The 71,859-nt window shown below is 43.9% G+C and overlaps 2 protein-coding genes across 3 annotated transcripts; one reads left to right on the top strand and one right to left on the bottom strand.

The window, feature by feature from the left end:
• Window positions 1-21,072: 21,072 nt before the first annotated feature.
• FAM181A (family with sequence similarity 181 member A) lies at window positions 21,073-21,942 on the top strand (the record flags this gene model as incomplete). Its single annotated transcript, XM_082762421.1, has 1 exon — window positions 21,073-21,942. The coding sequence occupies one exon, from the start codon at window positions 21,073-21,075 to the stop codon at window positions 21,940-21,942; it is 870 nt and encodes a 289-aa protein (XP_082618547.1).
• Window positions 21,943-23,891: 1,949 nt separating this feature from the next.
• Window positions 23,892-54,114, bottom strand: ASB2 (ankyrin repeat and SOCS box containing 2). Of its 2 annotated transcripts, XM_082762528.1 has the most exons (10): window positions 53,700-54,114; window positions 47,849-48,122; window positions 46,212-46,316; window positions 42,833-42,999; window positions 42,032-42,187; window positions 39,643-39,888; window positions 37,067-37,238; window positions 32,731-33,292; window positions 29,280-29,433; window positions 23,893-28,528 (listed from the first exon to the last, which is right to left on the bottom strand). In XM_082762528.1, the coding sequence occupies exons 2-10, from the start codon at window positions 48,091-48,093 to the stop codon at window positions 28,392-28,394; spliced, it is 1,944 nt and encodes a 647-aa protein (XP_082618654.1). In that variant the 5' UTR covers window positions 48,094-48,122; window positions 53,700-54,114; the 3' UTR covers window positions 23,893-28,391. The 2 variants fall into 2 exon arrangements, with proteins under 2 accessions (XP_082618655.1, XP_082618654.1); XM_082762529.1 differs by lacking the exon at window positions 46,212-46,316 and having other exon boundaries at window positions 23,892-28,528.
• Between the last annotated feature and the right edge of the window lie 17,745 nt (window positions 54,115-71,859).

The following is a 71,859-nucleotide window of genomic DNA, read 5'->3' as shown; positions in this document are numbered from 1 at the left end:
TGCTCCTGGAGGCACTTTAGCAACATCTTGGCTGGTAGTCCTGAAGCATCTTAGCCAGCAACAGCTCCAGGAGCCATCTTAGAGGTATTGGGGAATGTCTTGGTTTTCCATATAAATCATTTAAATAAATTACCGTGACAGCTGGTAAGTGTCTGATACTAAAATGTCTTAAATGAATATACAAAGATAATTCTTTTAAGCACTTGCCATCATGCCATGGTCCATTAGACCACTGCTATTTAATTATGGGAAAGGGGCAGTGGCAAGGAGAGTCTGGTTGTGAAAGGACTTTGTATTTGGTCTGGGAGGCAGCCAGCGCATGGACTGAAGGGCAAAATGGGACCACTACACATTCAGAGGAAGTTGAAGGATCCCAACATGCCCAGCCCACTGCCTGCTCTGTCCTTTAGGCATGGCCAAGGTGGCTTCAAACAGATCGTTGAGGAAAGCTTGTCAGCATGCACAGACTTCTGTGCAAGTCTTTTTTGCTGCTGTTTTGCCAGGTCCTGGTGCTGCTGTTGCAGGAGATCTCCTGGCCTCACTCCTTTCACATTTCAAGGCAGGCATCAGCCTCTGCTCTGCAGGAGAGGCTTCATCTGCATCCATCAACCTGTGAGACTGACAGTGGCGCCTGATGTGCATGGTGACTGCAGTCTGCATGAGGCTGAGAGATGCACATGTTCTGTTTAAAATCTAAAGGGATACCACAGCCTTTTTCCCATCCTTCTTGCTTGTGATGGGACAAGGGTTTTGAAAAGTCACTGGAAGGGCTTGGATGCTGCTGGTTTGGAAGGAGAGCAATAGGGCAAATCTTCTGTGCTTGAGATTACTTCTGAGAGCAGGTTGCTGAGAAATAAAAAGACAACGCTATGGACAATGTGGCTTACACTGTGTTCAAAATGCTGTAAAGCCAGGGTCTCCCAGGTGTGGACAATGAGGGCTTGCAGAGAACTCACTACTTAGCACACCTGGCTGTGACTCACGATTTATGGCTGATAAAATTAGAGGAGAAGGCATGTTTTGTGATTCATACTCCAAGCTGCATCCATTGTGCATACTCTTGCAAAACAGCTGGAGGCTGTACGTGATCAGAAAGGGCCTAGCTGACAGCAGTGTGCACGGGCCCTGCTGACGCCGCTCTAGGGATGCTTCTGCCAGCCCTTTCACCATCTATGATGTCCCCAGCACAGAAGAGAGCAGTGCTGTCAGCTCTCCATCACCCACAACTGCCTTACCCACTGTGTATTAGCTGCTGCACAGAAAGGGTCACAAAAAGCCATTGTGGTGCCGGCAGAGCTAATTAGCCCTGCTAGACCTGCTCAGGTACCTCTGGCATAGCACATTTTCCCTTTTCTGAAGCATTCCAGAAGGGAGTTTGTGACCCAAGACCTGTGGCTGGTAAGCACCAGCTGAGGTGGGAGCAGGGCTAGCATGCTGGAGCTGAGGTCCTGAAGAGAAGGGGCTATGGGCTGGGGCATGGTGGTATGCTGAAGAAGATGTAAAGGTGTAATGGTGAGTCTGAAACACTTGCAGTGTTCACAGTAAGGAGGTCTGGTGAAGGGCATTTTGAGTCTTGAAAGTGTTTTGGATGTAGGAAGCTTGGCACCTGGAACCAAGGGTGGACTGGGTACCATCTACACTCACCACCCCCCAGGGGCAGGAGCAGTGCTAGTGCAAGCTAGGGTTCATTCCACATCTGTAGTTCTCTTTCTGCTATGGCCATCTGCATGTGGGCTAGGCATCTCTTCTCCCTGGGTTTCTTTTTTCTTCTTCTCTCTTTTTTTTTTTTTTTTTTTTTTTCTTCTGTCCTTTCCTATTCCAGTTCTATATCACAGATAGCCAGTTCCATAATACAGAAAGCCCCATGACACAAGCAGAGTGTGCACAAGAAGCCCTGTGGTTGTAGAGGTGCCCCTGTGTTAACTAAAGGCAGAAAAAAAGGTTAGGTCTGCAAATAAGTAAGCACAGTATACTCTGTATACTCTATCTTTCTGCCTTAGTGTGAGGCTTTTGTGCACAGGCAGGGAGAGCTTCCTTGCCATGAAAGCAGTAGAGCAATGTGTGCCCCAAAACTGTATGGGGGCATGTTAAGGTCCACCACCAGAAATGGTGGTGATGGAGCTGACTTACTTACCTTAAAAAAGTAGCCAGAGGGAAAGCCTGTAGGAAGTAAGAGCCATTATTTGCAGTGAATCTTGGCAAATAATGCATCTATCAGTACACACGCACTCCTCCACGCTTGAGAAAGTCTTTCTTATTTTTTTCCTCAATCTTCTGAAGAAGAGCCCTTTCATTATCTGCACGAAACAGTCTAACATCTATATCTCTGTTTGCATAAGGTTAGTGGGTGAACAAAAGGGGTGGGATGCAGCTCAAAGTCTTCAGCTGCTGGGCTGGGGGTGTCGGGGAGCTGCAGTGCCACCTAGGGTGGGGGCTGGCAGGCAGAGCCCTGGTAATGGCAATGAGAGTGGGACCAGACTGATCCCAGACACCTCCCTGTTTGATATGCAAAATGAAATGGGAGAACTCAGGATTATGCACTGAAAAATGGTGTCTATGTGTATTTAAATAAAGCAGGATGCATGAATTCATTATGATCTGAAAGCTCTTCAAACACTGCCTAAGTAGGTACAGCAGCCTTGGGTGAGCCTCAGGACTGGTTTCTGATGCATGTATTTGAGAAAGTTCCCTGGGTTTTTCACAGTGCCTACTTACAGCTGTAGAGCTTGAGATTGTAATGCGTAGCCATGCAAAATGAGGTATGCTAAATGAAGCCAAAATCTCTAAAAATATTTTCAGCCTAATTTAACTCTCAGTTATGGCTCTGCAAATCTCAGGACTTCCTATCCACTCTGTAGACAGGAAACAAACTATGCTTTGGCTTAGTGCTTACCAGTGAAAAAGATTATAATAATAAATTGCTGTAGCAATAAGCATACATTCTTATGTTGCATGGAAAATAACCTTTCCATATAGCATAATTTTGAAGCTTAAATTGTTCACTATGTTCAGAAGACTGTTATGATCTTGTTTGAATCTCTGGCTTTATCTATTTATTTTTTTATTTTATTTTATTATTATTTTGTGGTTTGGGATCATGTAGAGGATTATTTTATCTTGCTGTGATTTTGATAAGACTGCAGGTAACAATCCTGGCAAAGAAACAGAATCAAAACCTGGTCTGTTGGATATTTGGTGATGTATATGTATGTAGGAAAGCAAGAAAGAGTCATGTATCTGTGATCTAAATATCTCCACCCCGTTGTTTGGTTGTGCATATTGTCTTTATACTTTTGTGCATGAAGATAACTTATGTCTTCATCTAACTTTTCACCTGTGCTACTAAGGAAGCATTTTCATTCCCACACTGTAGGTTCCTCTCCAGTCTCAGGCAGGGTGCAAGCTGCAGACTGCAACAGCTTGCCAAATCCACAAAGCCTAGCTTTAGCTTTCCAAACCCTCCTGGCAGCTCTGGTCATTAGCAAGACAAGCTGTCTGCAGCTTTAGCTCTCAAACCCTCCCAGAGCTAACACAGAGCACAAGATGCAACAAGCAATTGTCACCCAGTTGGCAAAAAGACAGGTTCTTCCCTGTGGCCCCACAGCTGTGGCCATGGTGGGACCTGCACTTGGGCTCCAGCCTGTCTCCTCCAGCCAGCGATCCTTCTGCCATCACCAGCCTGGGCTGCAGGGTGTCCTGCAGCTTGGAGTCCAGCTCTCACAGATGAGCAAGACAGGATGCACTACTGCTTCACCATGATCCCTCACATATTGCTTCTGACATTGAATGAGTGCCCTCAACCTCCCTCCCTTTGTAGGACAAGTTCCTGGTTTCGGACCAAGTCCCTGAGAAGGGAAGTCCTTTCAAGTCCTGTTTTCAAGAGCAGCTCAGCTCACGGCACATCCCCAGACACAGACAATGTGCATTTTAAAGGCAGTTTTTCATTTCTAGGAAGAAAAGGTCATGAATATCAGTCACTCTCAAATTCAAATGGCTGTTTCTTCCTAATCAGGAAGGTGAAATGTCTCTGGTTGTTCTCTGAATCTAGTGCTTTGCTTTGGGAGTCTCAGAGATGCCCAATGTCATCATGCACACCCCCAAAATGAACTGGGTTCACTATCTGGGGCCAGGTCTCTTATTAGAAGTCCCATGAGCTGGACACCAGGCAAAGGCCTGTTCTTGTCCTGTACTTGTCTGCAGTGTGGCGCAAGTCACTGGAGATAAAAGACCAAGAGACAAGGGAATAAGGGATGTACCTCAGGCCCTGACCCTACCCACACTGTGGGAAGTAAATCACTGCTGCCATGCTGGCAGGAGCTGAGTTGTTCTGCCAGAGTGATAGAAAGTGAGCAAGAAAGAGCTAAAGCTAAAAAAACCTAAACTGCCTTTGTTCCGCAGCCAAGGTTTGATGAAGACCCTACACTTGGGTCTCCCCCATGTTACAGAGTGGGTACTTAATTTTCTGCTTGCAGTAGATGTTTGCAATGAATAAATACTTGGAAGGATATGGTGTGCAACTGGATCAAATTCAAGTTTAAACTTGCCCCTTGTCCAACAGTTTCTCAAAGTTCAGCCTCATCCCCCTGTGTTGTGAGGGTGTAACCATGGCTTTAGCTTTACAAAGGACACAGCTGTCTTGGTGAAACAGGGATAAAGCTCAAAAGTAAAGCCTGCTTGTGAAACTAGGGTGGGATGCAGGAGACTCAGAAAAATGGACACTGAAAGATTTTTATTTTTTTTTTTCCCTGCTCCACAGACTAGAAATGCTGGGACCATCCACAGAGCATGTTGGCTCAACCACTGTTTCCCTGGGGTCACTCCCTGTTCCCAAGGCGGGCTCATTCCCAATTGCTCAGCACCTCCAACAGGGCCCTTGGGAGAGGGTTTGTCCCAGTGGGAAATAGGGAGCAATCCTGTTACAAAAGCAGCCTCACCATTAGGGCTGTGGTGCTTCCTGGAGGAGCAGGCCCTGTGCAGCCAGACAGACCTTGCAAGCAGAGTGGGTGCAGCACTCAGCGGTGCTCAGTGTCACCTTTCAGACACCTGGCCATTCTTTGCCCAGCCTAGCAGGTCTTTCTGGCCTTCGGAGTGTTAGGGGGATATGAATTTTGCAGGGATGAGCTGATCTTACACAGTTGCTCCCCCTGTTTGAGACAGAAGCAGTTCCCTTGCCGCACACACTTCACCCAAGCCCTCAAGACAAGTATCTGCCACACCAGGCAGGAGCCATGCCGCAGCACTGGCGCAGGCCCAATGAGGAGGCCTGGGTGCTGTGCTGGCCTGCAAGAGGCAGCCTGCAGTGCTGCACCTGGCTGTGTTGCTGATAACCTTCCCTGTTTATGTCCATTGTCTGTCACTTCAAGCTGCTGTACTCTATCTGCAATGTTCCTAAGAGCCCCAGGTCTTAAAATGTAAATGCTAAGCCATGGAAGTCAGTCAGGTGCCCTGAAATTTCTCCTGCTTGGTCTGCAGACCAGCTGCCCTGGCCGTGCTGCTGGCAGATGCCAGTTTTCACAGCAGTGCTGCTGTATTTTGAGGCTATGAATAAATTACTTGTCTTTTACCTTAGCCTGGCCTGAACTGGACAACCTGTGAAAACCAGGTAATAGGATCTTGTTTGAGAACATGGTAGATCCGTGGCCAGGGCACTTTTACAAGTGTTTTATCTCTGAAAGGTGAAGTTTCCCAGAGTAGCCAAAGGGCAGCAGGACAGGACATCACTTTGCTGCGTGAAGGAAGGGTGAAATGGCTATGAAATGGGTCAGGAGAGGAAGAAACCTTTCCAGGTGATAGCCCTGGCATGCTGGGACTGCAAAGGCACCTATTTAGAAAATGGTACATGGAGAGGTACTGCTGCTGAAATTTAGCAGGAGTAAGGCAATGACTGTGAGGGCCTGGGCCAGGCTTCTCTGCCAGCAGCAGTGAGAGGAGGGCATCCCTCAGTGCTCTGGTAACACACTTCTCACAGAGGTCCGTGGAGGCCCAGCAAGGCCTCGTGTGTGGTCTGGTGCCCCTGAGCACTGGCAAAGGCAGGGTGCTGGCAAGGGAAACTGTCTCCTCCTGCCAACCACTGTTACATTTGTCTTCACAGCCAGCTGCTCCAGCTTTCATGCTTCACCCTTCTGGGCAGCCATGAACTGCCTCCTTTGCACCAAGTTTTCCGGCCAAGAGAAAGCAGCATTCCCTGGGATTCCCAGCTCTGAGATACTGAAACACCACAAAACCAAATGGATGAAGACAAGGGCATGGAGAGGGAAGGAGTTTTATTTATTATAAACTTGGACCCTGATCTGCATGACTGTAGCTCCTTTCTTCCTTTCACCTGAGCACAGGGAAGAAGTGACTCACAAGCCAGCAGATGTGGCCTTTCTGTACTGAATTTTCAGTTTGAGCAAAACTTTGCATAATCCTCTGTAAGGTGTTCGTGAACTCCTTGCATTTTCCAGGCACTTAAAGGTACTGTAAATTATAATGTAATTGAAAAATGAGTCTGTTTCTTAGAAATGAAGTGTAACCAATAGCCCCGGTCTGCTGACTTAATAGAGAAGCTTAACATCATTATATCTATATTAATAACAAGGCCAGTCAGCCATTAGCAAGAGGAGTTCATTCATTGCATCTCTCTGACACTTTCCAGCTTGCTTTTTTCATGGTAAATGAGTGTTGCTTGTGCTCATTTTCTATTCAGATAATTCCTATTAGCAAGATAAACACATGGGTGAAAGATGCTACTTTCCTCTACCTCTAAATAAGTGCTGTTAGCAATATGATGATAAGAGTAATATCAATCTGTGACAGATGAAAATAGAAAGACAAGAAAGACCCATAAAGAGAGTGGTTCTGGTGCAAGAGAGCAGAGAGAGCTCAGAAAGAGGGACCTGCAGCCCTGACCCAGAGGGCGTCAAGCCTTTTTAACACCCCACCCTGCACTAAAAGAGACTTGCTAATGGAGAGCAGCACCAGAGGGACTGGGACATGCAGGCAGACAGCTGAACTCACTGGAAGCTTATTGTGTTTAGCTTTATAGAAAGCTCATAGCCCAATCAATATTAGCCACATACTTTCCCACTGGTCTTTCATTCTGCCCCACAATCTTGTTTTGAATAAACACCTCAGCATTTGAGAGATTTGTCAGGCAGTCTGGATGTATTTCATTGACCATATGCACTTAATATAATCTTGATAGAGCACTGCAAAGGATCTGTTCCCTTTTCCTCATCACCAGCAGATATGTACTCAACAGGTTAGCTCACCTACTTCAGAAATTCATAGCTCTACTGGGCACTAGGTATTGCCAACTGAACAAAGACATCACTTCAGTGGTATAAAATAATGTCATCAGGTGGTAGCTGCAGGACTTCCTCATATCTCCTCTTGCTTTCTCCATTCACCTGCTCCATGGGTACTGGGCATCCTTTGCTCATAATCAGTTAGCACAGTTTTTAAATCAACAACTAGATTATCTATAACTATATAACTATCATAACTAAACTAAACTCAGTGTGAAGCTTGATGCCTTTTTTCAGACCTAAAAAAAAGGATTTTTGTGTTCAAAAGCTTACTTTTTTTTTTTTTTTTTTTTTTTTTTCCAAAAGTACCAGTTGCACTGATATAATAAATTTCTGCAACCTTTTGCCTTGCTTCCATCTGCCTGAAGCAGAACAGTGTGAAGTCTGGTAAATGGTAGTTCTTAAGGAAAAAAGCTATTCACTTTCTGATGTGTAAAATGCAGATACAACTAACCAAAGTGCAGTGTTCTTTCATGTAAAATACACAGCAGTCAGAACTTATTTTTCCTACAAGCCTTCCTAGAAATGGATTATCTAAATCATCTTCCTGCAAATTGATATTTCCACTACCAAGCAATCTCTCCAGAGCCAACAAGCATTCAGCCTCTTAATGTTCACTGCAGTTTCTAAACACCAGGCTGATACAGCTTTTGTATTGCTGATTAGGGCTGCCTGCGCACCACAAACAGCATTTGTAAATATTTGTGAGAACCTCCAAATGCTGTTGGATTGATCCATGTTCCTGAGCCATACATCAGTTGCTATTTCATATATTGCTGGAAAGCTTTCCCTATGCCTTTATAATTATTGGAGAAATTGATGCTTGTGACTGAGACTCACTCCACACAGAAGCCTGAAGAAAAGGACAATAAGATCCTGGTATGTTAAGGCTTCTGTGTACTACAGTATCAAAAATAATGCTGAGTTGTTGATGGGCATGCTTGTGCATTAAAATACAAAGGCAATTTTACAAAAAAACAAAACCGTTTTTTTTTTTTTATTTATTTATTTTTTAAATTTTGCTGGATTAGACTATGTTTCTGTTTTTCTTTATTCTCTCTCTCTCTCTTTCTCTGTACTAACAGCTAGTTCTGGGAAATGGGTTCGGATAACAAAATTACTTATTCCAGTGGTGATAACAGGTGATTAATTTTTTTTAAAAGTCGCTGTTAGATAATAATAATAATTTTAAAAAACCCCACAGATAATGGTGCTGATCATTTTGTAGGGACAGTTATTATTATTATTATTAATATTTTTTTCCTAGAAAAGCTTTGTAAATGGGGACCGTTTTATTCAAAGTATTTGGACCAGGTCTGCAGTGGCATTTTCAAACTCTACTTATTGCCTGTGCAGCTGGCGTGCGGCATTCACCCCGTGGTGGCTGGCTGCACTGGCCTGGATGTAATCTTGTTTGCGTAGTCAGTCACACACAAAACCAAGAATTACTCTACTGTATGAACAGGGTATTCATTACTTGCTACATCCCATTTTAAAGGTTTCATTCACCCAATCAAGAAACAAAGATGACATGGTGTGACCCAGCTGAACTGACACAAAATGAATTAACCCAGTAGCTGGAGCCTAGGCTACCTAAACATTTCAGGAAATCATAGCTGGATAAGTAATGAATAATACTTAGAAGGAAAAATAGCTTTATTTTAGTCTTCAAGGAATTTCTGACAAGTGTACTTGCATAAATATGATCTAAAAGTATAGCAAGAAGAGAAGGGAGAGGCTAATGCATCTGTATCAAGCCACAGATACTGTTGTGCTAGAAATCCTTATTCAGCTGATCTTGTTCTCAAGGTGGCATACAGAAGTTAAACAACCAAAGTAGTTTGTGGAGTTTTATTCCTAGATACTGTAGGAGAACACTATGCTTATAGGTCAATTCAGATGACATAATAAGCCTTTCCAGATCTGTCACACCTTCCCTCAACACACATTTAGCAGTATCCCCAGTTTTGTTCATTGAGTTGCTTACACTGGAAGAGACCCTGCATGGAGAACAGGGTCTAGGCAAGGGTCTGGTGCAGACAGCCACCTTTACGTGAAGCAGTCCCAGCTGGTGTGGGACACATGGGTATCTGTGCTGCTTTTCTGAGCTTGTATCTGGATGCAATCACAACTAGAGTACACAAAATACCAGGTGTGTGCAAAACTCGAGAACAATCTTCTCTGTCAAAAATCAATCCATGTCTGCTTTGCCCTCAGAGTGACGTTGTAGAATGACAATCATGTTGTTGATTCTGAAAACAAAAAACAATAGTAATTGCAAATCTATACAAACTATAAGTAAAGCAAATTCCTGAAGAGCATGGGAAATTCCATGGAAAATAAAGATTCTGCTGAAATAAAATTCCCATTTGCAGACTTTTTACCAGGTCTTGGCTGGTCACTTCTCAACACTTTTATACCTGGAAGAACAGTTGATAAATTTCCATCTGTTCTGACAGTCTTCCAAATGTTAAATTTGTGCATATTGGTTGATTGATATCACTTACTTATTTAGGTTTTCTATGTTTTAGAGAAAGCTGTATCATTGCATAGCCATTTATCTCTCTTAAAACATTTGTTTCAAGGATCTGCTGCAGTTCACCACAGAAAAAGACATGAATGTGTGTTTAGAAGGAGAACTTACAACGTGTGGGTTATCAAGGCCTGAAAAGATGGCAAGTGGGTTCTAATGTTTGAAATGAATGTTGCTGGTTTCACTGGAAAATAAATCTTTGGAAATGTTCTGCAAACGGATGGGGTGCTTCCTTTTGTGGACAATATTCCTTCTGCTTTCCTTGCCTGTCATGATTTATACTTGCCTGATACTTCTGGTATCCATTTATTAGAAAACAGGGAAAGGATGCTTTCCATAATAGCTTTTTCATGTATAAAGTAAGGTCCAAAATGACTGATTTTTGCCTGGGTAAAGAATAGCAATTTCTCAGTCACTACTGTGGTCTGCATTTTATGATACTCTATCACTCTGAGCAGCTGTGGTCTAGTGTAGGGATTGCCCTTCTCCAGCAATAGGATTGTGTCCTCAAATGGCTGTAGATAAGCACACTCAGAGCCTTACTGAGAACATACCATCACATTTCCATTGGTAATGAGCAAGACATCTACAGCACTTTCTGTCTGAAATGGAAGCTAAAGATAACAGTGAGTAAGAAAAAATGTTACATCAGGTGGGCAGTAGCCTCCTGGAAGCACAGTGGTCTGGCCCTTACACATTAGCCATCAAATTCATCCCTAGGATATCTCCGTTAGTCAGGGATGCTTCCCTACAAGGGAAATTTTTCTCATTCCTGAAGTTATAACAAAGATGATTTTGAACCAGAGGAAGGTATAAGACTGCAAATACCAGGGGTATGACATGAAATAGAGATGTAAAAATTTACCATTTATGCAAGAGTTAGGAAAGGAAGGAAAAGATGACTTGGACATCTTTGTGCTCCTCTGACCCTAGGCCATATTGGTACTGAAAGCTCCCTAGTTAGCTTTATTTCCCACTGGCTACAGTAATGTTGGTATCAGCCAGGGAGTCTGTAGAGTGTATAATGATGGATCCTATCAATTCTTTGCTCTCATAACTCCTTCTGTGGAAGCAGGGCTGGATAAATGGAGTAGGAGCAACATTCCGATTCAAGACCCCACAGGTAATTCTTACTAAAGGGAATTCTAGCATGAGACATCTTTCCAATTGCTTTTTTAATGGTGAAACAATGCAACAATACCTTCTACTCAGTCCCTTTAGTAAATATACCTGTGATGTTTCATTCAGATGGGTGAAGTGACCCTAGACCCAAATTTTGGGCTATACAAACAATTCTTACTGCCCCACTGCCCCGGGATCAGCGCAGGAGACAGCCCTTGATGCAGAGCAGACAGGTTTATGGCACATGTTTTATTCATGACCCCTGTAAGCTAAAATGGGAGGTAATAAAGCCTTATCTGGATTTACATGAACAACCCACCCTCTGAAATGCTTCACCATTTTCAAAAATCCTGATTAAAAAGTTGGACTTCTCTTCTAGCTCCAAGCAGGCAGGGACTGCAAATAAGACATGGCCTCTTTCCTCTCACTCTTCTATTGGAAGAATTTTACATAAATTAAAATTAATGCATTTTTTCAACTAGGTCAGTGGAATGTAAATGTTCTGTTCCAGGGAGGATTATGCATCGTAATTCAGTTAAGGGATGCACAGCACAGATCAATCCTGCTGCATTTATCAAAGCAGAGCTGTTTGGAGCAGAAAGCAACCAAAGTTTTCCTACCAAACATTTCATTTCAGTATCTGAAGGCTCATGGGGCTGAGGAACATATTTGTCTGGCTTCTGGGAAGTCTCAGAAATCCTTGGCTTTTGTCTGTGTATCAAATGTGACCTTGAGTGTGGCTAGGAAATCTGTACGAGTAAAATGGGACAGCAGAAATGGGCCCAACTCATTGCTTTTTAGCTCCAGCGGGAGCATGCCTCCCCAGTGTTTGCAAACAAGGCAGAGCAGCTCAAGACGCAGCAGCAAGTTGAGCAAAATTGAGTTTGTGCTGCCTCATGAGCTGCCAGGACCACACTGAGGTGCTGCCAGGACCACATCGAGCTGCTACCAGCTGTGTGTCATCCACAGCCACGGCGTCAGACATGTAGTCATCCCTGGATGGAGTAACTGCACACTGAGCTGGTGCATCTGAACCCTTGGTGGGGTGTGCAAACCAGCAAGCAAGAAATAATGTAATTATATATAATTATAGGGCTTTTCTTGTTAGTTCTTAGTTCTGTGAGCTCATACATGCTTACATGCACTGAAACGAATGGCCACGTTGGTTTCCAGGCACGCTGGGGAGAGGTTTCAGAGCTAAGCAGGCACACGGCTGTTCTCAGAGCTGGACCGGGGCTGTTGTTTCAATGGGCTCAGTATATTCTGGTGTAAGAAAAGATGTTGTGACTGAAACAATGATACAACAGCAACCGATACAAAATCTCAAAAAGGTAACATCTTTCTTCATGATGGATGACACTTTGAATTATGTTAGCTCCCCTTAGAGCAACCTCATCTTTCTTCTAAAAAAAAAAAATCATAAGTAAATCTTTCTGAGGTTCAGACTTTCTTTTATAAGCATTAAAAAAAAATCACTATGAATACAGAATAGCCCCAATTAAACTTGTAAATAGTAGGTAGAATGAAATGGGGCTTTGCTCTTCACCCAGCTGCAGTGCACCCCTTCCATGTCTCACACTGCATGGTCATACCCAGGATGTATTTTATCATTCCTTGTGGTAACAGATGCTCTACTGCATTAGATCAAAGGTCTCTCTAGTCCAGTATCCCATAACAGCCTGTGTGGATATTTAGGGAAGGATGCAAGGACAGGGGAAGTGCACAGCGATCTGTACCTGATATTTTCTTTTGGCTTTTGACAGTCAACAGCCTCGAGAGTCCCTGAGCTACAGATTGAAGGTGGATTATTCAGCTTAATAGGGGTCCTATACGGAATGACTTTGTCTAAAACCTTTTTAAACTCATTTGTTATTTGGCAGCAAGTCCCACAGTTTAATGCATCATGTGGAAAATTCCTTCCTTATGGTTTAGACCTACTGCATGATAATTCAATTTGTTACCCCTAATTCTTGTATTGGAGAAACAGAAATTAACCTTGGCTTCTTTACCTTCTCCATGCCACTGGTGATTTTTTACGCTTAAATAATGCCCCCTCAGCTTGTTTTCTTTTCCAGATGAAGAGATCTAATTTAGTCTTTTGTTGTACAGAAACCATTCCAGACCTCTGGCCATCCTTGCTAACTTTTCTATACCTATTTAAATCCAATGTTTTTACTTATTTTTGAGCTAAGAAGAGCAAAACTGCAAGTAGAGTTCAAAGGTGTACAAACAGTATAAACAATGTTGTAATTACTGGTTTCTGTTCTGCTTTACTCTATTCTTTCATTAATTCCAGCTGTTCAGTTTGCCTTCTGATTGTTGCAGGGCAATGCATGATGTTTTCAGAAACCTCATACCTCTGTTTCGGTTGCCCAAGATCTCTTCTTGAGTGTTGCTATCTAGGGCCCATCATTGCAGATGTATAAGTAGAGTTATTTTTTCCCTAAGTGCCTGACTTTGCACTTGTCAATATGGAATTTCATCTGGCACTTCACTGTCAGTTGGTATTATAAGCTCCTTCTGCAACAGTCAGCTTTAGCTTTGATTATTATGAATAATTTTATATCATCTGCAAACTTTGCCACTGCTCACCCTCTTTTACATGCAACATGCAGAGACGGTGAATGGCACCAATGCCAGCATAAGCCCTCTCGGCACTCCTGCAGTAAATCTGCCTCCAGTCCAGAGAAAATGATGATTTGTTCTGTTATTCATACAACTACTTATTATGTTAATCATCTTTGTTCCTTGGGAGGGAGGCTGGTATAAGGTCTGTGTTTGTAGCTCAGCAATTTTGTATTCGAGCTCTTTAAGCACACTTGATTGAATGCCATCTCATCCTCGTAGTGTGATCCAGGTCAACTCACCCAGGAGGGTCTGCTTTCTAGAGGCTGTCACTGCTTCTCTGTGACCAAAGACATTTCTGATGAGGCTTATCCAGGACTTTACCTTGGATCTACCTTCTTTAATTACAGAATCACAGAATGGGCAGGGTTGGAAGGGACCTCTAAAGATCATCTAGATTTATCAGATTTCTTTGCTAAGGTGCAAATCACACTGCAAGAAATAGGCATTTAAGCTACTATTGGAAATAGCTACAAACACTCTTCAATCAGCATAAGCCACTGATTACAGCATTTTGTGTGTGAAGTGCTTCTTAAAAACACCAGCTCTCTGGATTGATTTTTGTGATCCTTGTGGTGGATCAGACTGTGCACCCCAACACCAGCAACTCCTGTGCAGTGTATTGTGGGGATCTGCACATGACTGGCAGCTTCATGGACAGATCTAACTCGTGCAACAGTGACAAAACCCCATGTACCAGATCTGCTGGGGGCAGAAAGAGAGGAATAATGATACACTTGGCATCAGACTTGCAAAAATTGGCTTGGCCATCCAAATTGGACAAGACATTCTTATTGCTATTTTCCATAAAAAAATAAAATATGTATTTGGTTTATTTTTTAGCATTTTGTCAGCAAAAGTTGGTTGAAAACACTGTGTTAGGGCCAGTAAGCATCTATGATTTTTTCTTTATTTCAACACACTGCTCTCCAGTTCTAAGCCCTTCACACTCTACAGAAGCACATACCAACCCCTGCTGTGTCCCATCAACACCTACATATAGGCTCCCAGTGGGCACAGTCACTGTAATATCCCAGACAAGCAGAGTGCTAATCTGCTCCAAGTATCCAACTCTTGTGTTTTGAACAGAAAACTCATGGGGAAACCTCATTTGGCACCTGCAGAAATCCATGCCCAATTCAAATTTGGCTTCAGTGGAAGAAATGAGCCCAGAACTGCAGTAGCAAACACACAAGCTCCAGCAGACAAACTGACTCTGATCACTGATGCTTTACTTAATGTTGGCTTTGTGAGTTGTTCAGTTTCTTCACTGCACACCCCATTTCCATCTGAAACTTCCTGATGCTTTATGGAGGTAGGATTGGTCCTGAAGAGCTGGGCTTGAGCACTGGGACAGTGCTGAACACACTCAGGACCCATTGAGCTGGGGCAGTTTTGAGGCTGCTTGGGGATTTCCTCAGTCTCATTTGAGCTTTTCCTTGTATGAAGGACTCATGAGCATGGAGATGCATTTGCTTGCATGCAGTGGCTTCTCCTGCTGGGCATTGCATCAGGACAACAAATGCGCTCTGATATCACGATGTAAAGGGTGAGAAGAGGGCAAGGGATTTTTTTTTTTTATTATTTCACTGTGGATTTTTTTCCCCCCAGGTTTTTAGAGATCTTCACCTATTCACATGTTCATACTCATATCTGTATTTTTAAATCCTTTTTGCTGTACAATTTCTCATCAACACGTTCTACCCGTAGTGTTTGGCAGTGAACTCCTCACTGATCATGAAATACTGAATTACTCCAGAATTATGTGAAGAAAACTGTATTTGGCCCCGCTGCTGCTGCTCAATGCATAGCTGATGCATGTAGAGACAGGATTTAAACCTCCAGAAGGACCAAACCAAGACCAGGCTCATTTTTACACATTATCTGATTTACCAGAAAGAGAAGCAGTGAAAAGCAGGATGAGCTTTGATCATGTCCAATTATGGAGTGTAATATTAGATACATAGATACAATATTGCCGTGACCTTGCAATAGTGCTTGGGTTTTGTTTTTCCTTCCCAGAAAAAAAAAAAAAAAAAAAGACTTTTTTTTTTTTCTTCCTTAAAGAAACAGCTGTGTCCTGCCTGCAGCCTGCAGAAGAATGGCATTAGTCACGTGCAGTCCAACACGTAGCACAATTGTAAAGTTCGCTCTGTGAGACTGACAGGAGCTATTCAGAGCAGCCCCCTCCGCCATCTGCCTGAATGGCAGGCTGTGGGGCTCGGCGGCCCCCCCTCGCCGCCTCGGCACTCGGGGCCTGCCCAAAGTCTGTCCCCAAGTGCAGAAAATTGGGGACTGAAAGCAAAGGGAGGATGTCACTCAGGTCACAGCAGACTGTCAAGAGAAAAAAAAAAAAAAAAAAGGGATGTGGGGAGGGGAGAAGAGTCAAAGCTGCGTCTTCTGGGAGAGCCAGGTTGCTCTCCTGGGAGGAGAGGTGTTGGCTCCAACAGGGAGAAAAGGAGAGGGAGCTGGGCAGTGTGAGTCTGGGGAGAAATCCCATATTCTCTGTCCTTTCTCCCTCCCTGAGCTTAGAGGACCGAGGTTCGGGACAGGACCAGGCAGTGTGAGGATAAGTGCGAGGGCAAAACATCCCTGCTGCTGTCCGCAGCGCCCGTGTGCAGGGGCGCAGGAAAAGATGCCAAGGGCTTTGGTTGCATGCCCGTGCAGACGCTGTCAGACATCCCCTGGGGACTGGTCTTGCAGCCACGGGCACTATTTGCCTGTCTGCCCCAGAGGTCATTCAGGTCCTTGCACCAGGTACCAGGCTTCTAGCATGGAGGTTGCCAGCTTTCTGACAGATGGATTTCATCCTCAGAAACAGTTATAAAAGGAGCTTAGGAGTCTTTTTCCCTTTTCAAAATGAATCTGTAGGTTTGTGCCCCAGGCTTGGGCCAGGCTCTGAGTCCAGGGGATAACCTGTCTGGAGGCCAGAACCCCATCAGTGTCCCCTTCTGGATTATGTTCTACTGAACCCATCCGGGGCCCAGGAAGGTCAGACTGGATGGAGAGGTGACGCTCATTTTCATCCTATCACCTGTTTTTCCTGCTCATTTCCAGACAGCGACTTCTCTCCTCATGGCAGAAATTCCTGTTATCAGCCCCTGAAGTATGTGGCAAAGCATTCCTACTACCCTTTCTTCTCCTACTGCATTAACTCCTAAGGCCACCCAGTTCTTGCAGTATGCTATTAAACAACATTTTCCACTTTTATGCCATCAGTGCATAATTAACATTGCTCTCCTTTCCTGTCCTGTCCGGTCCTGTCCAGTCCTCTCCTCTGCAAAGCATAAAGAACCTAAACCTTTAGCTCTAAAGCAAATCTTTTGACAATTGTTAAGAAACCTTATTTTTTAAGTAAAAATCTGAGTTATTATTATTATTATTATTATTATTATTAATGGATATTGCCTAGTTTTAACATGCATAGGGAAGAGATTGGGATTACAGTCTTACCATACAGGCATACATTAGACAACTGATACTTACCCCAAATCAGGGAGGGCAAGAAGCCACCCAGAGCTGATGTCAGCCCAGGCCTGCCTAGAAGGTGTACCAGCACTGCAATATGCAGTGTTGTTATACTGACAGGGGGGAATGCCCCACAACAACACTTATTGCTCAGGCTAAGATAGGGAAAAAGTGCTGGTTTTGGGGGCAAAAAGGAATTTTGAGCAAACCAGTGTCAACACAGTGGCTTTTCATCACTTCCATACTACCCAGCTGCTCACTGAGCTGCTCTTTGCTTTACAGACCATTCAAATAACAGCAGTGATTTGGGTATGCATATTACCCAAACTGCTTGATGCACTTGCTGCTTAGGGACAGCTTCCTCCATTAGTGGGCCGTGTTAGGGGTCTGCTTGCATCGTCCAAGGAGGATGCTGGTGCTGGAATACCCATGCTGAAGGGGCCCTCAGAGTGGAAATAAACTGGGGGAGATTTTGGTGTAGAGGTGGCTAAATCGTGACATCACTTTCAATGTGTGACACTTTAGAACCACTTCCCAGGTATTTTTGTGGAAGAAAATCTTCTTTTCTCTCTCCTTTATTTAGTCTTGGATGAGATTCTGCATGTTTAGGAGAAGCCTGGCTACAACTTTAAAGTGAATGGATTTATTCTTGTGCTTCACTTAAAAAAAAAAAAAAAAAAAAAAAAAAAAAAAAAGGAGTTAGTAAACCTCACATACCAAAAATTCCCAAGAAGACAGCTGTCAGGGGGTGACATGTCAGATATGAAGTGGCTCTCCAGCTGGTCCCTGTCTGCATGCTGGGAAGGCATGTGGAGACATTTTTTCAATTGCTGTACTAGTTTGACACGTTCACAGTGGAAAATGATGTATCATTCTTGAGCCTTTGGTTGGTGGACACTTCAAAGTGCACTGGATCCTCGGAGAGGAGTGCCCTATTGTTAATTGTTCCTTTCACATGTACATTGGGATGAACATGGAGAGAGCAGCGAGGAACAAAAGGGCTCCGGTGGCCTCTTAGAGAAAACCCTGTGCAGCTCAACCTGAGTCTGACCTTGAAAGGGTGGGTTGCTCTGGTTTTTAAATCCCACTTGCCTGTTCATTCCCCTCCAGCTCCCTGCCGTTACCCAGCTGCAGGGGAATGGGATGCCGGAGCAGCAAGTGCACTGGGGCATGGGGAGCTGCCACGTGGTGGCCAAGAAGCCGTGACCTGGGCAAGTGTCCTGCCAGGAGGGGACAGGCATGGATGGGGACTGGGAGAGAACTTTAGCCATGGGTGTCTCGGAGGGGTGCTGGGTTTCCTGTATCCTCAAGCATATATCCCATATCCTTCCTATAAATCCCCTATAATGAATGTAGGGTCTCAAAGCATGTAACGTGAGTTTCACAGGCCTCTGAGGACAAAGCTCATTAATGTCCTGAGTCAATCCTTTGCTCCTTGGTATCTGTCCCACACCTCTCTGTCTCTCTCTCTCATTCCTTTGGGCTACCAACTATATTTCCATCAGGAGATGGATGCAATGTGATGGCCAGGTTGGGGCAAATGCTCGAGCACAGGAGGCAGTTTGTTCCTGAAAACAAAGGTGTGATCCCTTAATGTGTGTCTTGTTAAATGAACTCCACAAAACCTTTCTCTGTAACCTCAGCTGCAGGAGAAAGATATGTGTTGGGTCACAGAGAGGGCAAACCCCAGCTAGTGCATCCCAAAATAGACGCTTGAGCAGGTGACTGGAAACTGTTGTGTCCTGTCCCTGCCCCTGTACCCCTCCCTCCCCAAGGTCTTACTGGAGAAGGCTGTGCAGAGATTTGCATCCTGATAGCGTGAGGAAGATGATGGATGGTGCAGGCAGGTTTAGCTGCACCAGGTCTCCCAGGGGAGGAGCTGCTTCTGCAATAGAAACTGTGAGGACAGAAGAAAAGCCCCTCGCCCTGCCAGCCTCACCTCAGACAGCACCAAGGTGCCCCCAAGGTTTTCTACCCAGCCTGGACATTACAGCCCGCCATGGTGCAAATGGCTCTGCAGCATCTCCTGCTGTGGGATGTCCTGGTTCCAGGGTCTCCCAAGACCTACAACACCGGCACATGTGGCTTGGGTCGGGCTGGGAGAAATGGTGTGAAATGGAACGGCAGTACTGGGTGCAGTGGTATGAGGACACTGCCTGGAGCATGGTATAGTGGCACGGTCTGGATCTTGTCCTTCTCTAAGGAAAACCAGAGCAATAGAAATACATGTAAAATGCCACGGTTTTCAACTCAGCACTCAGACCTTCAACACCTCTTGTCAGCAAGGAAGATTTTACTTGCAAAAGGGGGGACAGCTTGGACTTCAGTCCCTGCCTTCCCCAAGGCACATGTGTACTTGCCCCCGGGCTGGCCACATCTCCCAGCATGCAGAGCCTGCCCCCCGCTCCGCAGTTCCCATCCCTGGAGCAGTGCTGTGCCGGCACTGGGAGGCAGCGAGTCCTGCACTGGGGCATGGGGCTGCCGCCAGCTCTGTGCCGCCGGCATGCACCAAGGGCAGCCCTTCTGCTCTCCTTTTCCTCTGGCTCCCAGTTTTACTGTGCTATTAAGTTATTGCTACCCCTTAGGGACAAGCCTGCGAGAAGGCGGAGGGCTCGCATAACTCTGGATCAGTAAAGGAAGCAGCTCAATTAGCATTTCACACGCCTTTTCTTCCCTCTCTTCTTACCTTCCCTGCAGCGGGCATGCTTTCCCCTTAAAGGATTGTCCTGTTTCTGCTCCTTGCCAGCGTTGGCAGGGTGACAGTAGTCGAGTGTGCAAACTTGTGCTATTGTCCCCAGGCCAGGGGGAGTCATGGAGACCCACTAATATGACACAGGAAAATGTTTGCTGATGGCAATTCTATGGGCTTTGTCTAACTCTTTCTCCATCATGACGACTCGATTTAAGTCTCTAACTGTTTGACTACAGATGCAAGAGTACTATCCAACTCCATCCTTTTGTCCGGGTAGTTTGAATGGGTAATTCAGCTTTTGTGTAACTCAATTGAGGGGGCAAACATAAAGACAAGATTCTTGAGCGCTCAAGCTCCCTTTCCATGGATATCTGCACATCTCTTTAGAGATTTGTTCCTTTCCTACCTTTTTCTGACATCATCCTCCCCTGAAAAAAAAAAAAAAAGTCTCTGATGGGGAACGGTTAAAAGTAGGCTAGCCTGGTCCCCCGTATTACATTGTCCTGTGCCAATGAAGCATGGTCAGTATCAGCCCCCAGACAGCTTCGGGGAGTGCAGAGAAAAGGGTGCCTAAACTTTCCTAACTCATCATCAGTGCTTTCCCTTTGGATTGTGCCTTTAAAAAAGAAAGGCCTTGGTAGGGGTGAAGAGGATAGGGGAGAATGGTAGAAATCGCGGGGAAATGATTGTATTTATTAGCTGTCTTTCTGTGGCTGTCCCCATGGCAACAATTTGTGATGGCAAAGAATGTGAGAAGGGGAGGCTGATGCCTGATTGGGATGCTTTGTATTTGGCAAAGTGGCTCCTGATTGGCCTGAGAGAGCCCCGAACTCGGTGGAGTCGATATTCATTCAGCTTGCTCAAGTGCTTGCTCAACTGCCTCCACACACGGGCTGCCTCTGCTCCGCCGGGGTGGCGGTGTGTAACCTGCCTAACGAGATTAGCAGAAGGGCTCTCCTCCGCCAGCACCGCCGGAGAAGCTCCCGTGCTCCGGGTGAGTGTCTGCGCTTGCTTGCAGGGATGCTGGAGCAGCCATCCTGGCTTCTCTTCCCCACCTAAGCCTCACCTAACAAGATTAAGCCAGCAGACACCGTGCCTGGGCAGCGCTGAGGGGCTGCGGGTGTGCGGCAGCTCTGCCGGCAGCTTGCCTGCATGGAGGCGACCTGATGGACAACTTGTGGGCATAGCTGAGAAGTTTGACGGCTTCCCGTAACCTCCCTCAGTTCTCTTGATGTGTTTTGAATGCAGGCGTCACACTCCAAGCCTGCCCGCTGTGTCTCGCAGGTTGCCCGGGACGGATTATAAACTTTTAATGGGAAACTCTGCACACGACGTCCAGTGAAATGGCATCGGACAGTGAGGTAAAAACCCTGCTGAACTTCGTCAACCTGGCCTCCAGTGACATCAAGGCAGCTCTGGATAAATCCGCTCCCTGCCGCCGGTCAGTGGACCACAGAAAATACTTGCAGAAGCAGCTCAAGAGGTTTTCTCAGAAGTACTCGCGGGTCCCACGGTGCCACCCTGGCAAGCCGACAGAGTGCGGCCCACGACGGGGAGCAGAGGACAGGGCCCGTGGCTGCCAGCCTGAGGTGCCTGACCCCGGTCCCCACAGTGGGGCTGCCGCTGAGAAGGTGTTGCAGGCAGCTGAAGCGGAGGAGAGCCTGGCTGGGGAGAGGGCTTTGCCAGAGCAAAACCCTGAGGCTGGCAGGCCCGACCAGGTGCCCATGAGGAAACGACAGCTCCCTGCCTCCTTCTGGGAAGAGCCACGGCCGGCTCAGAGCCTGCCATCCAGGGGCTTCCCCCCGGGCCCTGAGGGGCTGTCAGCCCCCAGAGACACTCCTCCCTTTGAGGGGAAGAAAAGCAAAAGGAGCCTGGACACTGCTGGTCCTGAGAGCCCCCCTGAGCCTGCCCTGCACGCAGGGGAGAAAGACCCTGCTGGAGTCCTCTCAGGCCGGGTGGGCGCCTGGACCTGCTGCCCCTTCCCGTGCCCTGGGCCAGCTGTGTACCAGCCCCCGGGGACGCTGCCCCCATCGCCCTTCCCGGGGTTGGGGCTGTGGAGGAAGAGTGCGGCCACACTGCCGGCCGAGGCACAGCCCTTCTGCAAGGAGGCGGAGGGCGCGGGGCAGAAACTCTACAGGCCCGTGGTTTTGAAACCCATCCCCACCAAGCCTGCTGTCCCCCCACCGATTTTCAATGTTTTTGGGTATCTTTAGCTAGGGAAAAAGGCTGTTGGGTGTCACGCTGGACACGACAGCCCTTCAGAGAGAGCTGAAGTGTCAGGTTAGGCAGTGGGCACGAGCTGCTGGCAGTGTGGGAAAGGAGTTTGCATCCAGAGATGGTGGCGAACACACAGTCGTCCTCCTGCACAGGCTGCAGTGAATCAGGAACAGTTTGGCCTCCATTCTCCTCTCACCACATGGGTGCAAGTCAGGAATAAGCCTTATGAAGCCAGTGGCATGGCGTGTGGGGCTAACCAGGCCTCTTTTGTGGAAGCACATTGTTCGAGCCATGGCAAGTGGGACTCCGGGCCATTCACAGCCTGCACTTGTAACACCTCGGAGACCTCCTCCATATGGGAACATCTTCCGGGGGTTGCCCTGTGGCCACAGCAGCGAAATGAAATGAATTAAACTGCTTGAAACAGTTTTTGTACTTTTAAGTAATTCTGGAGAAGTCAAGATATTCAGGTCACTTCCTTTTGCGTGCAAGAGACTAGAAGGACAGTATTTAATGTAGAAACCATGTTTGTGAATTGATTTAATCTCTTCTTGTGTGTAAATACTGAGAGAATTAAAAAAAAAATAAAGGAAGAAAGGAGGTAATTTTATTCTAGTGATTCTGCAAATGTAGTGTTTACTTTTGCCCCACTGGGTAGACTCAGGTTTAATTTGCAACTGGTGGTTAGACACGAGGGCTGAAATCTCTGCCCATTCAGAGTGATGTAAATCAAATGTAATTCTTCTGAGGCTGGGAAATTAGCTGGTGTTAAACCAGTGTAAATGAAAGCTGAATGAATTTCTGCCTCAGAAATTGTTCTGCACCAACCAAAAAAATGATAAATTATCTAACTAGTTGAATATAAAAACATAAAATATGATAGAAAAGAGCATAGAATAGCCTGCCTTCATTTCTATCTAGCAGAGATCTTTTATTTTGCCTGATTTTAAGATGTAATCACTGGCTACAAATGATTTGCCAAATGTTTTCTTAATTATTTTAGTGAAGTGGCATTGTAAAAGCTAATAGGTGATTTTTTTTAAGTTAAGTTTTTCTTAAACCTTTCTGTGCCCTTTGCTAAGGCACAGAACATGAGATCTGAAAGTTTTAATACTGCAGATGTATAGCTATTCAGTTACACTGGAATAAATCACTGAGGATATGAGATGTGCGTTATGGGGGAAGAAAGAACAGAGAATGGATGTCTGTGACCTCCCCAGACCTGAACCTGCTCTCGATGGAGTGAATGGGATCTTCTCCCAGGATTCAACAAAAAGTAGCCTCAATATCATTGGCCTCTGGCTACTGTAGCGCTCTATCACTCTTGGTATCTCCGTGAAGAGAAAAACAGGCTATGCTTCTTTCAAGTGCAGTCATGAAAATTTCATTCATTCGTTGCGATTTCCAATTTTGGTCATGAAATAATTATCATCTTAAGCCACCATGGAGTCTAATTTTGGATCTTGTGATGGGGCTTGGTGTTATGTAACCAGGCTGCTACTGTAGTTAGGACATAAACTACTTTCAGGCCAAATGTAGCTTGTTCTTTTCCCAAACCTCTCAGTTTATCCCAGTGATGTTTACTTTTATGGAAACAATGGCTGTAGTGTACTGGTCTAGCAGATCCAAAGTAGAAGCAGAGATGGTTTTCATTGCTTTCTCACTGCTACCAGTACTTCACATATGTATCAAGCCTCACCTATAGGACACAGAGAAAAAGATGGCTTTGGTAGTGCATACATGCAACTACATGCAAGGTGCAAGGTGGTAAAGAGATGGTCTAAGATATAAAGGCATCAGGTTAGCTCTTGATCCAGAAGTGAAGATATGAATATACTTATGTCTTTATGTTTTCTCTTTTGGGGAAAAAAATCCACGAGGAGACTGTCCCTCTATATAAGGAGACTCCAACAAAAATCAGAAACAGTAGCCCTATTTACTTTAGTGGGAGGAGAATTATGGCTCTAAAATCGCGGAGCCATAGGCAAGGTATTTTTTACAAGGAAATAGGAGCACTTTCTCACATAAACAGCTCTGTGTCACTGTTGTAATCCAGATGAAGCCTGCTGCTGAACTGCTCTCTCTCAGTGTTGCCAATGCAGAGCAGCCTCCTTGGCATCACTCTTGATTTCCCTCTGGGTGACCAGAGCAGCTCATGGAATGAGCAGCGGGTATTGCAAAAATTGCTGTGGGCAACTGCTCCTGCTTGATTTCAGGGGAGAAATTTGAAAGTGTTGCATGTTGCACAAGAATATGGATTTCTATCAACATTGAAATACTTGGCAAAGTGGATAGCTTCTGCAGAAATTTCATTTCTGAAGACATCCAGAAAATGAAAGGAGTTAAAAACAAGTTCCTACCTTTTAGATACCTTTTTAATTATTATTATTTTTATTTTTAACTTTTTATTTGAATGTGTGTTGCTGTACATTTTTTATATAGCTGTATAGCATATTTTAAGTCAAAGTATAGAACCAGACCATTCTGGTTCTATAGTGCCAATGCACTTAAATTTACACACTTACCCTCAGATTCAGGCTGATGTTATGTTTTAAAAGCCTTAAATTCCTTCGTGACATGGAACTTCCCTCCCCAGCCCAGAGCAGGAACTGGCCCTTGCTGGAGCTCTGAACTGGAGCAGCAGTGAAGTAAAACACAAATGAACAGAAGAGAATTGTTAAGTATATTCAGAATCACTGAATGGAGATGCATGAGACTTTCCAAAAGGTTTGCAAAGAATAACAACTCTCTCTCTTCTCTTGCAATACTTTGTTCTCTCACCCCTGAGATTACCATCAAAATTATTAATTGTTCAAGCTTGGATTGATTCAGACTTTTCCTGGCTGTTATAGTGTTTGGTTGTTCAATACTATTGTTCAGAACAGATGATAACCCTTCAGAGTCTGATTGTTTAATTTGTACTTTGTTTGAAAGATGGAAACATAACAACTGAGAGCTGCTATTTACTACAGCAGTGCAAATTTAAACTGTTGAAACTACAATAGCTTTCATAAATAATGGGAAGGGAGAGGTAAATGAAAAAGCATTGATACAAAATAAAAAATCAAAAAAGTGCACAAGAACATAAAGTGAATTGCACATGTTGCAGTAAGAAAAAGTACAGTAACCTGGTCATGAAATACTCCTACAACGTTTCACAAAAAGTCATCATCTCTGAAGGATTCTAACATGCTCCATATAAACAAGCCACTTCCCCCTGTACTGGGACAACTGATCTGCTTACAAAGCTTGGGTTGCTTGTGATGTTGGGTATCTGTCTTTTCACAGCAACTTCTGGACAGATGCAGTAAATGATAGTCATTTTTGTGCAGATTCAGTATCACACATAAAACATTGTGTCAGTGACCGGAGTGTAGGAGAGGTAGTTGGCTCCATTTCAGTGCAAATAAATGTAAACTGACTGTATGAAGGGTCGCAGTAAAGATCAAGCAGAAACAACGCAATAACATAATTCCTAGATTCCCCCTCTAACATCCCTGTCTCTCCTGCTTCTGTGTGGGCCCTTGCCCTTCCTGCAGCTCTGGTATGTTCACATCAGGCCACTGGCTCTGTGGCTCAAGACAGACAGATGTGAGCAACCAGGACGTGTCTCCCAAAAGAGGTGAAGGTCTTTTGACTGAAAAAAAGAAATGGACTTTCTGTATTTGCTCTGCCCAAACCCAGTATGGGCTTGTCCAAGGACATAAAAAGAAATTGCAGCTTGTGAGATTTTTGTACACATAACAGTGCTGGTTCAGGGGAAATTCCCAGTTTGGGATGGCTAACACACTCCTGCAGTTATGCATGCAGGTGGTCATTTTGAACCCTTCTACCAGCCAGAAATCTCCAGGGTTATCACTGCACACCAAAAAAAATGCTTAAGTAAATGGTCTCCACCAGGCCATGTTGTGTGTCTCTCACCCCCTACAATTCTGCTCTGTTACACTCATTTAATTTCAAGGATTTCTCTTCTGATTTACAACAATATGAGTAAGACCCAGACCTTCACTGCTCAGCCCTGTAAGGTGAGGGATGCAAGACCTCCACAGGTGGCTTTCCATTTTTCAAACTATTGCTTACAATTACAGGGCCTCCACTGGCAATACTGCTCTAAAGATGATAGACTCACAAAGGCTGGGGGAGGTTTCAGCGGCCTGCTCAGCCAGCTGTCCTCTGTACAGCCAGCAGTGGTGGCCAGCTCCTATCTGGTGTCACTGGGAGTCTCCATCTTCTTGATGGCTGTACCGGGCAGATGGCATGGTGCCTCCAGGGACCTCACTCCTTCCTATAGGAGGGGTGGGCTCATGCTGCAGGACAAGGGCTCAGGTCCTGGCGGTAATGGAAGGTACTGAATGAAGTTTCAGCAGTGGAGGAATCTCACCTGGCTTTCCAAAGCTTTTCAAGAAGGTGACAGTTCAGTGTGAATTGAAACTGTTTTTTCAACTGCTTTTGCATTTGGAAAGGGGACAGCTATGGACAGAGTGCCCTTAGCTGTAACCATTTCTGCTTTCACTCACATCCTATCCCAAGAGCGCTGAACGCATTTCAATCAAAATCATCACAGAATCTGGATTTCTGTGCCCAGACAGACTTGTATGTGTGCAACACACTTTTACTCCTGTGTTAAAGTGTAAAACTCCACACAAAGAAAAGTTGGTGCAATGCATTTTCCCTACTTGTATTTGTACCTGGTTCCATGGCACGCAGGCCAACAAACAAAGAACAGATCTGTCAGGTTTCTGGTGGGGAATCAAAACAAACCCTACTGCACAGCTCCTTTGTTACCTAAGGTAATAAAGGGCATTCTTCTAACATAAGATCCACCAAGACATGGTTACAAATTTAGGCTCTTTCATCTCTACTTAGGTGCCTGGGTGGGACCGAGGCATGCATCAAATTGCAGTGGTTCAGCAAGGCACACCTGTCAACTGAGCTGCAGACACTGCCAATAACCCTTCGTGGGCTCCTCAGCCTCCCCAGCTGTGCGGGATTGTGACTTGTTAAAAACTTCAATAAAAGAATTTCACGGACAATTATGGTGGTTCAGCTGATAGATGGCAACTTGTTAAGCTGCCATAAATCAGTTGTGCATCTGAGCTGTAAATAGGTGACCTAATTTTCAAAGAAGCTGAGATAATAACTTTCATCAGTGTCAAAGGGAGCTAATAGATACTTCAGACTTCCAAAGTCAGGAAATTCAGGGCTAAATCATTGGACTTTTATTCTGCCTCAGTAATATCTGACACCAAATGTCATCCCATTGGCTTCAGTGGAACTACACCTAGCACAAGCAACTTGGCATTGTTTAAGAATCTGAATAAAGTTTTAGATGCCTAATTTTGTGCATTTGTTTTTTTTAAATCTCAAAGTCTGCATTTCCTCATTTCGAGATACTCCCTCTTTTCTTCCAGTGATGGTACTGTTATAGCCAGAGAGGTCCAAGGAGGTAAGAGAGGTTGGATTTCATAGGTATGAGATCTTCCAGTGGAACAACAGATAAAGTTGGCTTTGCAGTGTTGTCTTTCCCTATACACCTTGCCTCTTTTCTCTCTGTCACTGTTGATGCTCCTCTAGGCCTTTGTTCTGTTCTGACATCAGCTTCATGACAGACTTAAGCTACTGTTTACAGTGCAGCTACTTCTAATTTACAGAAATGAAAAATAAAAAATAAAAAAGAGCTCAGAGTTTCTTTCAAGTCCCCCAGTCTAGAAAATTCTCTCAAGCAGAATTTCATCTTCTTCTTATTGTAAATGTAATACAACATGAACTGTATTTGCTGTGTGTAAATGCAATTCTTACACCCTTCTTAAATAAACCTTCCCTTGAGTGTTAAAGGACTCAGCATCAGCATAAAGTTCTGAGCTTTGAATGTTCAGAAATCAAGTACTCTACTCAATAAGAAAGGTCCAAAAAAATAAAAGTATAAGTGTTAACAAGCTGGTGTCAAACTATCAGAGAATCAGCAATCAGCACACTGAGCAGAAATCCAAAACATAGAGTAGAAACTAAAATAAAAATCTCAGTCAGTGAATGAAATGTGATTGTTTTCCCAAATACGTTGACTCTTGACAACTTCTGAATTGTGATCACAGCAAGGATGCTAAGCTCCACTAGACCCCAGGATACCTTTCAGTCTCCCACTGGTACTTGCTTCAGCACTATTCATTTTTCAGAGTTGCCTTTCATTTCTTTTTCTTTGCAGACCAAGCTCTGAGGTGAATCACATGTGTTTTCTCCCGCAAAACCTAATGTTTATCTGCCTCCTCCATTTTCTTCTTACTTGTGCTCCAGAAGCATATTTCTTTTAGATTTTAGATTAATCATTGGAGTGCACTTGACCAAGCCAGCAGCAATTCCTCTCCACTGCGCGTGGCGTGCACCCTTACCATGCTGATGGTGTCAGGTGCCGTGCCGGGAAGCCGCTGCATGTCTGCTATGCCTGAGGTCACTGCGTGTAGTCGTGCTGTAGGTATCGAATCAGTCTGTGCGGGAGAGGCAAGGTGTCAATAAGTTTAATGCGGTTTCTTCCGATCAGGCTTCGTACCTTGACACGGCAAAGATGGGCAAGGGGTCGTGGGGGCTCTGAAAGAGAAGCAGGTCAGAAACATGAGCAGAGCAGGTTTGAACTTGAGAGGGACAGCTGGGACAGTGGCAAGAGGAGAATGGGAGGAGGAAAAATGGGACTTATGTAATGGAGAGATAATGTGTCTGGCATCAGTGGCTGCTCATTCATGGCGTAGGAAAGGAAGCAGGGCTGGAGGATGGGTGCTGTATCCCATCTCAGCCTAGCAGTGGGCTTTCTGGGAGGACTTAAGCAAGCTGCTTCACAGTACTCCTCCTCCCCACTGAAAATAAATGCAAAACCTTCCCAGTTTAGCTTGGTGATGGACAACTAATTCTGATAATGACTAGGAAAGACTTTGGATCCTGTGAGAAAGACTATTTGAGGAGAGCCACTGGTGCTTGCTGGCCTGCTCTGGAGATGGTCATGCTGGCCGCTTACGCTGATCTGCCTGCATCCCAGGTGAAGCTAAATAAGCCTTCCTGCACTGCAAAGGCTTTTTTCCAGTGGGACAGATCCACAGCTGATGGATTGAACATCAGAGTGAATTGCAACCCAGCAATTTCTAGTGCTTCATAACTGGTCCAAAATGTAAATCAGTCTCAGTAGGGAAATTCTTCTGAGTTTAAGGGATGGATACTGACTGTCTGGTCCTGCAGAGATCAGGTTAAAAACCTACAGGACTTTTCAACAGGAAGAATGAAAACTCTAAGAGGAGATGGTGACTGACATTTTGAATCCAATGGTGGATTCTCTTCTGAGTGACCATACCTGCTTTTTCTTTAATGACAGCCCAGTCCTCGTAGCTGTCTATATGCTCCTTGAGACGGGAACAGAGCTGCACGTTACCCACATAATCCAGGAGAACATCAATAATTGGCCCAGCCCAGCGACTCATCTCTGGAGTAGACACCATGTCACAAAACTTCAAGAAAAAAGAGATTCACTACAGTCAGTGAGAGATGAATACACCCTCAGAAGCTATGACAACAGCAACAATCCCAGCTACTTGTTTGGTCCCAAATTTCTACCAGCTGTGAAGGCTATTTCCAGTTTACCATGGGAAAACTTCTACTAATGCTTTTTTTTTTTTTTTTTTCCCCCCCTTTTTTTTTCCCAACTGAGGACAGAATCCTCTCTTTGCAGCTACAGGAGGACATAAAACCCTGCTGGAGTCCTATCTCTGGAGCACAGAAAGGATGCTGAATTGTTTACAGGGTCTGACAGTTCTACTACCAGGGGAATGTGTAGGAAGAAGAGCCCTCAGAGGTTTGCCCTTAGCAGATGAGGGAGCTGCTGCAAGGTGCATGCAGCTCAGGGCACTGTGACCCAGCATGTTGGGTCCCTTTCTCTTCTTGGCATCTGTTGCCCACAGGGCAAGCTGCAGAGTACTCAGAGCTTTAGCATGGAGGGCTGCTTATGGAAATACTGAAGCACAGAGCTGACTTTAAGCAGTGTCATTTCAAAAAAATAGTTATTTGCCTTCCCACTTTGATTTAAATGCATGTGTTATACCAGACAGCTCCATCTATCTCTGTTAGGGTGCTGCATATGATGAAGATATCTGTGGATTTATCTGCATATGAGCAGTCAGATAAGTTAAGATGAACTAAATCATGCTGTGTGGATGAGAACTCAGACACATAGCTGGACACTATTGAATAATGGTGACTTAAGCACCATCCATCTTCTTAGTCACTGAAATTGTCTGCACCTTCCAAGCCCACCCCAGATGAGAAAGAAAATGCACCAGACTAAACCTCTTTCAGTTTAAGCTCCTGTAACTAGATCTCCTTTGACTGTGCATGTATGGGCACTAACTCAGAATGCATTAAGATTTTCTGTGGATATTCTTATTCAGAAATAAAATATTAGCACACCTAGGAAGAATAAAGCTGTAGAGAATTATAAGGTCATTTAATTCCAGGTGAGAGCATCCTCAGAGGTGTTTACTGTTCTTCTGGCTTTGTTTCTCCGAGCATCCCCATGTAATGTTTGTCAGAAAAATTAAATATAGTAATGTTGGGAGGCTCCCAGTGGGCAACACAGAGTTTTCTACCAAATTGTTTATAGGAAATTCAGTTTGGCATATCTGACATTCTCCAGTGTATGCCCTTACCATGCAGTTACACATACAGCGTGCAAACTGGGGCTCTGCACTACACCTCCAAGCAGTAACTCCACTTTGACAGAATTTAAATGAGGATACAATTTCAGAGTAATAAAACTCCAGATCTTACTGCTCTCCTCTTGTCTCTGCCAGAGACTTTGCCTGTCTTTTTCTCTCTTCCCTATTCACGAGCTCATCCTACGAAAATGTTTTCCAGATTAAAAAGGTTTCAAAACATGTTACAAGAAAGCAAGCAGAGCAAACTGAAGCAAAATAATGCAAAACTGCAACTACAGGCAGAGGAATTGTCTCGGGGACAGAGTGACTCTGGACTCGGAACATACTTTGCCTGAAGTCTTGGCAGGCCCCCGAATGCCCTCTCGCGGCAGTAGGTTGCTTCACTCCCCACGTCCATGGTTTTGACACTGCAATTCGGGAAATGGGGACTGAGACAGCATGCATTTTTCTGCACTCGCTTTCTCCAGGAAACACTAATTCAGTAGAAGCAATAATGATTTATAGCTAAGTATTTTTCAAATCCACCTCCAATAGCTCATAGTCTTTACTGTGTAAAGACTAATTCAGATTTATTTTCCTTATGTAATTCCACACAGGAAAATAAGAAATGCACATCTTTTGTGTAGAAAAGCTACAGTTTCATGTGACGTTCTGTATTTTAGAATACAAACCATATCAGAGCCACGTCACAAAGCTAGACCAGACAAGCCTTACTTTTATTAGCCAGAAACCTAGCACTAAGAAGCAATTTTAAATTAATACTGGAGGGAAGGCATCACTTTTTTTCTGCTCCATGTGCATTTGTCCCTCAACAATCTCTCTCTAGGCACAGATACAATTTTACACAGCTTTTGCTTCTTCTGCCTCATGTGGTCTGACTTTTGAGGTGACGGCTCTGTTTGTGTGTGACACAATATTTCATTACAGGTTATTTTTAACCTGTGTTAGGTGACATCCAGAAGGCAATACCACATTCAATTAAGTAAAAACAGACCAATTTTTGTGTGGACAGGATATCACAGGGGGTACAGACAAATCCGCTCTCTTCGCCTTGGAGCTCCAGCCTTCTTTCACTCTAGTCCTACCTTATCATGGTTCAAGACTCAGAGATGATTCGGTTTATTGGTGATCATTTCTTTGGCCTAAGTGACACTATCTTCTAAATCACACAAAAGTATACTTAATCTATACAGGAGTTGACTTATTGCTTCCCTAATGCTTTGCAAAAGAGAAAGAGAACTGCCGTGCTGATAGTTTTTGTAGTGTCTTATGTTGAAGGATAGTAAATTTGGACTGGAGTGTCAGATTTTCCTTGAGATATTTTGGAAGGAATCAACAGGAAAAGATAACACACCAAAAAAAAAGTGAAATCTGAGATTATGGGGACTGAAAATCCAATTCCAGCTCAATGCAAATGGTGGCTGATATTTGGAAAGGACTGCAGAGATACACATGTAAGACATGGTCATCTAAAACCTGTAGGTGGCTTTGAAGATATGGAGTCATGGATCTAAATCTCCTAATCTTGTTTGAAAACTGAATATAATGTGCAATCATGTAGCTAATGTAGTGATTTATACACCCTCTTCCTGGCTGCTTTTCCAGTTTACATTCACTAGTTTACCCTCATAAAGTGAAGGACTATACATTTTTAATTTAACCATGAGTTTAAATTATCTATTAGATAAAACAGGTGTTACAGGGTGAGAAATACAGGCATGTCTCCATTGCCCATTTGACACTGCCTGTCAAGAAAACATGCTTCACTCCTGGCACCTCAGGTCCAGAGGAAAAGAGTATTGTGGATCTGACAGCAAAAGCTGTCAAGATGCCTATAATTCACCTGAAATTTAGGCTAGGGCAACAGCAGATTTTGCCTATCTCCCCTCTCCTTCTCCCCGCTCTCCCCACTTCATTGAACATGGACTTGGAGCTCTCACATACTCTTATTAAGCCTTATTTTTACGTAAGTAAAGTAGGACTAAAGGCAACTTCTCTCACAGGAAACGTGGGAAAAGAAATACATGGAGTTATAAAGATGTATAGGTGAGAGAGGTCCTCAGAAGTGTTAAAGGTAGGTTAAGCTGTGCTTACCTGTATTACAGTTGGTTCTGTGGACAGCTGAGGATCATTAAGTCTGTCCCGTCTGTAATTTAATGCAGGGTGTGGGCAATTTCCATACTGACACTGAAAACAGGAAACTGCATCACAGCCCAGATCCAGGAGATACTTCAACACAGAAAGGTACTTCATTGAAAACATGATGGTTGCTGGAAATGTGGTGGGATGGCTCGAAATATAGGCATTGATGTTTGCTCCGTGGTCAAGAAGCAGTTTCATGGTCTTCAGGCAACCGTGGCGGATGGAGATGAGCAAGGGGTTGATGAGGTCAACATTGGGGTTGGCTCCAGCCTGCAGCAGGAGCTCTGTGGCATAGATATTGTTGTTAAAAACAGCAAAATAGAGGGGGGTGGTGCGTCTGTCCTCATAAAGGCAGGAGCGTTCAGTGGAGAGGCTGGTGTTCACCTCATAGCCGGCATCAATCAGCTCTTCCAAGATGTCATCGTTGTTGCGCTCAGCTGCTAAATGAAGGGGGCTAATGCCGCTACGCTTGACACGGGTGCGGCTGGTCACGGGGATCAGCATGGAGACAATCCTGATGGATGGAGAGCCAGTGAGCAGTGGTGAGCTCTAGTGGATCTACTGCAAATCCTCGCTTTGTGGTTGTAACCTTAAGAGCCTACTAACTGGCACAGGAACAACTCACTCAGAGCAAAACCGGAGTGTGAACTTGAAACCTGTCTTCATCTCCCTATGTTCTTACCTTTATGAAAATGTGAGTTAGGTGACTCCTCTTTCAGAGAGGAGCAAACTTTTCGAAATTATCACCCAATTTCTGTGAAGTATTGACAGCCACAGGGGCAGTTACAACAGAAGAGACAATGTGCTGCCTCCTCACCTATCCCGCTGTAACTCACTCCTGTGCCACAACCCAAAAGGCAGACACCCAGATGGGCTTTCACATATGTTCTGCACCTCTACCACTTAACTGTGGGTAGGAGCCAGAAGAACTGCCTGAGGAAGTAGGCCGGACTTGTTGAAAGAGGGGTTGTATGTCCCCACCTTCATCATGATTGCTCTGCTGCTGAGTGCTCACCCACACAAGACATTGGAAGGCCTCATGGGTCACAGCTGCAGCAAGAGGCTTGAGACCAGAAAAAGGATGAAATCAAACCTTTCTCTGTGGGACAGAGCTGGGATAAACTATATATTTGGTTTCCAGACCTCCATGACAGATTTTACAGTTCAGTTATTACCCTTGATTGAGCCCCGTCCTGGAGGACCTCACTGTGCAGCTTTTGGCTGTGGCAAATCCATGGGGCTATCAACATCCATCCCAGATCATGGGGAGCCAAAAAGATAATTAGGAAAGGGGAGAAAAAGAAACACAAATATTTTCTAGGCTGGTTGCCATGCTTTTAGCCCAGGGAGAAAAAATGTACAGCCAAGTCCTAAACCCCAGTAACCAGGGATTGCTATTGGAAAGTGTGATGCAGCCTTTAGCACTGCAACATAAATCATGCTGCTCTCATTACGTAATCAGATTTTCAAATATATGATGTACAAGGCCCCTGCCATTGCAAACCCATGAGCATTTTATGTCACCACAAGTGTCACTGGAGCTACATAACCAGACCCATGGGTTAAACCCTGGTTTCCTGCTCATAAAGTTGTGTGTTTTAGCTAAGGTGCTATCCTGATTCTGTAAATACAGACAGTCACCCTAAGATAGATCTAGGAAGAGAGTATGGACCATCCAACCTGAGCCTGCCTGCTATGCCAGGAGATGCCCATGCTCCCTATGGGATGCCGGCAGAGACAGGGACATCTAAAAAAGGGACTTGTGGCAGACAGAAAGTTAAGCACCTCCTCCTCTTCCTCTCATGCAGATGACTCTACCTGGCATTCAACAGCTCTTCTAACAAACATGCAGAGCTCAGTTTCCTGATGAGTAGTGCCTCTCTCCTTTAAAATATGGCACATCTTCAGCTGGGCTTCAACGGCCGGTTCCAGCACTAGGCCCTCAAACGTATATTTACATATCGAACTAAGTAAAATATAAGCCCTAGTCTCAGGAAAAAACTTTGCTTGTGATGCATTGAATGATCCTGTGAAAGACTGAGCCTTCAGTCCTACAGCTGATGAGATGACCCTTATGAATTTCATGTCAGTATTGACAAGGTGTCATTTAAAATAAACAAACACCAAGCTACAAGAGTTGACAGTTGAGCCCTGAGACTACATTCTTTGCTTTTTGATGGTAGGGAGCCTTCATGCTCTGGCAAAAAGTTGAAGCGTGGAATTCCTGCAGAATTACGTATTAAATCTGCAGGAATACAACAAAGAGAGGTCACCATGAAGGGTGTTATTTTACCGAATACCAAAGGAATTAAGAACAATCAGCCAATTGGGCTAAAGCTTTGTCATTTAGATAAATATTTATAAGAGATCTTTTTATTTTTTTCATCCTCTTGCAGTTCTGTTTGCAGCAGTTGGGCAGTTGTGCACAAAAATTTTTGCTCAGACTTTTGCAAGTGAACAAACACAGAGTTTGAGCTGAATTCTGGTCTCATTTATGCTGCTCAGTGTTAGCAAGGATAGACATGACCTCTGAATTAGGCCCTTTATTTCATAATATATGGATGGACTCAGGTTGCTGACTTTCCATGTAAATTTGTTTTCAGATTGTGGTGTGGATCTACTGAGGGGAAGAATAGATTAAGAGAGCTGGTCTGGACTCTCTATACAGATTGGATTCGGATCAATTTACTGTACTGTTGGATTAACTTTTTTGAAAGTGAGCGACTGGAGCTGGTTTTTGTCTCTGGCACATTTCTCATCTAAAATGCATTTGTTTTCAAGAAACTGTCTTTGTAAGTCAAACCCCGGAGAAAATGTTGAATTGTGCCTGTATTAGTCTATGCAAGATATTTATGTACATGCTAGAAGCATATAAACCAATTACGTAAATTCACACTGGGCTGCCCTCTGAATACAGCTTCCACAAAGAAGCAGGCCTACTGCAATTGCACAAAATAAATATCCTCAGGTCTACGAAAGTGATTTGAGAAGTGTAATTGGGATTCCCAAATGGGCCAAAATGGTAAGAGAAAAGATACTGTGGGGAGGTGTAGTGCTGTCAAAAGTTTTCATTGTGAAGTAAAAAGACATTGTGAAATACATAAGAATCTGCTATAGCAGTCTGCAAAGATAGCTTTACTATCTAGAAACAGCCTCTGTAGCTGGACGTACTCCCTCTTTTCATCACTGCTTAAAGGATTTTGACGGAAATTGCTATAGTCAGAAGAGTCCACTCAAGTCACCAAAGGGGTCTGTCACTGCAACCAGGGGTGTTAGCTAGAGCTCACCCTGGGATCAGAAAGAAATGCTCAGGAATTCAGACTCATAAGCAGGTTGCAATGTCAGTTCCTATTGGGTCTTGAAAGAGACAGGGAAGCACTACTTACATGACAGCACAACAATCCCACCCCTAGACAACATCTCCTAAACTGCTGTCATTTATTTCAGGCAGGACCGTGTTCTCCCATTAGAAAAAAATACTTCAGAGGACTGGTAAATCTGCTCAATTCCAGATCATTTTTTCCATTAGGTACTTTTCTCAGTGTTTACAGAATATAATCAGTTCTATCCCAAAGACATTTAATTTAAAAAAAGAAAAAAGTATCTTTTTATGAATTTGTCTGTTCCATGAAAGAGTGTTTAATCACTCACTAACAAGCATGTTTTCCAGACCTTGGGTGATCCTTGTACTTCTTTTCTGAAGCTTTTCCAATTTCCTGAAAGCCTTCTAAAAGGCAGGATACCAGAACTGGACACCATAGTCTAGCAACAATCTCACTAATGCCCTAAAGATTCATTTAACCACTTCCTGCTGTCAGCAGCTGAATTATGGCTAATAAAACCTGAACACACCAGAGATGAATGCAGCATGTTATGCTTGTGGAGAAAAATTACTACGGGCTTATTTATGTAGGAAAATGATTGCAGACTAGGCTATGTTGTCATAGCTATTGAGTACTAACCTGCTATACAGATGCTTTTTTATTCTTTCTCAAGCATATTTTGTGAGGCTCAGTTTAATCCACTCTCAAGATACATGAGGTTATTTAGCTGTAATAGGTGACGTCTTGTCAAAGCTAAAGGGACCTTTCACCTCACATCCTTGCTCACACCACCCCATCCGGAAAACACACTCTGTTCAGTTTATGATTTCCAGCCTAAGCTCTGAAAGCGGCAGCTCCCTTGCTTGCAGTGCTCAGAATTGGATCTGGAACATTATGTTCTCCTTTTCATAAGGACTTCGTATTTTTATCTAAAAGATGAAATTATGAAATTAACTAAAACTTACTCGCAAATCCCTTTTTTGGCTGCTATGTGAAGAGGTAACAGGCCATCCTTATTGGCTCTGTTAGCATCAGCTCCTTGGGACAAAAGAAACTCCACAATAGGTACATGTCCATTTTTACAAGCTTCATAAAGAGCAGAGGCATTATCACTGGCTTGAGTGTTTATATCAGCACCTAGGAAGGAAGAACATCTTTGTAGCACCAGAAGGTTAAAATAAGATGGGGAGCAACATACTTTGAATGAACACACAAATCTCCATGACACTGGAGCTACACCATGTGCAGAAGGAGGATGTGAATGAAGTCTTATCACAGCAAAATGACAATGTGATACAGTTATAGATCTCCACTGGATTTTACTATGATGTGAATTTTATGAGGGAGAGTTTAAACAGGGAATCATACTCTTACTCAGAGACTGCTGGGAAAAGTAAAGTGATAAAGTGACAATGCACTCTAGGAAAGCAGAGATATTCTCAGGATAAAACACACAGTGGGTGTCAAACATGAGATCCCAGTTATGAATGGAGGCTCCATTCAGCTGTATCTCAAAGACAATGCTTTAAAATATGCTTGTTCTTTATTTAACATGGCCTTGTCTTTGGACACAATGATTCCATTAGTACTTAGATATTTACACTATGTATATATAATATTCCTGAGCAGAAGTGTGGACTAAATTACCTCAATAGTAGCTCTCCAAAGTAAATTATTCTATGATTATGTATTTATGATTTATATATTTATTTCATTTTGAAATTGCTTATAATCTATATATTTATGTAGTTACATACGTATGTACATTTATACTATTTATAATATATTTCAATTTTTGTATATATACAGTTTAAAATAGGATTTTATAAAGACATCTGCATAGTTATGAACAAGAATTCTAATCAGCTTTCATTTGGGCAAGTCTTAGTTAATGAATATTTCATTTAAAAACTTAGCACCTAAAGCTTTATCTTTCCATTTTATGAGGCTTCAACTTAGGCCCCAAATGGTGAATTTTACCTAAGAAAAGATAAGTATTATTGATGAGCTACTAGAGTATTTGGGGCACTTTTTCATGTACTCTAGTGGGTGCTTGTCTTAATAAACAACAAGCAAGAATAAACCAATCCCTGGTACTATTTGGCCACAAATAGTTTGGAATCTTGCTTTTTTTTTTTCTGTGCTAGATATTTAAGGCCTGGCAGACTGAGTTTTGACTGCAATATACTCTACCATGCTGTCCTGGGAAAGGCTGCTCTATGTGCATCCTAAATGGGAGTGACAGTTCACTGGAGTTTTGCTTCTAAACGCCAATAAAGGAGTCAATCAGTCTCCCGTTTGATCATGAAAAATCCCTGCCAAAGAGAACATTTCCCTATGCTCTCACCCCAAAATGAAACATCTGTGTTGTGTTTGGCCCTTTGAAGATGTTGTAGCTGGAAACATCAGGAGAATTGCAGTGACAAAACATAACACAGGACTAAGTTCTTAATGAAAAAGAAATGAAAAAGATACCTTTTTTATGATGAACATTGCTCATTGTAAACAATGCAGTGATATCATTTCTGGGATTCTCAGAGGAGCTTTTGAGGGCTTGAAAAAACTGGACAGTTTTATTGGATTTTCTCTTGTGTATTTTTCTCAAAATTGAACTTTAAGAAACTCATAATATCTATCAAAGTTGAAACATAAATCACATTCCATCTTAGTTTCTAAAATTGTAGGCAGTCTGATGGACTAAATGGTCATATAAAACTGACTTGACAATGTTAGCTGGACAACAGAACACTTTTTTTTTTCTTTTTTTTTTTTTTTTTTCTCCCTGACTCTCATATATTTCTTAGCGGTTCTGATTTAGAAGTTTTTCTTATCTTCATTGCTGTTTAACTCTCATTTCACAAGTGCAGGACTTAATTCTTACCTACATCGAAGGTAGTAGTCCACAGCAATAATAAAATATTCTTCAGAACGGTAGTAAAAAAGTCTGTGCTTATTGTAAAGCTGTTTTACATGTCTGGAGCAGTAGAAGTTAGATTTTGTGTAAGCTAGAAAAAAATTCATGCTGCTTATATGTTTAAACTCATAAACATCAGGGAGACTGTCTGCTTCTCCTAGGTGTAAATCCATTAACTATACAATAGTGCTCTATCTATTTCCAGCAGGATTCATTAGTGGAGGAGAGATAACCATGCCCATCAGTGTACATGTTCATGAGCAGATGGGGCTGGCTAATATTCAACTTCTGCCATCTCTTACCACCTACAGTTTTCTTCTATGATGAATTGGATTTAAGCTATATATGCACAGCAATACAGGTTTTGAAAGCTGTCAAGCAATTAGAGAGCATCATATTAATTCCTGAAGTAGGTGACCTTGAATGCATGCTAAAGTGCATTTGTTTAGATCGTGCTCTCTGAAAGACCCTACAAAATCCAGCCATCTGGAGCAACAGGGGTTCAGCAGCTCTACAGGCTAGTCTTTGTCTGGAGATAGAAAAGCTGAGCCAGGGAAAAGTAATGGGAACTTTGAAGTATCAAGGATGAAATGAGTAATGGTGTGTCAAGGGCACAACTCTACTCACCACACTTTGCTAGGTATCTCAGAGCTTCCAACTGCCCACTCTCAGCTGCCACAAATAAAGAAGTGATTCCATAGGAGTTTGCAGACTCAATCTTGGCACCACCTTTCACCAGGATATCAATAATCTCCAGGTCGTTTCGGGAGACAGCCTCATGGAGAGCAGTCCATCCTCGATTGCAACGGTGATTGGTATCGGCATTGTACTGTACCAGAAGTCTGGCGGCCTCTGCATTCTTGCGCTCACAGGCTGTTTTGAAGAAAAGAGAAGTGATCAGTACAAGCTTTTGAAAAGATATTAGGTGTTGTGGGTATCCACCTCATGTAGCACAAGGCAATATAACACAACTTGGCCATATTGAATAAGACCATCTCATTCAATATGATGGCTAAGGCTGCTGCCAGATGACACTGTCTGGGGCTTGGAAGGGATGTGGCAGTGAAGCCAATCTTCAGTCAGAGCTGGGGGAGGCTGTGCTATGTGCAGAACTTGTGCCAAGCCTAGTTCTAAGGAGGGTCTGGCCCAGCACATCTGTACCAGCTGGACATCACAGTGACACAGGGAGGGGACAAGGGACGAGAGATAATTTATGAAGAATGAACAAATCATAGAAATCACATGACCTGAATGCTGTATTTGCAAATTCTGAGCAAAGTGCCTCTAGATCTTATTGTTCTGAACTACAAATAGAGTTCTATATAGACAAAAAAATGAAAACAAAACAAAACAAAAACAAAACAAAACAAAAAAACAACAACAAAAAAAAAAAAAAAAACAAAAAACAAACAAAAACAAACAAACAAACAAACAAAAACACAAGAGTGGCCAGAAAAAGATCCTTAGAAAATAATAACAGAGTGAGTCAGTAGCACTCTCTCAGCCTGCAACAATTCACAACTCAGGACCATCCCAAGCTAATGGTGTTTTCTTGGTAATTAATAGTATTTTACTGATTTTTATTCCATCAGTTTGTCACGTTGTTTCTTGAATTCCAAATCATGAGGCTTCTGATCCTTATTATACACTTCGACTGTGGCACCCTAAACTAAAGGCACCTAGAATAATCAAAAACTTTTACAACCCCCCTGTAGCATTTGTTCTACAATGTGCAGAGAGGTAGGCCAGCACATTCTATAATAATTGCGTTTTTGTTTTTGTTTTGTTTTATATAATAGTTCCTTTTTCTCACAGTGGTCCTTTTTTGGTTTTGATTCTTCCCTTGGGACATGGACATGGATTTCTCTTCCATACACAGGTGTCGCTCACATGTACTGAAAGCAACGATCTGAATAGACATTATTATAATCACCTATGCATGGTAGCTCTGCAGAACTAAATTTGTTAACACACAAGGGATGGTTAATTTGCCTTTCAAATTTGTCACTCTTTCTATTAGAGGATGGGCCAGAAGGTTTTGCATAAAGACTTGTATATTCTGAAGAATAGTTTTTCTCTGGTTAAAGGGTGCGTTCACATTATTATTATTGCTACTATTACTGCTAACACTGCTACCTGCTACTACCACTGTTGCTGTGTGTTTAACACACAGTAGAACAGCCAGAGTAGAAGAACTTTCCTTTGACAGACTGTAAGCCAGAATTTTACAACTAAGGCATTTTTAACTAAACAGGTCTAGTGCCAGACATCCAAAGCTGGAGGCAAGGTTGCTGTTGAAAGCAGTAATATCTGCTATTTAATGTCTTAGAGCACTAAAAATAGTTATGGCAGAAACAGTCAGTCAAAGGGGATGGACACAAAGGTGTGAGAGTTCATGTCCTCTGAATCCTTGTGATATCATAAATCAGATGTTGTTCTGCTGAAGAAAGCATTCTCTCTGACCAGCAGCAATGTAGTATGTCCATGTTAAACACTTCATCTGCTTCACTGAATTGTTTACAACTTTATACATCTCCTGTAGCACACAGCCTGGCCTGGCCCAGTCTATGAATCACTGGCATGTCTACAGCTGATACACTCCCACACCGAACAGCTACTTAGGACCAACTGCTTGGAAAGGCATACATATTCCAGTACTATCCAGCTTTCTGCTTTCCCGAAGTTTGGGACATTGCATGGACTCCTTGTGCTGAGAAGCCCACTGAGCACCATGCACTCCACCCTCAGCACCACGTTACAGCCTATGCCCCCAGGGCAGCATCTAAAATGTCTCTGGTGTGAATGAAAAGAGAGGCCATGACATGGCAGGTCAGACATAGGAGATAGAGGACTGTTGGACAGGGGGTGCAAAATGAGTTAATTGGTGAGTTTCAGCCTCAGGGCATGACAGCCAAGATGTCTGAGGTGAGCAAGGTGTGTCTGATCCTTCGAGCACCTACAGCTCTCCCCTGGTGGTGTCAGAAGAGCTCATCATCCCTGGAAGCACCACCCTTACCTTTGTAGAGTGGAGTTTCTCTGGCCTTGTTGGAGATGTCGGGCTCGGCCCCAGCCTGCAGCAGGGTGAGCAGACAGTCCAGGTTGCCCCGGCTGGTAGCCAGGTAGAGAGCTGTCTCCTCATTGAGGGTGCGCTGGTCAATGGTGCCAGGGTACGCTGTGAAGAAACCAAGAGACCAAAGTCACCATGGCAGGTAGTGCACAAGTATCTGCAGCACCATCACCCTTCCATCCTTACAGTTTTAGGTGAGTTTCCTTTGTTTATTCCTCTTTTTGTTTTCAGCAAACAAAGTTAAGAATATACTCTAAAGTTACTATGAATCTGATCAGTCACTAGCTTAGATTACAATGTTTAGGCCACTGATGATGCAGAATCCTGTTGAGTAACTGCACTTCAGCAGCAGTTTGAAAACAAATTACAGTAGTTAACCACTTTCAGAGAGGTGGAAAGAGGTGCTGGGCTGGCTCTGAAGCTGGTGCTAACAAGCGACACTGATGTCTGCTGTGGTGGCTGAGCAGTTTGCAACAGCCAAGGTCCCAGCTACAAGACTGCTGTGAGAAGTCTCAGGCTTGGCAAGATCTATCCAGGAATCACTTTTTCCTGAAGATCCTAGCTCTTATGGGCATAAGTCTGTTAAACTATCCTCAAAGACAATGTTAAATTTAATATGCACTCATAGAGGTTGAAGAAAAGCTTCACACACAGTCCAAGAAAAGGATAGGGATGGTGCTAATTCTGCTTTTTAGTATACTCATATTCTTCTTCCTCCTTTTGTAATTAGTTAGTTTTAATTTCACTGACCTTTTTGCAACAGACTCAGGCAACCCACTTGGCCATAGTATGCAGCTTCATGTAGGGGTATCCAGCCATCCTTATTAGGTTCAGAAAGGTTTTTTCCTGATTTCATCATGTTGCACACTGCTTTTTCATCTCCATCCTTGATTGCTGCCACCACAGGGTCAAGTTCTCTTTAAAACAAGATTAAAACCTGATTACCATTTCCTTCATTCCCAATAAGCTTTTGACAGCCACATCATTGTATCATTTGGCAAAAACAGTGAACCCCTACAGCTGATATGCTAAGATTACTTGTTTCTAGCTACGGGGCCTCTAAAGGTGAAATGTATTTGCTCTAATTTAGCCATTCACAACAGATCAGAAGAAACAGTCTGGAGGTGCTGATCTCTTTCCATGGGGTGTAGAAGAAGAAAGTCACTGTGAAAACCTAGAAAAATCATGGAGTGTTCTCCATGGCTCTGAGAAGTGACACATGAGGAGCAGCCTGCAGGTGAGCTTCTCTCTGACAAGCCTTTCCTTTGCCAAGCCTGAATTGTGCATAGATCCAGCAGGCAATCTACTCCTTCCAGCACCAGTGCCTGGTCCTTCTCTGCCTGGCTGTGCTGGCAGAAGGCAGCCACTGCTTCCTTATTCTGAGGCAGCAAATTGTCAAGCTCCAGGGCAGCAAACACCCCAAGCATCCTTCCAGTTCTGATGGGGGCTTGCAAAAAAAATGAACAAGGGTTGTATTTTCAGAGACAGAGAACATGAGGATGTTGAAAACCTAGGGGAGCCTGCAGCTCACACTAACTCTGTAGAGAAAATATTGCAGCTTTGTAGGCAGAGACTGGGGAGGGAGGTGAGTGTCTCGGGGAGAGTGTTAGCATCACCAAGGTAGGAACCCAGTATGAGATGAGGGCAGTGATACTGGGAACAGACAGAAACTAATTATGACAGGAGGTCTAAAATACCATATTGGAGTGAGACTAAAGACAGGAAAAAATAAGCAGCTCAGCATGGGAGTCCTCATAACCCACATCATTGGTACAACCTCTGCATTTAGTGCAGCTTGCAGGAGCAGTGTGCCAAGGAATGGGGAAAGACACCATTCCCCAGATGAAAATGTCCTTCGTGCCACTTGTATCTCTAGAGCTGGGAGCAGCAGTCTCAGGACAGCAGAGTCACAAAAATAGCAGCAGTGGAATGAAGGGAGATAGGGGACAAAGCCAGGCATTTTGCATGAGGAGATAACAGCCAGAGCAGGCAGCTGCTGTCCTGGCCACTGCTGGCCAGGAGGAATCACCTGATCTGCTGCAGGGCTGAGGTCCCATCTTCTGTTGCATCTTCATATTCTCAGGGTACCCTGAGGACTACAGCTAAATTATAGATAAGAGACTTTTATATAAATGCTGGAAATCCAGCATTTTGTTGAAGTCAGCCAGCAGCAATCAGTGCGTTTGGCTGGGACAGGAGGAGGAGGTGGGGGATCTTTGTCTGTAACAGCCTCTGGCACAAGGCTGCTGAAGCCATCTGTTGTTCTGTGCTAAGGTTCACGTTACATACGCTGGGCTGCTCACCATGACCTCAGGATTCAGCACACGATAGTTACTGGCGCTTAATGAGTTACAGCATGCCAGGTGGGCCATGGCAGTAGTCCGTGCATGGTGCTTGCAGGCAGAAAATGCAAGGTGCACCACATTAGCTGGGACCTCAGTGAAAGCAGCCTACCTCGTATCAGTGATAGGGTTAAAAATGTGTGAAGAATCGGTTACTGTTCAGTTTGAGCCCTTAGATGCTGAATGAAGCAAGCTACTGTTGGGATCCTTGACCTTAAATGATTCCTGAGTAAGAAGAGGGGTTTGCTGGATCAGGTTGTGGATGCTTTAGCCAAGCAAATTCCAGATCAGTACAAAAAGTTTAATGAATCTCCATGTGAAATCCTTGTTTTCTGCTTGGCTCATAGTTGGCCGTTATAAAATACAAAACAAAACAAAACACAAACCAAACCAAACTATCTAAAAAAAAAAAAAAAAAAAAAAAAAGTCACCATTCTGCTGCTTGGATTTCATCAGAAATATACAAAATGTGTATTAGGACTATGGAGGAAGCCCAAATCTCTGATGAAATCTTAACCTTATAGACTAATCAAAAGAATTACTGCATTTCAAATGCCAGTAGCCATGCTCATAAATACACATTGCAGAAGAGATATACAGGGGGGTCAATTCTGAGTACTGCAGAAGAGGTTCAGAGGAGTACAGGAGGGTTCAGGAAGCTCCTCAGTTTCCTGGCAGCCTGGTGAGATGCAGAAAGCAGGAAGGAGCAACATCTCTCCAGGTGAAGCCGACAATCTGCCCTGCCTGGCTCCGAGACCAGGGCCCTAAAATAGCCATGACAGCATGCTCCCCTGTAGCTACCCTGCCACACTTCTGCTTTCACCTGGAAGCAGAGGACGGGCAGTTTATCAGTGTTATCCCAGCCCACACTGTGGACTGAACCCTACTGAGTTATGTGATGATGCAGAAGAAGCTGTCCCTCCAGTTATTGCACACAGAGAAGGAGAGAGGTGTGCAAGGAGTGCAGAACACTTAACATGAGGGTGTGATTTCAGTGGGACCAAGAGGAGGTGTCGGGTTATGGGGATAAGGGAGGCTCCATGTTCTAGCAGAAAGGGATTTTCACGTGTCAGGGAGGGCAATGTCAGCGGAGAGCAAGGGACAGAGCCTGGATCAGCCCGGGTGCAGGGTGAGATGGGGGAGAATGGGTGATAGGTGGTATGGGGGAGAATACAGAGATGGGTGATAAAGGAAAGGAAGTAGAGTGGTGGAAAGGTAGTCACTGCAAGCGTGCAACCAGCGAGGGACTTGAAAGATGGGTAGAAGAAAGTGGTTTCAAACTGGGATAAAAAAGGCAGGGAGGAGTTTTCTGCAGGACAAAGAGAAATGCTGCTGCAATAATTTCTCTAGCCACTAAAGGCAGGTGCCTTCATTTACTTTGCCTGCAGAGAGCTGTAATAAATCCATTTTGACCAGACACTTCCACAACACCCAGGCACGGAACAGGGCTACCCCCTTGCCTATCTGCTTTCCTCAACCATGACTGTGGTCATCTGAGCTTATTTATGGTCTCTGCCAACAGTAAAATGTGGCCAGGACGGTCAAAAGTCAGATGTGCTGCCTTGCCCCTTGGGCAGGTAAGATGCAGCATTAATACAACATCCCTTTGAAGGACTTTCCTGCCCTGTTTATATAACGTGATAGAATATTTCTTTTCCCTGCTTTTTCCCAGAGTTACCCAGTGACCCAAAGTCCCCAGGAAGTGTGCATTGGAGGGATGGAGAGGGATGAAGGGAGAGAAGAGAGCAAGGGGGGTCTGGAGCGGGAGCAGGAGGTGAGGCACTTACACGGGCTGGGCTGTGCTGCACAGGCTGCCGTCGTACCTTCGCCTGACCCCCCAGGCTGCTCCTGTGCTGGGAGGCTGAGCACGGCCTCTTGGCTGGGCTGCCAATCTGGAGTGGCGATGACATGAATGAAATAAAGAGAAATACTCCGAATAGGAGAAACAGGTCATGTTGAGGCAGAAACAGAGACACACATCCGCAGAGACGGAGCAAGAAAGCCTGCCGGTCAGGGCTTTGAATAAAAGCAGATGGCCACAGCTTGTTCTACGCTGGATTCAGCTGCTCTCTCAGCTCGAGATTATTTTTGGCCCTCTGAGGAAGCGTCAGGGGATTCAAATGACCATATAAGACAAGAGTGAGTTTAACCCTGCCGCCACCACACAGGAAGCAGGCACGAGGCGAGGTGACATTTGTCACCTCCCCAAGTGTCACACAGGCAGGTCTGAGCAGGGGGTGGAAGACACCTGACTCCTTGGGGTGGTGGAAGAGCTCAGCAGTTCTCCAAGCCTGGAGTTACAAAGCTGCAAAGGCTTTTGCTGTGCTGAAAGGTCAAATGCTGCTGGCCTGCAGCAAAGGCAGGACAAGTTAATGCACAGAGCAGTGGATGCAGTCTTTCAGTAAAATAGCAAGGACCCCCAAGGAGGACAGAACCAAATGGCCAGAGAAGCCCTTGTTCCGCCCAGCATTGGGTCCCCACGGCAGAGCTGACAGTGCAAGTGCACTGTAATGACACCAAGAAGCCACAAACTTCAGCCGGAGCAGGAGTGCACTCTGTAAAGCATCCTTGTTCTGCAGCTGTTAGGCATGCTTACGGCTCCTCAGATTGTCCCAAGCCTCCCAGCCTTGGAAACCAAGCAAGGACAGTAGAGGTATGAGAAGGCAGAAGGAACAGAAACTTCAGTTACTGCACTCCCCTTCCCTTCCCCCCCCCCTCCCTCCCTGAAAAAAAAGAAAAAAAAAGAAAAAAAAAAAAAGGTTTGAAAGGCTATTTTTGTATCTGCCTTGATCTTGGGGTGACTATCTAACATTTTTATCCCCTTACCCTCGAGAAATCTGCCTTATAAAGACTGAAAGAAGAACAAAGTCTGGTTTTCCCCTGCCAGCAGGTCCCCACTGTCACTGCCTGAGCCCAGCGTGGCAGAGCAGGGGATGCCTCCAAGGCTGCATGCCTGGGACCAGAAAGAAATTCATCCTCTACAGTATCTAAAAGGTATCCAGCTCACACTGTTTTATATGTCTGGTTTTGGCCTCTCTCCTATGTTTTCCCATAACAAATGTTGTGCTCCCTCTGGTGAAGCTGAAGCCTGGTGCAACGTGTGCCCCTGTAGGATAGGGGGACTGCTGGCTTCAGCAGGGCTTCTTTCCTTCAGGAAAGCACACAGCAGTGCCCCTTTCTCATTTTATTTATTACTTAAACCAGACAGCTCCGGGCAGATTCTCGTTTTACCGTGAGGATGTAAATTGTTGACCTCACTGGATTTATAGCAGGCTCTGGCTTTCAAACTAATGACAGGCTTGCAGACCAAGCGCGTGAAGCTGCTCAGCAGCATTAATTAGAAAGCACGTGTTTTGACGGGGGAAGCTGTTTTCCTGCTGGCGGGCAGTGCAAGATGGCCCAGCCTGGGCAGGCGCTCACTCACCTTTGCCAAGGGTAGAGCTGGTAGGGAGGGTTGTGGCTGCTGCCACGGCTGGGGGTGGCCGCCTCGCCAGGGCCCCCCACCACTGACTTCTGGTGGCTCTGGGCAGCTGCCTGGCCCACCGGGTCCTCTTCCAAGCTCTGCTGGATGGCCATTTTTATAAGCTCGTCTTCGCTCAAGCTACCGTACAGGCTGTATTCCTCACAGCCTATTGTTTGTCTTTGGGTATTTGCTGCCGTTGTAGCCATTTTTATTCCTTTATGTTTGTTTTGCTTTCCTGTAAAGGGGGATTACAGTAATCAAAATCTGGAATTAGCAAAGAAATTCAACCATCTTGTGCTTTTGTTCAGCTCTGCCCCTCAACTGGACTGACTGGCAAACACTTCAGAAATCCTTCACCAGGGAGAGAATATCATCATCCAAAATCTGCACATGAACTTACTGAATGAACTCCTTTCTATCACATAAAGTAGCTGATTTATCTGTTGATTAAACAGGGAAGGGAACTGCTGCAAGGAAGGCAGGTTCTTATCTACTCTTTCTGGTTGCCACAGTTCAAGAGAAGAATCAGTAAAGGAAATCCTTGTCAGATTAAAGAGATACAGCCTGGAAGTGAGTTTATTTAGGTCAACACCAGTGGGCATCATTCTGTGTGTGTTTTGCTGTTGTTTGTTTTGTTTTATGTTATTTCTCATTCTAATTGCAGAAAATTTAGGGACAAGGTTTGTCTTTCTGCTTGTTTTCTGCAAGCACAGGTTCTCTGCCAGGGTAAAGCAAATTTGTGGAGTAATTTCTTCCACCCTATCTGGGGATCTCTTGAGCAACATGCAAAGATATTCTTTGAAGTGACTTTCTTTGTCTCGTTCAGTTTCTGACACGACACTGCTCAGTTTCACTTCTGATTTTTTGCTGCCCACAGAACAAAGTTCAAGGTCATCAGTTTCAAGACTTATGGTAAGACTCACTTCTAAAAATTGGTGGTTGAGATCTGGAAAGGAGAGGTGGGGGAAACACAAGGGCACACTCAGAAATCACAGAATGACTGCAAACCCTCATCATAATATGGACTCAAAAAAGGCAAAGACAATCAAAAATACTGCTGTGTTTCCAATAGTAATAGGGATGAATTAATGCCATGAACAGTACAATACTCTAGCAGGATCTACTCCAGATGCCAGAGAGGATTCTGGCCATCAAAGTCCCAAAATCAAGGGATAAGGTGGAAAGCTTGGCTCTTTTAAGAGGAGGACAGGGACACAGCAGAATATAATGGTGGAGAAGCATCCCACAGGTGCACATAGGCAAGGGGTTGGCTAAGTGCATCTGTGGGGTTTCAACAAAGCTGCCTCTCCCCCCACCAGGGGTCAGGACCCCTTTCATCCCCTAGGGGTGTCAGTCCCTGGCCCAGCAACCATACCAGAGCATGGGGATCCCCGCCCCTGCCATGCCAGAGCCCCACTGATGGAGTGATGCTTCCACCTTTCTTTCCCACTTAGTCACCCAGGGCAGACTGGCTTCCTGGGGCTTATGCCAGGGGGTTGCTCTGCTCCCACAGCCCTTGCTGCTGTGTGCACAGCTGAGAGACAGTCCTGACCTGGGGGAAACAATAACTCCCCACATGGGAATGGACATAGCTACGTGCATCAAGACACTCACGGTCATTTCTTTAACCATAATATATATGTATATATATGTATATATGTATACACACAGTGTTTAAAGAAATGCAAGAGCCTGAATCAAGCCACAAGAAACTTAAAACCTTGGATTTAAGCATTTCACTTCAGAAACAGTCATGTTTGCTACATCCACGGCCCCTCAAGCTCCAAGCATGCCCCAGAGGAAGTGGGAAAGGGAAGCCCAGCAGATTTCAGATCAACATTATGACTCTTAATGATGAAGGATGTGTTTTGCAGTCATGAAAACTGTCAAAATAAAACCTTTTGTTCCTGTATATAATGCAAACCATTTTTATTTTTTTTATTTCCCCCTCCCCCTCCCCAGATTTCTGAAGGCTGCTCTAGTGTGAGCTGGTGCACTTCAGCTCTGTTCTGACCCCTTGCAGTCCCAAGGAACTGAAACCAGGCATCAAACTACTGACAGTTCCTGTACAAGAGCTGCTGTCGCCTCATACCCCAGCTGCTCCAGTACCTGTCTCTGGCTGCACTCCAGCCCACGGCTAGCCCAAACCCATGACACAGCCTTGTTTTCCTTGCAAATTCTGCTGCTGTTTGGCTTGCTCAATTGCTGGCATGCTGGGCAGCACACTTACAGTCCCACAGCCTAAGTACTTACGTAGTGAGTGGAGTGCTGTGGCTGTGTGAAACCCACGGGTTGGAATCAGAGAGCCTGTCTGCAACATCCAGCACTTTTGTGCCCAGATGTAGGGGCCTGGCCCAGGTGGTGACTCAGAGACTTAAACTCAGTTGTTAGTGGAGAGGGCAGGATCTTATCCTAAGCTCCTAATGAAGGTGATGCACAGTGACTCTTTGGAGGAGGCAAGAATAGATCTGAAGTGTTCTTTGAGAAGAACCTGCACTGGTGAAGCATGGGGCACAGATGCCTCTTATGTGTCCTCTCCAGCACCACCACCTACATCCTGATTGCACAGGGGCAGAGCAGCAACAACGCAACTCCATGCTCCAGCACACTTGGCCGGATTTAGGTGCCCCTTTAAACCCCTATCAGATCTAGATACAAAGGCCATTTCCGGACATCTTCCTCTCCCTCCTTTTGTTTCCTTCCTTGTTGAGGCACAGTGAGGGAAAAGGAACATTTCTTAACTTGGGGATTGTTCCTGTTTGATCCTCTTACTCTTGTATGGGTTAAATGGGTCCCACCCACTTGAGAGGAAAGGGAGAACCTCCCCCACGTGTTGGTGATCCTCACTAATCTAAATATTTTGACAGGAGACCCATGGAGTGCAGAAACAACAGTGCTGGCAGCAGCTCCCACCACTGACTCATCCTGCAGGCAGAAATGTTGTGGGGCCTGAAATAGAGAAATCTTTAAGTGCTGCTCATCTGACTGGCACAACCGCAGTGTGGCTGTGAGGGTCACATCTAGGGGCTGCAGGAGCTTTCAGGCCCACGCGGACAGCCAAAGACATCCTTGGCTGCCCTGAACCCTCCCAGAGATTATTCAAGTTGGGTTTGAAGCCATTCTCTGGTGAGATGCTTTAGTGGGCAGCTGTGGAGTCACAGTGATCTAGATTTAGTTTGTAGGGGGCTGCTGTAAACCATGCAAGCTGTGGTAGCTGCCCAAGTGCATGCCCTCCGCTGGAGGCTGGTGCACAGCAGCAGGATGGAGATTAACCTCCTTTCCCCCTGGGCTGGGCTCAGTCACTCACCTGCTGCTGCCCTGTTTGGCTGGACAGCAGTGAACCTCCAACCACGACCTTATAAATGCCCACTAGGCTAATGTGCTATAAGCTACCTATTTTCCACCTGCAGTAACAAAGATGTAAAAAAAATAAATAAATAGAAAAATAAAAAATAAATATTTTTTTTCTTGGGTGGAATGGTTGAACCAATTTGATTAAGTAAGGTTTAGCCAAAGTGATCTTTCTACAGTCAGCATGAATCTATTTACTTGCCTCAATACTGCTTTTCTAAAATATTAGAATCAGATCTAGAAATTAAATGCTCGCTTAATTGTCCACTTTATCTCCATTTTTTTGTGGGAGGTTTGCACGTTGGCCTGTACTCCTCTGGCAGCCCGAGAGCCCATCCTCACAGACAGGTAGCACAACACATTGCTTGTACTTTAAAACAACAGAACCTGATTTTTAAAGCTGTGGTTATAGTGCCTGTATTAGTCACAGAAGAACACTCTGCCTTCAGGTCTGAATTGCCTCATTAGTGAACTCTCCTGTTAAAGACACATCTTAGGATATTGCTGCCTCTGCTACCACTTAATACCTCAGTCTGACAAGATCTTCTGGATCTAAATTCCTCATTATTTCCACCTCGGGCCTGATCCTGCTCTCCTGACATAAACAACATCTCCACCTGATTTGTAATTTTGCTCCCCTGGTTTCAGTGAGCTTATTTGATGTAGCAATCAGGTCTGTGCCACACAGAGGTACTGCAGCTGCATGTGGGGCCCAGCAGGTAGGGCCAGCAGGGACATGGTGGCGGCAGGCCCAGGTGCTGCCCGCACCATGCGACGAGCAGCTGTACCTGGCTCTGAAAGCAGAGGTACTGCTCCCAGCTGACTACTGGCAACCACTCACATTGTGGTAAAAGCCACAGACAAACACAATTAGGATGCTATTATATTTGGACTGCGGGCTCTGTCAACATCCAGTGTTTGGCAGAATGGGCCTCCGATTCCTGGTGCAGCATAAATAAACAACGAGGATTACAGCTGGCTCTCAACATGCAGGAGCGCACTGTTCGACACCATTAGCATCTGAAACAACTGGTCCCCATTGATAGCACTCCCTTCAAGAAAAGCTTAGCAAGGCTGCCTGTCCTTCAATGCACCCCAGGCAGCAGAATTAGCAGAATTACTTCTTGCTGTCAGAGGAGGGTGGCAGGTGAGTGACAAGGTCATTAAGGGAGCACAGCCAGGGACTTTGCCTGCCTTTGCACTTCGTTTACCCGGTCAGCTTGTAACTCAATACAGGACCTCAGTATTTATGGCACAGGGTGAGATAAACCACATATCTAAAAAACAAAAACAAGTCTTTGAAAGGCTGCAAATGGGAGAGAAGAGGAGTGGTTTGCTCCTTTTGCTTTTCACAAGGCGTGAGTGAGCCCCAGGTTCTGCAGATACCACTCTGTGTGTTTGCCTTTACTTCTGAAAGCAGCATGAGCACACAGGGGGAAGGTAAACACGGCTGGAAGTCTTCCCAGAAATCCAAGCCTCCACTTCAGCTCTTTCTGCCGCACCTTTCAGGCCAGATCTTCTGCTGGCAATGGAAACTAGACCAATTTACAGCACTTAGAGCGGTCATATATTTTTTTTTCCTATATTTTAGGTCAGTTTCCAGACATCTCTGCAGCTTTTGAAATATATTGTTAACTACTGCTGGGAGGCAAATGATATTTTAAAAAGAGAAAGATTTCCAGTGCCTATCAGACCTGTCAGAGCTGGGGCATGAGAAGCACAACACATCATGCAGTCCAGCTGCAGTGAGAGGCAAACACATTTTGTAATGACAGCTTATGCAGACTGGTCAAGTTATAGCACAGTGCTGGAGGATCAAAGCCAGGCTTCCCAAAGGAATCCTCCAAACAAACAAATCTACTTGTCCAGCCCCAGCTGTCAAAACAGGTCACCTATCAGTCTGGCTTGGGTTATGATGCCATCAAGTTGTGATTCTGTGCAAAATCTTTACTGGAAATACATACACCTGCATGCTTTTATTTCTTCTCAGAAAGCATTAATTCACACAGCAATAAGTGCAATATTAGCTTTGTGTCATACCAACTGGAAATTTAAAAATGAAAGAAATTATTTGCTGATGACATCTTTTTTCTGCACTGTGCCTTGCACACTATGTTTTACCTTTTCATGTCATAATAACAACAATTATTTCTGAGCAAGCTATTCTAAGGGATAAAGATAAAAGCATCACCTGCAAGTAAAAGAAAAATAAGGAAATGACAGAACTACAGCTCTGCTTAACACTAGTGAGTGTTGTATGGCTTATTTGTAAAAATAAATAAATAAACAAACAAATAAATAAATAAATAAAAACACAAAAGGAAACCACAAAACCTCCCAAAACTGTGTTAGGGTGTTAGGTTACAAACTGCTGTAGGAATAAGCATTTACACAGATATAGCAAATAGAAAAGACAGATTGAAAATGCTAAATAAGTTCAAAACATGCATATTCGCATTACCTTTTTGTTCTGAAATAAAAGGGTAATAATATTGTTGAAATTAGTTATCTCCTTGATTAAGTCTTAGTTCAGAAAATCCTTGTTGGTATTCATCTCCCTGCTTTGCCTGGATGTTTCGATCAACTGCAGGACAGCTTTGAAACACTCTCGCTTTGAAGCCTGGAGTTTATTTCTGGATCACCCCATGATCAGCGAATACAAGCCAAAATATAAGTTGTTCTGAATCTCAGATTTCCTGCTTGAAGATGTACTGCTGAAACTTTTTCCCATTCTAAAGTTCTTCTTTGTTGCATTAATCTGAGGAACTTCACTTCATCAAGCATCCTGTAACTAAATGACACAAAGTTGACCTTTCTATTACATCATTATTTATTGTCCCTGACAAGTAGACCATATATGGACATGTTTCTGGAACCTAAAGAAAAAAAAAGAAAAGAAATTACCATATAATTCTGAAGTAAAATATGTTGTCCTGGAGAGTTTTATTTACTTGGGTGAAGGGAGCTCAATTTACTTTTCCTTTAGCTGCTGCACATTAAATGAAACAGGAAAACATTACTGTGGGTATTTTGTAATGTTTTAGAGTGGTTTGTGCATTTTTAAGGCTACAAGGTTTGAAACTTCAGAATTCCAAAGATGACAAAAGCAGCTGTGAACCTGTTCCAAGTAATATTTATAAGAGCTTACTACTGGAGAAGAACAGCTCTCAAAGCAGTTAAATGTAGAAGACAAGACCCTCAAAGACAACACTGCCTTCGGCCATAATAGTGAAATGGCAGCCATTGTCCCCACATGTGTTATAGGGCAAACTGGCAAAGGAAGAGAGAGCTCTGATCATAAGAAATAGTCAGGCACATACAGGAGAGCTGACACGGCTGGATTAACTGGAACATGGGCATAATCCTCCGTTTGGGATGGTTACTGTGTATTTGTCTAGCTAATATGATGAATGAAGTATAATACAGCATAATACAGAATCAAAATGATGCCTATGCTTTTTCCTTCAGCTCCTATTTCATTAATTCCTGTGACAAAACATTGCATTTTAAAAGAATAAAGCCTGGATTGCAACAGGTCTCGTTTCCTTTCAGAACACCTTGTTGAGCCTCAGGCTAGTTGTACTCACCCTGTCACTGCATAAACAACCCCATCCAAGGCTTGTCAAGAGCAATCTGGAAGAGAACCAATTTAGCATCATCCACTCCTACATGATCCCTTCCAACTTACCTGCTTTGCATTTAGGGTCTTTCAGGACCAGCATCATTCCTTCTCCATGTCTGTTCTTCAATCCGACGTGCTCCAGCACAAGAAGATAGCCATTCCATGACACATCCCTCTTCTCTGCTGCCCGAAAAATGATCTACCCCTCATCGCCAGTTCTAGGGCAATTGCTTTGTCCAAAGTTAAGGACATTCAGCAATTACTGAGGCAGACAAAGGAGCCATGGATGTTGTCATTGAGTGGGTGTGAAACTCCTACACCCCTGACAGCATGTCAGCCAACCCTCTGTAACTTTTAAACAACACCCAACACTTTTTTTCCTGATATTACTTTAAGATTGCAATCAGCCTTGCCTTAAAAACAAGAGTGAATATCTCCCAGATCTAACCCTTCTGCTTTTCTTTTTGGCAGCCTCTCATCAGATCCACACCCTTGGCACTCTTATGGCCTGCATGATGACCCACTGAACTCAAGGAACAATGCTGATACTTCATTGCAGATTCAGACTTGGAAAAGGCAAGGGTGTGTAAGTCTTCCAGTAAGGGCTATTTAATCAGAAAAAAAAGACACTGGAGCTCAAGGTCCCAGCAGCTATGAACATTGCAGGAGGTAACCCATGTCATTCACACCAAGCACACTGCACTTCCCTCCCTCCCACACTCCTGGTTTTCTTTGCAATGCCTAGTGCATCCTTCCCACACAGAAACTGTATGAAGCATACTCTGAGTCCTGGGGCATACAAGAAATTAGGAACATGTCACCATAAGTCCTGGCCCATGCCTTGCTTTTCTTTAGCATTATACAGATCAGACTATTCAAGCTGTGCACTGCACCAGATGTTTGCATCTGTACAGAGACATGCAAGACACACAGCATGAAGTGGCAAGGGCCATGGCTGTGTGGCTGCTTTTGGTGCAGGGTCCTCTGGTGCCTGCCCAGCTCAGCACAGCACTGTAGCCTCTTCCCCCAATCCAAATTTCAGCAAACCAAATGCCACAGGCTGGTAGGTCATGGAGCAGGACTGCCAGCTGTAGCTGGAGAGTGGGAGAGAAGCTCCACTATGGAGGAGCTTTTTGCATGAATGTCTCCCTTGGTGCATGACTCTGGACAGACCAGGCAGCATTAAGTGCCCATTTCTGGAGGAACGCATCACTGTGGACATCAGGGATTTGATGTATTTGGAGCACCTATGAAGGCTGCTGCACCCTTTTCTAATAGAAGTGCTTCTGAAGATCTATTTTTACATACCACTGACTCTCACTTTTCTCTTGAGTAAAACATTTAACTCCTCTGTGTCTCATCTGCGTCAGTGAATAACCAAATGCATTAACTTCAGAGAGGAGTTCAGATTTCTTCATAGTCAGGAAGCCAACAAGGTTACTTATATGGATAGAGATTGACAAATAGGACTTTATTTAATCAGTATCTGTGAAATACTTTCTTATCCTCAGAGGAAGACCTCATAGAAGTTTGAAAAACTAATTACAGAAATATTACTACACAGTCATGAAATCATACACTTGGAGGCTGAGTTTTTTTTTTTTTTTTTTTTTTCCCAAAACAATGTCGTGTCTTTATTACAACACATCCAAAGCATAATAATAACAATCATTATGATTTATTAGCATTGCATCAGATTTGTTAATATTTCCCCTGGGACTCACCCAGTAATGAATTTGCATTTTCAACTTAACCCTGAGAAATTCCAAGAGATTACAAAATGTCACCTGCAAAAATAAATACATAAATTCATGCCATTTTCTGGGACAGACTTCAAACTCAGACACTGCACATTAGATCTGTTTGCTTTCTTTTTAAATAGAAAATGATGGAAATAGCCAACTCATGCTGATGGGGGAGTCAGCTAGGGTCTCACAAACAGGGAGCAATAAAAAAGAATTGAATCTGAGAGAAGACAAAGGACAACCATATAAAAATAGTAAATGGCTAAGTGAACAACAAGGTTCTCTTTATTTTTTATGTTTCCTCAAAATAGCCATCAGAAGCCAGGTCAGGAAAGCACATTTAACATGTTTTATTTTTGGATTTGTTTGCAGCCGCTAATACAGTTACTTGAATTGAGTAGCCCTTCAGTTCCACTAAGCGCTATTTTCTATTAAAGCGCAAATTAATCAGGTGGCTAAGGCTTGTGGAAAAATAAAGTTCATTTGTGCATCCTTGGAGGCCTTTCACCTAGTTAAAGACTTGTTCTGTGTGCAAAGCTGGCAACGCATTTGCCAGCACACGACGAAATACAGGTGAGAACGGTCACAACACTGAGTGTATTCTCATCCTTAGCCTGTAACTCCCAGCAGCGACCACCTCTGCTGCACCCAGACGCTTGGCTCAGCAGTGCCTGTTCTGAAGGTAAGAAAATACTGACTAGTTGTAACAGTGACAGTTCCTGGACAGAAAATGTGGCTCCAGGAGGTAACCTAACCACCTCATTTCTGTCTGCCGTTCATAGGTACAGTTTTCAGCATGTAACAGTAGTAACTGCTGAATGCACACGGATATGAGATGCAAAAAGATCCAGCCAAGGGGACTTCTTGCATTATGAAGTTGCATGGCACCTGTTTGATTAGGTTTCCTGCTGACAATTTCTTATGCTTAAAGCAGAGCAACCCTGCAATACTTTGCCACAGACTGTGTGTGTGCCAGGTACCTTGAACTCTTCCCTTGTCACTTGTGTCTTGTCTGAACTTTTTCACTATAGAAAGACAGCAAGATATTTTGGGTGGTATCTCTCAGTGCGAGTATAGACCTAGGGCACATGTCTCTGCCCCTTTCGCAATCGTATTCCAGTAAGCAGACCTTTGCTTTGCATTCGCTAGTGCCATGCTGCACTTCCATCAGACACTCCCAAAGATTAAATGCAAATGCCAGAACCAAAAACAATCCTCCTGCACCTCCCGCTATACAACCCACGTTCAAACAACAAGGAGACAGAAACTCCCACAGGGGAAGACAGTTTCAATTTCCTTTGCAAGAACTAAAGATTGCTTTGGCCACAGTACCCTGAGAGAGGCAAGGAGCCAGAGGCACTTGCATGGGAAAAGGTGCAGTGTCACACATGCCCAGGGATAGGGAATACAATATACAGTATTCCTTGCTGAGTCTGCTGCCTCAGTACTTCATTGTTGCAAAGATGTAGATACTTGGAGTGCACTCTACTGGGAACATAATAATCAGGAGGGATTTAGCTCATGTCAACGGCTCCTGATCCTCTCCCCTAAGTTGGGGTGGACTTTTACTCAGTGTGCAACCTCCACGTTTGCACAGTAGCTCTTCACAGAAAGCTTCAACCTTTCAGAAGCAATCAAAATGGAGCCCTCACTCTTCTGGAAACATGATATGATCACAATGGGGAACACCCTGTATTAGGGTCCTAAGCCTTATTTCAGGTATCTGGTGACTCAGCCCAGACCTGCCATACCAGTGAGCTTTGGAAGAACACACAGCTATTGCAGTCATTGCCTCTCTGCAAATATCATCCTAAGGTCATATCCACTGACTCAGACTGAAAGAGCAATCAGTCAGAGGAGAACATGAAATCCTAATACAAAGTGAATGCAACCCAAAAACTATATATATAAAAAATACTCCTTGGAGGAAGGGGAAAAGCATAAACATTATCTTTTAGCTACTCTTCACTGTGTAAATATCATTTATTTTATGCTATAATGTATGCTATTAAGAGTTCTAATGAAAGGCTTTTCTTTTTTCTTGACCTTCACAAAATCCACAGAATTCAGAGATGTTGCTGCAAACCCTTTGCTCTGAAGCTCTTGCAGGGGAGCAGGAGGGCAAGAATGGCAATGTGAGACTTGAGCTGCTGCAAACAGCGAAGATCCTAAGAGAAACAGTGACTCCAGAACAGCAATGGTGAAAAAGTCCAACAAGCTTTGCACTTCCTGTGTAAATACACAAGCTTTGTACAATCTGTGTAAATATACCATGGGAGTCATGGGAGTTTACTCCATTTTATTCTGTAATCTACTCTCTGAATGGTCTCCCTCTGCTACTTTACAGTTTTGGATGAATTTCGCTGATACCCTCTAATTCCTTTAAGACTCATTGATTTCCAACTGTTGTAACCGCTGTATGCAGGAAGATCTGCTATAGTGCTCTCCCCCCCTTCCCTTAATGACCTGGGAACAGCAGGCCTTCTAGGTACAGGTCTGTCCTTGCTTCACTATTTCCACAGATAAAAAGCCCTTGGAAACCAAAAGATGGCCCCACCTAAATAGAGCAGCTTGCAAACACATACATACCTTTCAGCATAATGAAGTTCAAGGAGTTCAGTTATGACTTTCTATATGTCCAGAGTTAAACCAAGGCTACTGGAGTGAGACCCTGCTGTGCAGTGCCACAGGGAGAAGTGGGTGGTTTGGGTTCCGCAGAGATGAGCTCCAGCCTGGTTTGGGATGAATGCTGAAGGTGGCTTCCAGCCACCCCAGCTGGAAGTGGGTTCACTGCCATCAGACTGGGAAACTCAAAGCAGGAGAACAGCCTGTCACCCCTACTGACTCCTGCCATGCAGCACTGGCCTGTTCCCCCTAATGAGATGGTCAGGCCTGGGACATCATTGCTTGCTGTGCAGAGGAGAGCAGCGAAAGAACCAAAATAGACTGTGCTAAAGGACATTGCACCATCATCTCTATTTAGCCAGTGCTGTTTTTGCAGTGTGGTCAAATTCAAATGTAATAAATACAATATTTGAAGCTCTGATCAAATTAACTCCCCTCTATACTGCCACTGAGAAAGCTTGGCTATTCTGCACTGACTGTTCTGAGCACACATGAGAAAGGACCAGAGATTTATGCCTCCTTTAAGTTCAAATCACAATGCAACAGGTTTGTTTTGCAGGGTTGACATTTAATTGTTTGCCCTACTTCTCTCAGGTTAAATTTAGAGCTAAATTTAGGACAAGTGTCTGGACAGAATATCATATGACACCAGCATGTATCTGTTGCACAACATGCCATACTAACATGTAACGTTCAATTCAGTTAAAAATAACCATACACTTACCTAATTCAGAAGGCTTCTGGATTCTATCTACTGAGACGGCAATCAGACTGGGCAATAAAAAGAGTCACAAGAATACTGCAGAAAGGGACATCACTACTTGTAAGACAGAAAAAAAAATCCTTTTCTGTGTTAGCTCTCTTTTCTTATTGTATTGAGCAGTATTTACTGTCATTTATATACGACAGCCTAGATTACCAAAGGAATGTGAGTAGGTAAATTACAGTGGAATTGTGAAAAGAATTGTGGAGTTTTTTCTCACCAAAGTGAGAGATCTCTGATTCCTCAAAAGCAGGGTTAAGTGGCTGTTAAACTCCCACCCTAAACCTGGAAGAGGGCGGATCTTTCACCATTAAGAAATGGCTTGCAACACGCATGGTCTCCTGAACTACGAGAGGGCTAGGTGATGCCATTCAGCGTGGCTGAGGCAGGGAGACCCAGATCTCCAAAATAATCATGATCAGCTTCTTGAGCTGTGTCAGGAGATCATAGCTCCAGGGAAAAACCTGTTAGTTATACTGTGGAAAATCTGTTTAATACCTTTTCAGATGAGAACAAGCATGACAACTGAGATGAAGGTTGCAATAAGGAGCTGAATTTCACTGACATTAATGAGAGCTGTAACAAGAAGAATGCATTTTCTCCATCAGAGTTGTTGCTGTGCTTCTGTCCTTAGGCATTTATGTAGCCCCACCCTACCAATAAGGACAGATTAGGGTGTTTCACCTGCTGTTGAGTGTTGGGGCTGCAGGTGTTGCTGTCCATGGGTGATGGCTACTGCTTTCCTTTACCAGGAGCACTGAGGGCAGCGTACAGTGCTGTCCAGCAAGCAGGGACCTGGTGTTCTCCCGTGGGAACTGAGCATGGAGGATTTTTTTTCAAGGCATTAGAAATGGGTTGCAAGCATATCCCTGGGTCACTAGGCCTAAGCTGGTCCAGCCCAGATGGAGGGGCTGATGCCCAACAGTTGCCCAGTAGTTGAAGGTATGTGTGTGGGGGGGCTTGGCCACTCTGCTCCGGGTGGCCCTGCTTGAACCTGGGGACTGGGCCAGGTGACCTCCAGAGGTCCCTTCCAACCTCAACCACTGTAATTCTGTGATGGGCTGCAGCGGGCACTGTCCACTCTCCTCAGCCAAAAAACTCTCACCCACGGGTGGGACAGTCTTTTGGGATGAGAGTCAGGCACATTGCCACACCAGTGTAGGCAAGCCTGTCCATCCACTTTGAGCTTGTACTCCAGATACAAAAGCACTTTGCTGTCAGGGCATGTCAGCACAGCACCTTTCAACAGGGCTTAAATCATGGTTACTATTTTTTCCCTTTTGACCTGAGATTGTGACACAGGTTTATATGCCTTCAGCTACTCACACTCTATGTGTGTGTACATAGGTACATGCAGAGTGTCAAAGATATTTTTATTGAAATGCTGCAAAGACTGAGTCATTTCTTGGTTAGCACAACCTATTTTCCATGACAGTAGTTTTGTTTTCTCTGCTGCAACTGTACATCATGTCTGTCACATTAGTTATGTTCATAGTTATATATAATGGATAAATCTCTGACTTAACCTTATTTTTCATTTCTTGATACCTAAAAATCAATCAGGCCAGTGGTCAGCTTAGCTTGACCCCACTGGTTGTCTTCTCACAGTGGTGGTTTAGGAGCGTTTGCAAAAAACTTCTGGCAGGATAAATTGTTCCCCTCAGAGAAGTCTTGATTATTCATAAAGACTGGCTTAAATCTTCAAAACTTGGCACTTTTCAGCCTCTCCAAATGTTTTTTTGATTAATTTACTTCTGAAGAATCCTGTTTTCATGAAGTGCTGAGCCCAAATTTGAACCTTGCTAAATTCTTTATCCCCACGACATTGCGAAGCAATGAGTTCCAGAGCCCCAAATACCACATCTGGGGCTGTCGAACTTGTGGCAACCTCTTGCTGTGTACCAGCAGAGACCCACATGTGGCTTTGAACACCAGGAGCAGGGACCCCCATCACTGATGGAGGCTGAAACTGTGAGCCAAGCATTAGAGGAAAGCGAGGATGCACGCACTAAGCTTGCTTTTGACACACTGGGTAACAAAAATGACATTGGGGCATGCTTTGAACACCAAGTTCAAGTTGTACAGGAAACTTTGTGGTTAGCTTCAAAAACAGTCAGAGGAAGAAAAAAATCCCCAAACACATGCATGAATCAAAACTTTGCCTTTGCCATCAATACAGCAGCTCTTGATGAATTTGCAGGCACACTCACCAGTGCAGGCTGTGCAGCACAGGACACCACAGGACGTCTGTGTCTGCCTAGAGTCAAAACATTTGTGTCATAAAAAAGCAATCAATAGTCTGTCAGTTTTCACCAGTGTTAAGAAATGTCTCAGGCTATTGGTTCACTGCTCAGGATGTGAATAGGAGTGCATGTGTTCATAATCTTTGTATTTGCTTTTAGCATAATGACTAAAAAAAAAAAAAAAAAAAAAAGGAGAGAGAGAGAAAACAAAGATTTACCAGAAACCACCAGAGCAATTGGAAGGTGCTCTCCTCATCACTGATCCACAATCTATACCACATGTTTGGCCTCAGGATCAGTTTGTTTCTGCTCTGCATCACATCTGTAAAATAAAGCATAAGAGCCAATACTCAGCTAGTGGCATGCTCAGGTAGATTGGTCCAGGACCAGAGAAGCTGATGGCGTTACACTAGAATAAGTGAGGACAAAGCAGTCAGTCAAGACCCACTAAGGTCTCATAGAAAGAAAGAACAGATCAAGCAGGCATTGCCAGCGTTTTCTTTCCCTGCTGTAGTTATACTTTATTGTTTATAACAAATGATTGTAATCTCTTCTGACCTTCCTGACACATGTAACACACATATGAATAAGCACTCATTCTCTCTCTTCACATTTATATGTGTACATGTCTTACTGGAAATTTGCTATCATTGGGTAAAGTCCTTTACCTGAGACACCCATTGCAGGTACAAATTAGTGTGGCAAGAGAGTACCTTGATTAAACATTGCAGAAGGTGTGGGCTTTCTCCCAGTTTTCTTCTGAAAAAGAATTCCTTCACAACCACTGCTTCCACATGCTTTCTACCCATCCTTAAGCTCTTCACCTTATGTCACAAAATGGACAGACCAGGCCAGGGAACTCAGTTGTTTGCATTTATTTATGTAAAAAATGAGCAGATGTTTAACTAGTAGCAATCAGTATAACCCTATTTATTTTAGTGGAACTGTGCTTAGTTGTTTCCAAAGAAGGTGCAGCTCAGACTGAAGAGCACAAGAAGCACTTCACATGTAGGCATGTAGCTCCCATGAAGAGAGTTTTAAAACAGAGTTTCTGGTCTGTGAAATAATGTGACATGCAAATGGCATACAGTGACTTGCCATGTGAAATTCTCATTACATTTTAGTGCTTTTCCTTTTTAAGCTCCAGAGCCATATCTTATGCCTGGTAAGAAACAAACAATAAGATGTCAGGATCTTTGGAGATTATGAGAAGCTCTCTGTCAGTTCCATATGGTTCAAGGTAATTTGCTGACGCAGAATGACAACCACATTTGCAAATAGATCTGGAAAGGACCTTGATGACATACTTGTGCACAGAGCTCGCCACTCTGTCTGAGCAGAGCATCAGTGAAATATATATTTAAACAAACAAACAAACAACAACAACAAAACCAGATGTGTGTTATGCAGACAGGCTGAACTGAAGCAAGCAGAAAAAGAGTTTGGCTTAGGCAGTTTATGCCTTCACTATACGGAGTGGACAGGCCAGAGCTATATTGGCTAAACATCTTTAAGAAAAATTAATCATAAAAAATAGCAGCACTGTGTGTATCTTAGCAGAGAAACAAACAAACAAAAACTAATCTACATATAACTAAATAGAGTAAACCAGATACAAGCACGGGGCTCTGCACCACTTTTGCTGACTTCGTAGGGGAACTCATACTTTGTGGTGCAAATAAAACAAAATACACAGTTCTGCAGTTTGGATGAAGATAAAATTTGTGTATCTCTGTGGACGTACAGTGGACACACCCGCATGCACACACAGATGCAAAAAGGGGACTGGGAACTGTGTGTAAAGGACAGCACCAAGCAAGTTGGGCAGCTTTTGAAAAAAAAAAAATCAAGGAAATCTAATGCTGAACCTCAGATTCTGCTTGCAGCATTTACATTTTGGGAACTGATTATATATATATGTATATGTATATGTATATGTATATGTATATGTATATGTATATGTATATGTATATGTATATTTTTTAGTTGATTTTAAATCTTTAAGGCTGAATTTATTTCCCCAAGGTGTTACATGCAGCAAAGAAGGGTTTTATTTACCCAAATAAGGGTCTTAGCATGACTGGGCAGTGCTTTGCATAGTGGAAGAAGTATTTGCCAGGGTAAGCCCCAAAGCCTCTGACCCTTCCTAGGTACAGCCGAATCTGCCAGGGGAACACCACTGTGACTATGGCAGGAAGGTAGCTGTAGCACCGCAGAGCTCAACTCCTTGATGTGCTCTCCCTGCTGACCAGAGATTGCCAGGAGACTTGCCATATCCTTAAATTTAGAAGGAAACTATATGGGGAATAGAGTGGCAAGGAATTCTCAGAAATAAAAGTGTTTCTAAAGAATTTAGGACAAAGAGCAGGAATGACTGAATAGCAGTTTTCCTGTATATGTGAAACAGCTCTGTGTAAACTTCGTGTTGTGCATAAAGTGAGGCATCCCAGAAAATAAAATCAAACCGGAGAGATGTCAGTAGGCACCAACCATTTATTGGGTATTTGCTACATTTCTACAGATGGCTCACATTGACTGAATTTAAATCTGTCTTGCAACAGGGGGAAGGCACATTGTAGAAGGCAGTGAGATGATTCATCATTTCAAAATTAAAATTTATAGCAGATAATTTGGAGTCAATAAAAATAAAAAGACAGAACAACCCCAAAGAAGTAATATGACACACATGTGCACAACTGCTTGATTCAGCCCCAGAAAGCTTAGGACAGCTCTGGGAAACTGAGTGTGTGCAGCTGCTGCTCATGTGTGAGCCCACTTAATCCACTGCTCAATTGTAATGTGCCTACCACTGTGGTACTTATTTATATACCACGGAGCTCTGACACATACATGCATCGACTAGCTTGATCGGAATTGCTGTCCAAACCTACTTGTCTAGCTGCCTTACATCTGGCTGACTTGTTTGTGGGTCTTCTCAAAATAGCACAAAAGTGTCTTTTCCACGTGTTTTGGCAGCATTTCTTTTCCAACAGAACCTCTCTTCAGAAGAATCAGCAACATACCAGACATGCCCATTAGTTTTGCACATTTTGGGACCATTCTCTTGCAGCCTGCCTTCAAAGGCCTCTGTCCTGACATTTGAGACTTCCAGAATTTGTAGCCATTTTGCAGCATTATTCATAAGGAAGGATCTGTTCAAGAGACCATCACACACTGAATTATACTGATTAAAATATATGTGATTCTTGCCTATCAGGATCTGGCCTTGTGGATTTATAAAAATTCAAGTTTTCAGATTTAAACATTAATTTTAAACTTAAGAGAAAAGTTGTATATAATGACTGCCCTGCTGATACTTTGTGGGTTGAACCTTCTTGTTGCAAAACACATCTACCTCCTGGATGCCTCTCTTCATTGCAAGATATAGTACAATTTGTTTACTGCCTGGCCCCTGTGTGCTAAAGTATATACTAAAGTATAATCTTGGCACCAACTAGTCAAGAAGCTGCACAGGTCTGTTTTATATTCCCTTGGTCTTTATTTCATCTAAATTTTCCTCAAAAGGAGCCCTGGCCATATGTGTATCGATATACATGTGTGTATATAAATAAATAAAGGCATCCATTCATTTTGTACACATTTCAAAGTAAGTAATCTCTGTAAATACACAGACCAAAATCCCTTTGGCATTGAAAGTGCCAGAGTGACTCTTTTCTTTGTGTATGTATAGTCCTTTCTCATCTTTGCTATCATGCACTACCAAGCACAGCCGTATAATTATATGCCATGACAATGCACCACATGTAATTACTATTATCAGGGTTAAGTGATGTATTAAGAAAATCATCACTACAGCTGATATTTTTTCATGCAAGGTCTGATTCCAGGAGCAAATTCTTGATGTGTTTGAAAACATGCAACATAGCCTTTCTTAAAAAAAGCCGATTTCTTTCATTTCTATTTAGCTTAATCTTAAATCTAAAAGAAAAATTGAAATATAAAAACCCACTGAAATTACCTTGCATCATAAATTTTTTCCAAGTAGTGCAATTGCTTTTGAAATCAACAAAGAATGATAAAAATCAGAACACTAAAATTTCTCTGTCAACAATTCATATATTTTTTAGAACTTTTCACAAGCCATCACTGCATTCAGTATTTTGATGAAAAACCTACTAGAGACAAGGAGATGCACCCTGCCTCAGCTCTTCTAACTTACAAGATTGTAACACCAATGAATAAAATGGTTTCTCTTTCAATTTACATCAGCATTATTGAGCTTATGACTTGGTCAAAGAATTAAATGATTGTGTTCTAACATAAATTCAGTAACTAGAAATATTATCAAAGGGAACCTGATGAAAGCTGTTGCCTGATCAGTCTCTGCTGGCAAATAAGTAACACGAATTTTTTAAAAACACCTCTATTCAATAATTTTTCCTGGCTGACACAAATACTGTGCCATGTTGGTGGTGTTACCTGCCAGCAGAGAGAGCTCAAGTCTGGAACAAAGGATAACCAAGGAGACCTACAACTGTGTCATGCATGGCCTGGGTGGTAGTATCAACACTACTAACATCTGGTCAGTCCCTATCTCTGGTCCCAAGGGAAGGGAAAGAAAAACGGTCACCTTCAGCCTGCCTTCTGCAAGGAATAAAGGACAGGAGTTGCTTTCCTCTCTCACATACTGGGGTATGAAAGGTAGGCAGCCCTGTGTTACCTTCATCTTTTTCTGCATATTCTTGTGTGACACCATTCTTTACCAGTTTTATAGAGAGGGTTGATTATGAAGTATTTTCTAAGGGCAAAATGCCTGCTGAAGCCAAGGGCTATTTCACCACATACAGATGAGTAAACAGGGAGTAAAAAATCATGATCTGGCTAACGTTTTGGTTGATTTGATTGACTGTTCTGTATTTTCCTAGGGAAGAAGAAGGCAAAGGTGTCATTCACATCTCCATCATCCGCGAGCTTGAACAAATCTTTTTGCCTATTCATATGTCAGAGAATCCCAGAAAACTGCATTATCTCCCTAAATCAAAGCAACCTCTTAACTCTTAAATCAAATGCTGCCCTCTCAGTGTACAGTGCATACATCCAGCCCCCTCAGCCAGGTGCAGCATTGTCACGAGTGCAGGAAGCCAAGCATGCAGTAGATTCAAAATGTCTGCTCAAATTTGGGCCAAGCCACATTACTACGTGGGGACTTCCCTCAAAATAAGTTGTACGTCAGAATATGTATGTTTTAGTTTTATACACAGAGCAACACAAAAGCGGTAATTCATGATGAGAACAAGGTAACAAACCAGTAATAAAATTGAAGAAGAAAAACATGCTGTGTTAAGGAAATAAAACTTAGTTCCAAGTCTTCTACAATAGCATCATTAGTTATGGACCTGTTTGGTTTGTGACATGTTGTGTGTCCTACCTCAGCTACTCCTTCCTTTGTACAGAAAGTGGGACATGCCTCAGCACCTGCTCAGCTCCTTTTCCACTCTCCTTTGCCCATATTTGTCCCACATAACTGTAGATATTGACCCATGCTTCATGTTCTCATCACTTTACACCTCACTGAACCATGAGAAAGAGAAAGAGAGGCAGTAACTCCTTGACCACCACAGAGCTTGAGTGGGCCACGATGACCTCTTGAGGTGTTTATTTTTGTTTATCAGCTTTAAAGTTGATTAATCTTCTAACTTTGGCACGTCTTTAAATACCTAGAGATAACCAGGATACTTACTCTATGTTCTATTAAAAACACCACACAAGGTTAGACCTTTCTGGAGGAGAGGCCCATATCTGGCAAGTCTGTCACACACAAGCCCATGTGTGGCAACTCACTATTCATTTCAGTCAACAGGCACCAATTCCACCATAACGAAGCCCTGAGTGAGACTTGGCTGCAGTTCACACACTTCCCAGCTTGATCTAGTCAGCTCCATGGATGTCAAAGACTCCAAGAGCTGTTCAGACCTACGTGTCAGTGTCCCACCAGCCTTACAGGTTGTGATGGGGCAGGTCCTGCCCAGCCCCACTGCAACTCCGATTGAAGAGGTTCTCCCCACTTTACGCTTCCTTGGTGCATTGGCAAGATGGGACCCTGGGTCACAGTAGCTCCTAGTATGGCCCAAGGATGTCTTAGTGGTTTACTTTGACTAAATAGGGACTTAAATCTGTCACACTTCTGTTCTGGTTTGTGGCCTTGATGTAAGTGTATGCCTGCACTGTGAGGGCGAGGGGATAGAACTTGAGATTTTGGCCAGCTTTAAGATAAAAAGTTATTGTCTGACTTGGCTCTGACTTGGCTCGATGCAAGCACAAGGGATTTGCTGTGTGCCTTTACTGACTTGTTCACTTGGTAGGCCCCCAGCAAGACTCTGTAAAGCTCTACAAATACACTCCAGAAGGCTCTGTTTCTAAAGAGGGATGTTGAAGTCAATTGTGTCACAGCAGAGCTCATTGCCGAGAGGCAAGAAATTGAAGAGGGGATGGAAGCCGCATCCCAGTGGAAAGCAGAGGTGGCTGCCAAGCCGCAAGATGTAAGCACCCTTCCCACTCTGAGGTAGGAGAAGATCCCTGGTGTCAGGGTTTAGTCCTGATGTGTCCCTGGGTGACTGTGGTGGCTGTTCGTGGGGAGCATTTGCACTTTCACACATGGTGCAGTCAGTGGGGCATTTAAGTAGCGGGCAGTCTGCTAGAGCAAGGGAAGAGCCGCAAATGATAGTCTTTCTCCAAAGGGAAGTAACGTGCTCTCTTCCCCCTCCTTTCTCACAAGTACACAACCTGAATGCAGTGCTTTTCTATTTTACCATGGCCCAGGAGTCAGCGCCGCAGCCTCTGCAGACTGAAGCTTATTATGTCTTTGCCTGTGCTGTAAAGTCCTTTGGGCTGGGTTTAACAACGACCCTGAACATCTTCCCTCATGCTCCAGTCTCAGTGTGGACAAGTTGATTATTATACTTGCCAATCTGCTGGAAACTAATGAGCCTATCCAGGATATTAGATAAGTTGGTAGTTCATCCAACAGATTCAGGTGCCTCATCCACATTTTAAGTGCATTTTTATTTTATTTTATTTATTTTGTTTGTTTGTTTGTTTGTTTGTTTGTTTGTGCCAGACAGGAACCAAGTTCTTAAGTTTCAGATGTTTTTTAAGGATAATGATTTGAAGAGGAGATGATCAATCTGAAGTCCCAGGCAGAAGTAGAACTGAATGAAATGAGAGGGAAAGAAAAATAAACTGTTAGCATAGCTTGAAAAATTGAGAGTCAGGTATGTGGCATACAGTTTGAGGAACTCTCCTTCCACCACCATTTACACATTGCTGATGTTTCTGTTTTGCCTAACCTCATTTTGACCATTAATTGCCTTTGAACTCTCATCTCTGAGGCTGCAGTAGTATAGATGTGCTGGGGCAGCCACTCAGCTTGCTGCTGCTCTCCACATAGTCTAAGGGGAGCTACAGTCCTAAGATGACTGTAGGGACTATGATCCCCCCACCACAATATCAGATCATGCAACATTGGGCTGCCACTGTCTGCACACAGTCTTCACCCAGATTCATGCATCTCCCTTGTTCCAATTATTCACTTAATAAAATTAATTAGCATGATAGTACAGTAACAGGAGAAAGGTACTAAATTGAATCCACTGCATCTTTAAGTCTTGTCCCCTGCTGCTGTTGTCAGCAAACATTACGTATAATCCCCATTCAAAATATAATGAGACCCATCAAAAATTAGTTAAGAAATCTGGGCTAGACACAGTAAGGGGCTGCATAACAACAGTACTTGGCAGTGCCAGTCATGATTTATAGGCACCAGGAGCCAAAGGGGACTTGAGATCTGGGAGCTCAGGTTCCTTGCCAGTCAGTGGGGGTTAGCCACTGTTTAGCCTGGTTGTCAGTAAAAGCTGCTTTGTACAAGTGTGGGTGGTGGAGCACTACCTCCCCCTCTTCAAGTCATTTAAAATAAAGTGGGTCTTGATGAATATTGCTAGGCAGTTGGTCCTGATGGCCCACTGCCACCCCACTGAAGTGAGCTCTCCCTCAGGACCTCAGCTGCTGATCAGCCACTTCTGATGGGGCATAGGTGCAAGCAAAAGCAAGAAGCTGCTCAACCCAAGCAGTGCTGGGCCCAGGGGGATGCAGAGCTTTTAGCCTCCAGGAGACTTTCAATGCATATGGGCAAAATGATTTAGCCACCGCTAGCCTTAGAGGGCACTCAAGAGGGTGTAACCTGCAATGACAGTCTGCAAAGGGACCGCTGGATGACAACACAGCCCTAACCCCAGCTGCCTTTACACGCGGTGATGTATTGTTCAAGACCTCTTGCCTCTGATTAGAAACTTTGTTCTAATTGATTCATGGCCCTTTATTTCTTTTGCTGCCAACTCTGCTGTTTAGCTTAACAAGCTCTTCTTTCTCCCTAGTGTTATGCCCTTGCTTTATTTATAGAAAGCAGTGGTATCTACCCTGGGACACATTCTCGCTAGCATTAAGCCAGCCAAGTTTCCCTTGTCCCAGACGAGTTCTCAGTTCCCCTGCTCTGCTCAGCTCTCCCTGCCTGCACCTGTCTGCTCCAAGTCTGCCTTTCCAGAACATTACACACGATATCTGGGAACAGATCTCATTAATGTCTTGTACCACAGGACATTAGTGCTTACTATCGTTAAGTATTTTGATTACTATCATTACGACTATTTCAGGAGGCCATTGGGAAACTGAACTATCTGAGCACTACCAGATTTCCCCCTTAAAGGGCACTTATTTTTATACACTCCTCCAACACTATGGATATCTTCCTTGTGTGGCATAGCACAATTACAAGTACCTTCGACTCCGAAGGATCCCTTTACCAACATATTTCATTCTCATGTTTGAACTAACTCCTTCAAAACAACCCTGAGTACTTCTTCATTTCCTTTCAGGCAGCAAAAACTAGAGAAGAAAGTTGCAAAATTCAAACTCTGAAGATTTCCTACTGAAAACTAGTGACAAGTTGCCTGACAGCAAGTGTTACTCCAAAGCATCTGCTGGCTCTTTACTGTAATAACAGCGATTGTCACTGCCTGATTTTGCTCCGTAGCCTCGGTCCAGTGAATCCCATCACCAGCAGTGAGCTGTGCAGAGAGGTGACGGCTGCCAGCTCAGGGGCTGAGGGCACAGCAGGGACTGGGGCTAAGCCTGCGTGCTGGGTCAGCATGGTCGAGCTGCAGGTACAGGGCAGGGCAGCCAGGTCCCTTCTGTGGGACAGCCACAGCCTGGTTTGACCATGACGTCTGCATAGCCTCATGGCTGTGAACTGGGAACACACGCTGCTCTTGCTGATACCAGTGCAAGAGAGAAAAACCCTCACAGCAGTACAACTGTGCTTGGGGAGCAGTAATTCAGGACTGCATCACGCAGCTGTCAGGCACTGCATCAATTTTTTGGTGATGCCTGTTTGGGAATTGGTTTAGGCCAAGAGGACATGAAGCTGCTGAAAGGATTCACAAAGTTTGTATTTCTTTTCTCTCTTGCTGAGCTTGTCTGCTATTGAGTCTAAAGTGCACCTCTGGCACGGGGAGCTTTTGGGTTGCAAACTCCACCCATGTACAGCAGTCAGAAGGGGTGTTGTGCATGTATAGGACAGTGATGCTTGGATGGCTTCACCACACCACCAC

The sequence above is a fragment of the Aythya marila genome (genome assembly GCF_965140915.1).
Source record: "Aythya marila genome assembly, chromosome: 5".
NCBI lineage: Eukaryota > Metazoa > Chordata > Aves > Anseriformes > Anatidae > Aythya > Aythya marila.
This window is presented reverse-complemented; position numbering and strand designations above follow the sequence as displayed.

What these genes read in the sequence shown, in the direction of transcription:
- ASB2 (XM_082762528.1), bottom strand. Translation starts at nt 48,093, where the DNA reads ATGGCTACAACGGCAGCAAATACCCAAAGACAAACAATAGGCTGTGAG. An exon ending in TGCAGCACAGCCCAGCCCGT is followed by an intron (nt 43,000 to 46,211) that starts GTAAGTGCCTCA and finishes CTTGTTTTAAAG; the next exon opens with AGAACTTGACCCTGTGGTGG. An exon ending in CCTGAGTCTGTTGCAAAAAG is followed by an intron (nt 42,188 to 42,832) that starts GTCAGTGAAATT and finishes GTTTCTTCACAG; the next exon opens with CGTACCCTGGCACCATTGAC.